The sequence below is a fragment of the Felis catus genome, chromosome B4 (genome assembly GCF_018350175.1).
Source record: "Felis catus isolate Fca126 chromosome B4, F.catus_Fca126_mat1.0, whole genome shotgun sequence".
In the NCBI taxonomy this organism is placed as follows: Eukaryota; Metazoa; Chordata; class Mammalia; order Carnivora; family Felidae; genus Felis; species Felis catus.
Window position 1 is genome coordinate 92,327,284 of NC_058374.1, and position 72,089 is coordinate 92,399,372.

Genomic DNA, 72,089 nt, shown 5'->3' on the forward strand with positions numbered 1-72,089 from the left:
TTGCTCTCCAGGGGTGACAATACTGAATTATTCTTCTAATGTCTTGGAGCAAATGCTCTCTTTGAAGGAAAATCCATGAAAGAAACTGAAGTTATTCTGACTCTTGTATTTTAAAAAAGTTTGTTTATTTTTAGGTAACTCGCTTCTATTTTAATCATTATTTTGGCATCTTTGTTGAGGTATAATTGACATCCAACAAACAGCACACATTTAAAGTGCACACGTTAATGGATTTTGACATATGTATACACTTGCAAAATCATCACTACAGTTAAAATAACACACATTTCCATCAATTCCAAAACCGTCCTGGAGTCTTAATCTGTCCTCCACCCTCATCCCTTGGCCACCCATTGATCTGCTTTGTGTCTTTACAGATGAGTTTGCAGTTTCTAAAATTACATATCAATAGACTCAGAGTCTGTACTCTTTTTTTCCTCTGATTTCTCTCACGTAAACTGATGCTTTTGAGATTCATCCATGCTGGTGGGTTTATCAGTGGTTCGTTCCACTTTGCTGCTAGGAAGTAATCCACTGTGTACATATATCACAGGTTGTCTTTCTGTTCACCTGTCGGCAGACATTGGGGTTGTTTCCAGTTTGCACTACTACAAATAAATCTGATATTAACATTCATGTTCTTCTCTTTGTGGTAGACACCCAGGAATGGAGTGGCTGGGATATATGGTAGATGTGTGTTTAGCTTTTGGAGAAACTGCCAAATTGATATCCAAGAGCAGTGTCTTAATGTTCCAGTTGTGCTGTATCCTTACCAACACATAGTATGAGCAGCCTTTTTGATGTTAATATTCTAAAAACTTTGTAGCAGCATCTCTTTGTAGCTTTGATTTGTCCTTTGATGCTAATGATATTGGGCACGTTTTCATGTGTTTATCTGTCATCCTGTAACTTTTTTTGTGAAGAGTTTGGTCAAATCTTTTGTCCATTTCTTTAATAGGAATTTCTGTCTTCTTATTGAGCTCTATAAGTTCTGAGTAAAAGTCCTTTCTCAAATGTATCTTCTGTAAGTATTTTCTCCTGTTTTAAGCCTTATTTGGACTATTAAAAGTAATAGTTTGCCCCAAACAAGAAGCATTTTCCTTAAACCAATTCTAGATTGTGACATATGTTAAGAGTTAACAACTGCTTCCATTATAATAAAGCTCTCACACTTGTTAGGAAATGATGCAATTTTTTTGTAGCATTCTCCACGAAATGTAAAATGAGTTTGAGGTTTTTTTGCTTAGATCATACAGAAAATTTTGTATTTTCCAAAGTGATATAAATACAATAAAAAAGTATTTTATATAATCAGCAATTTCTTTCTAGAATGTGTTATTTCTATCACTTCACCTATTAGTATATATAATAATGATGGACTAATTTCACTGTATAAATACCCACTGTTGAAAGAATCCCAGTACCGTTTCATTTAATTTATTTTTATTAAAATTGCCATTTTTTCCAACCTCATTTTACTGTACCTTTTTTTTTTCAATCTCTGATCCTGTGGACTCATTATTTCCCTTTAATTACTTTTTCACACTTTTTCTCAAAAGTCAAAACTTGCATCTGGTGGTAAGCAGAATACCATTTCAAACAACGGGATCAGACCTCATCAGTACAACATCCGTATTTAAAGCAAAATGCAGCGTTTGCTGAATTCTAGCACTTTCTTCTGCATCCTTCTGTAAAAACTGATAACCAGATTTACATTTGTAAAGTTATATTTTTAGTTGTCTGAAAATCCTGGACAGTGTTCTTATAAATTTAAATCAGAGGGTGTTATGATTTTAAAATGCCAGACTTATGACTCAAAAGTAATAATGCAATGGTAGATGTTCCAAAGGAAACACCTCTGTGATATAAATAATCTTTGTAATGTCCTCTAATACGCTACAAATGTATTTCTAACTCTAAAAGAATAATCCCTTCATAGAATAACAATTCAGTTTGATTTAGAGTGCCACTAAAAATTAACCAAGAGCGTCTAGCAGTTGTTTGAAGAGAGTAGATCATAGAAAAAACTCTAGCTGTGGAATTGTTTCCAAACAATTGGAAATAAATCTTCTTAAGATCAGTCTTCTACAGCATTTACTTCCTTTTGCATCTAAGGTGAATTCATTATTAACGAATGATCTGTTACAGGTGCATTTTGTGTTTATTTGTGTGCAAAGCTGTCTATGCTGACACACAATGACAACCGCCCTTTTCCTCCACTATTAACACATCAGCTTTGACATTTTACAAAGAATTATATTTCAGAAATTAGTAACTGGTTGAATAAGTATAGTTCTGTTCTCTTTATTTCCTTTAACTCAGTTTACAGCAAATCTATGAATTAAGCACAATCCACATTTATTTGGCAGAAGGCTGTTTTAAAATGAATGTCAAATAAACTTATTTTCTGCCAAGATTGTCTTTTTCCCCATCACCCATGCAGCATTCGATTCAGAATAAAATTCACCAATGAAACAAGATTTTCAATGTTTCGTGGTACTCATTCCTTGAAATGGTAATAGGGAGGACTCTAAAAAAACCTCTATGCTCAAATGTGTAAAGTACCTGCATACTTGTATTAGTCAACTTAAGCTGCTATAAGAAAATACCATAGACTGGGGTGGCTTAAAACAACAGAAACTTATTTCCCACAATTCTGGAGGCCGGAAGTCCCAGATTAGGGTGTCAGCATGGTTGAGTACCAGTGAGAACTCTCCCCCTGGCTTGTAGTTGACTGCCTTCTTTCTGTGTCCTGACATGACCTAGAGAGAGAAAGAACTCTTGGTGTTTCTTCTCAAGGGCATTAATCTCATCATGAGGGCCCCATCCTTATGACCTCATCTAAACCAAAACACCTCCCAAAGGTCCTGTCTCCAAATACCATACCACTGGAAGCTGGCCCTTCAGCATCTGAACCTGTCACTCCTGTAAGGGTGGGGAGTGAATGAAACACACAGGTCAGTCCATAGGGATTCTATATATTCTTCTTGGGTATTCACATCACATTAGCATATGGAATGTCCTGAGATTTGTCTGGATTTAATAAAACTGTTTCCTAAACTTTTTTTTTAAACCAAAATGCTACCCGCCATAACACACACCCCCCCCCCCAATAATATCTGCTTCTATTGACATCTTATGGAACTAGTATTTGGGACCAGTACATGGTTTGGGAAATGCTATGTTATAGCCCCCTTGTAATAATGGGGAGCCTCCTTGTAATAATGGAAACTGATATAAAGCCCTGAAGCATCTTTTGGAAAATTAACCTGAACTGAATAGCATTCCTCTCAAATCACTGGGAAATTGTACGGTACTTATTAAGGCTTCAATAGTCATAAAACAGAAAAAGAAAGTTTCATTCTTTGTCATATCACTCCAGACCTATCATTTCCCTATACAAGAGTCATTGTCATTTTAAACTTGTCTTTGTTGCCCTTCCACATTCTCAGATGTCTCTTTCCACACATTCCCTCCACATATGTATGAAATGAGACACTTCTATTTTCTTAGAAGCCCTTAGGTTGAAAATGTTAGGCATAAAATATCCCATTTTTAAAGAGACCCACCAAGCCATCCCTCTTAGAAGTGACTTTGTTACCATCATCCTAGCAACATCCTCTCAGTCCATAGAAGAGGGCTACCATGGGATAAGAGAACATTCTAAGAGAAATTTGGAAATCATCAGTTGACAGAAAGTGCTCGGTGCTGGGTCTTTCCTCCCCTTCCTGTTCTAAAAAACCAACCAACCAACAAACAAAATATCCCCACCACCCAGAAGAAATGAGAATCTCTGAAGGAAGAGAAAGTTCTGGAGAGCTTTGAGGTCTGCCCAAGATGTGTTCTTAAGGGTAAAGGAAAGTATTTGACAGAGTGTATTTGAGAGCAGTGATGAAAAAAACCAAAACAATAAATAAATTTCATGTTGGTACCCCCCAACTCCCCCTTGGGTGGTCGCCTACTGATTTGTGCCCTTTTGAGGAGAGCAGAAGAAAAATGGTGAGAAATGGCAGTACAGGAAGAGGTCTTGCGGTGTAGCAGCCTGAACCCCCTCCATAGTGGCGAGGATGCCTGAGTTTCAGCAGGCGAAGTAAGCAACTCCCTTCAAAATAAGATAGGCAGGAGCCTTCGTGAGGGACTCCATCTGTGAGTGCTATTTGCCACCTGGAGGACTAGGGAATGCTCAGATGTGTTAAGTCATGGACGTGTACAGAAGGAAGACCTCTGAAAGACACGTTAAAGAACTTAACAACCTTGACCCTCACGAGCCAGTCGGTCTTTGGGTATCTGCGATCAACAGTCAAGAGAGAGGTAGAACTATAAGCAGATAAATAAAGAAAAATTTCCTCTTTCCCCTTATCTTCTCCCTTGTCATTCCCTTTAGCTGTAAGGGGTATAGAAGCAGGAGGTGGTGTCAGGATGGACATTGAACAAAACTAGACTGAACTTTGAAGACTTTAAAGGTAAAGTTCTGGGGCGCCTGGGTGGCGCAGTCGGTTAAGCGTCCGACTTCAGCCAGGTCACGATCTCGCGGTCCGTGAGTTCGAGCCCCGCGTCAGGCTCTGGGCTGATGGCTCGGAGCCTGGAGCCTGTTTCCGATTCTGTGTCTCCCTCTCTCTCTGCCCCTCCCCCGTTCATGCTCTGTCTCTCTCTGTCCTAAAAAATAAATAAACGTTGAAAAAAAAAATTATAAAGGTAAAGTTCTGGGATCTGCCCAATATGTCATTAAGAGTCATGTGAAAGAATTAACAGCGTTTGTTTGAAAAACAAAACACAAAGTAACATTTCATGCTTGTACCCCAACAACTTCATATGACTTCCTAAGTCAATTGTATTGTTTCCATTGCCTTCTCTTTACTGATAGTTATCTTTTAATAGTTATTTACATTTTACCATATTTACCTTTTATCATATTTACATCTTAAAGGCAATTTCAGGATCCATTCCTTTAGACAAAATACAAAAAAAATTGTATGAAATTTAAGATTTGGTCAACATGAATGCCTCCCCCAAACGAAGGAAAATGTCTTCTTGCTCATCTTTGCATCCCCAGTATCTAGTACACTGCCTAGAACAGTGTAGTCACTCAATAAATGTTTGTGAATTAAGCCAACCTACTGGTTGATATTTGAAGAAGCTTCGAAGAGCTGAAGGACACCATTTTTCTTCTTTTCTTGTCTCAGATTTCCATTATGACCATTGACTAGAAAGACAACTCTTGGACGACAGCCTTGTCTAGGTTTATTTATTTCCTTTTGCACTTAAAATTAATTTAGCATTTACAGATCCTTAAAGGAAAGCATTTTCCCACTGTTTAATTACAAGCTATATTCAACAATACACAGATCAAATCTCTAAGAGGTCAAGAATACAAAATAGAATTAAGTATTTTTTGTGTGTGTGAAAAAGAAAGAGAGTGTGAGCAGGGGAAAGGGGGAGAGAGAGGGAGAGAGAGAGAGACAGAGAGAGAGAGAGAGAGAGAGAGAGAGAATCTTAAGAAGGCTCCATGCTTGGTGTGGAACCCAACACGGGGATCTATCTCATGATCATGAGATCATGACCTGAGCTGAAATCAAGAGTCTAATGCTTAGCTGACTGAGGCACCCCCAAATTAAATACTTTTGAGTGTCTCTTATGAATTTGGCATGGGCTAAGTACTTGAAAGAAGCAGTAGTTGTTTAAAGTTGGTATACGCTCTTAAGGAACTTACACTCTTGTTGGAGGCTAGAATATAAACACTATTATAGTGGTTCAAGATCCTAGAAAGAGACAGGGGAGATGAATAGCATTCCAGGTGGGGACAAGCGTTTTAGTACCGAGATTTGGAGCATAGGCTCTGAAACCACATTGCCTGGATTTTAATCCCAACTGTACCTTATTGGTGACCTTTAGCAAGTTACTTCAGCTGTTTGTGCCTCTCATACTTAAAATGTGGATTAAATGAATTTAGCACCTGACCTATAAGTAAGGGCTTATTATTATAGTGATGATTGTACAAAAACTTGGAGTTGGGTCTTTGAGGGACTCCAAAAATTGATGGGAGCAATTCCTATATTAGAATAGTGGGAGAAAGTTCAGGAAAAAAAGGGTTAGGGACAGATGAAGGGGGCTACTGATTGCCAAAACATTTGGACTTCATTCAGTAGTAGAGAGACACTGAACTTTTTAAATTGCTGAGTGGCACTCTAAAAACAATGTTTTAAAACACTCTAAACTGGCTACGCAGAATGGTTTGGGATAGGACAAGTAAAAGACCGAGAGAATAGACTACTAATAATAGCTGACTTTTATTAGATGCTTTCCACGACCTTTGTAATGCCAGAAATATTATTTACAAATATTATTACGTTCCAAGTACTGTGCTGAACAGTTTATATGGGATATCTGTTATAGACTGAACCGTGTGCCCCCCAAAATTCAAACGTTGAAGCCCTAACTTCCAGTGTGACTGTATTTGAAGACAGAACCGCTAAAGAGATCTCTGAGGTTAAATGAGGACACAACTACAATCGAATGAAGTTAAAAGGGAGGGACCCTAATGCAATAGGATTGGTGTCCTTAAAAGAAGAGAAGGAGATACTAGGGGTGTGGGTGCACACAGGAAAGACTACATGAGGACACAATGAGAAGGCCACCATCTGCAAGCTAAGCCCTTAGGATAAACTGACCTTGCTATTACCTTGGACTTGGATTTCTAGCCTCCAAAACTATGAGAAATCAAGTTCTTGTTGTTTGAGCCACCCAATCTATGGTATTTAGTTATGGCAACACTAGCTGGCTCAGACAATGGCTCCTTTGACTCTTTTTTTTTTTAATGTTTTTACTTTATCTTAGAGAGAGAGAGAGAGAGAGCATGAGAAGGGGAGGGGCAGAGAGAGAGGGAGACACAGAATCTGAGGCAGGCTCCAGGCTCTGAGCGCTCAGCACAGAACCCCAACCAGGTCTCGAACCCACAAACCGTGAGATCATGACCTGAGCTGAAGACGGTCGCTTAACCTGCTGAGCCACCCTGACTCTTAAAACAGCCAGATTGGATAATACTGTACTCTGATGATTGTAGTGTTAGCCATAAAGAAACGAGGCTCAGAGACCTTAAAATGAATTGCCTAAGACAGCTAATAAGTGTCAGTAAGCGGAATTTATATTCAAGCTGTCTGGCAACAAATATCATAGTTCAGTTGGAAACTGAAAAATGAAAGGATTTAATACACAAATGGAGAAAACATGAGTTGGTGTCTGACTAGATTCAGGCTAAAAAAAAATGTTATCACCAGATGACTGAGATTTTAAGCCTTGGGGTCCACCCGAGGTAAATGACCAGCTTGTTTGTGTGTGATGTGCAAAGCATGGTTCGTATAAATATTGTGGAAAGGTTGTTCAGAAGGGAGTTAACTGTGGCTGAAACTCTTAGAGAATGATGGTTGACTCGGGTAAAATGAGTGAAAAGATACGGTGCTACTAGGGAGGAACACAGCATTAAAGTAAAAGGACATGTGGGGGTAAACGAGGGGAAAATTTAGGTATGAATTATGAGGCCAGATCACATTTCATCGGTTTTAACCGTTATTGATTATAACAGCGCCTGACTTTTAGAAAAGACAGCTACAGGAAAGAACAGTAGGGAAGCGTCAGATTTTATAGTTGGAAGTAAGGAGCTTTTTCTTTTTCTTAACAAGAGCAGTAAGAGAGACAATTTTTGTTGTCGCCTGACTGGGCTTTCCCATTCTTCTTTTAGAAAGGCCTGTTAGCTAGCTCCAATTCCAATTAAACAGATAAAAACGTGGGTACTAAAGCAACAGATTTGGTATCTGATCTCCCACTGCTGTGTGTGTGGTATGTGTGTGTCTGGAAACAATAAAATACACAACTGCAGGATTATTAAATCCATAAGAGCTGACTACAGAGGGTAGTCCTTTAGGTAATCTGAATAAAACGAGTAGGCCTGAATACAATCGTTGGTCGTTGACCTTCCTTGCTTTAGGGAGCTAGCTAGCTCTTTCATGCACTGAGGGAGCCAGCAGAGACTCCGCTGCCTTCAGAGGATGAGACTACCATCATTCTCAAGGATTAGCGCTAGGAAATCTCTATTACATCTCTGCCAAGAACACTAACTGATCCGCAATGCGCCTGCCCAAACCGCAGCAGCCAAGCTCTGCAGACACCCCACAACAGCAAAAAGAGCTGCAAGAGGAAATCCGAACCCGCGGCAGAAACCAAGGGCGCGGGGAGCTAAACGTTTTATCCACCACAACTGCCTCGCTAGACTACAAATCCCGGCATCCACTCCTCTCACGGAAGCCAATGAGGAAGCTACAAGTTCCTTCAGCCAATCACATCCTGACTCAGTGTAACAACCCCGACTGCATTCTGGGATTTGTGGTTTTCACGTGGCAACACTGTTCCCCCGTGGTGAAGGCGAAGTAGGCCACGCGTCCGATTCGAAATGAAAGCTCCTTTTAATAATTCTTATGTTGGTTGCCACGCTGCATCTTAATTATCAGTATTCTATGGCCTTATACTCCTTAAGAATCGTAAACCTTCCCCAGTACTGTCGTACAGAAAAAAAAAATCAAGTTATTATCAGATTACAGCATGCTCTTCCCCCTCACCCCCCCGTCCTTTAACCGTCGCTTTCAAGTCTCGCGAGAACAGCCCCTTTTGGTCGTTGTCATGCTTTCTGAAAGGCGGGTCACGCGAAGACTGACGGAGTCTTCAGCCAACAGGATTGCCTTTTAACTAGCGTCTCTACAGCGTGCGTGGGGAGACCTTCGTGAACCCTGACCTCAGCTCTCCGTGGCGTCCCGCGTTCGCCGCCCCCGCCCCTGGAGCGAAGGAGGCGGGTTTTGGCCTCTTGCCCTAGGGAGCGAGTGCGGAGAGAGTGGGAGCGAGACGGATCCGAGTAGAGGCGTCTAGTTCCCCGGAGAGGCCCTGCTGTATTCCTCGCTGCCCATGAGCTCGTTCTCCTGCGAGCAGCGCCGTCGTTAGGCCGGCCCCGAAGCCTCTGCTTCCTCCGGGACAGGCCCGCTCCTCGCCGAGGAGGAGGCAGCCTGTCGAGGCGCCTCCCTAGTCCGCGTCGGCGTCGCTCTGCGACCCTGGAAGCGGGATCCGCCGCGAGCGAGAGGAGGAGCCCCAGCTACAGCGGCGCCGGCAGCGGGCAGCAGCACCAGCAACGCCAGCGGGCGGGATCGAGGCCGTCAACATGGCGAGCGCCTCGTACCACATTTCCAATTTGCTGGAAAAAATGACATCCAGCGACAAGGACTTCAGGTGAGGCCGAAATCCGACCCTGCGCCCACCTTGGGGTGCCCCATCCGCGGCCCTGGCCCTCACACAGGCCTTGCCCCACCCCTTTGGCCTTGGCGGGTCCCTCTGCCTTCCCGAGGTCTCCGGCCCACCACCCCGCTCCCCGCTCCCGCAGGCTCCTGTGCGCTCCCACCTTCCAGCCCCCTCCCCCCATTCTTTACTCTAGGCGGTTGCCCGTCGCTGGTCTGAGGCCCCTTCTGCGTCCCCAGACGCCGCCACTGCATTCCCTGCCCCCACCCCCAATCCCGAGACATGATTCTCGCGTCCCAGGTGGCGTGAAGGGGCAAAATCACCCGCCGTTGTGGGGAAGGGAGTTGCTCTAGGCTCGGGGACCGGGAGGCCGGGCCTACCGGCCCGCCCGCCTCAGGCACTAGGCCGCCCTGCTCGCTGGGGCTCTGGCTGCTGCCCACTCCGGGCCCCAGGTGCCGCCTCTTTTCCCGCAGCTGGGAGTGGGCCTAGGTGCATTCAGCTTCAATGATGTGCTTGTTTTGGGGTGGCTGTTCCTGGATTGGGTTATAAACTTTTTCTTTGGACCATTCCTTTCGGGAAGGTGGGAAGAAGGGGGTGGGGTGGAGGGGAGACAGGCTGGGGAAACTTGACTCGCAGGGTTTTCCCGCCAGCGTCTCTTGTCATTTTTCCTTGTCAGGTAAAAACTAAGGAGGAATTGGGGCTTTCAGTCTCATTTCTTTATATCCAGAATTACTGCCAGAAAGGTGAATTCCTGAACCTTAAACAGAAGAGTAAAATGAGCAAATGGATCTTACTGATAGAAGTTTTCAAATACGAGGGTGGTGAATATGAAGCCTCATTTATTAGCAGTTCTGTTCCAGACTTGTACAATCGTTTCCAAATCTTGTAGCATGCATATTGAAGAAATACTATATTTTCACGGGTTATCTTGGTTTCTCTCTCTCTCTTTTATTTTTATTTTTTGCATTACAGTAATTGTTGGATTTCTTCCTTCCTACCTCCTATCCTTACTTATCACAGAATAAATAAGCTCCTGGTCTAAAAACAAGCTTTATATTTCTTTGATACCTGTTTTGTTCTCTAAGGCTCGTTGATTGTGTTTTGTGTGCATTTTAAAGAAAAGAACAGATAGTCTTCTATTAAAATCGTGGCTGAAGTCAAAGTCTTAAGGCTGTAAGTTATAAGTCTACACAGGTTTTATGTAGATATGAACAGTACCCTTTAACACCTGAAAACCCATCCAGACCTTATCTGCCAGGAAGAAATTTCCCCATTTGTGAAAAGAGAACCATGAAAAATGTAATGATCACGTTCCTAATTAAATTAATGTGCTGGCGTATTCAAATGGCCAGTGAAATACAGTTCTGGTTCTGTGACTTCAAAGCCAGAAATGAATTTTTTAAAGTTTTGCTACCTAGGGAGTTAAGTATTGCATTTGAAACTTTTTAAACCCGGTTTGCTAATACCGAAGATTTTAGTGTTGTGACTTTTTGGAAGAGACATTTGTTTTGGGTAGTGTAGATCAAAATCAAGATTATTGGAGAAAATAAAAGTTTTGGTGGTTTGTTTTTTTTTTTTTTTTTTTTTTTTTTGCTTTTTTTAGAGTTAGAATTCTGTTTACTTCCCTTTGGAGCTTTGCTTGCTCCCAGTGCAAGACACTGAAATTGAAATACATATTTGGGTGATAGGTACGCACACACATTTAAGTGTGTGTGTGTGTGTGTATGTATTCATACTTATGGCTGTGTAGAGTGTGTGGTGAGATTTGCCCCCTTCCCATTTCTGTCAGTTTGGCTCATTCTGTAAAAGTACTCAATATCATTCTGATTGTATGCAATTTCATACTAGAGGTAGGTAGCACTTTCCTATAATGGCACTGTTTTGGTCAGCCAGTGAGACTTGTGTATGGGTAATATGTTTGGTATAAACAAATCAAGTCGTGTGAATGTTGCATATGTAATTTTTGACTGAAGATACTTAAATTTCTTATAAAGATAATACATACATGCTTTCATGTTTTCTTTTTTAAATAAACTATATGAAAGAAATATTGCTCTGATGTTAAGTTATAGTCAGTGTTGAACTTGATAAGGATTATCTGCCAGTTTCAGCCAGAGTAAATCAAAACACTGCTTGGTGGATTATTTTTCTAAAAGTGTAATATTGATATATTTCTAATAGTTGGTGAACATTATAGAAAGATAAGTGTGGAAACCGTGACTTGAGCAATTTGACATTAAGATTTTTTAAAAAATTTTTTTAATGTTTATTTTCGAGAGAGAAAGACACACACACACAGAATGTGAGTGGGGGAGGGGCAGAGAGAGAGGGAGACACCGAATCTGAGGCAGGCTCCAGGCTCTGAGCTGTCATCACAGAGCCCGACGTGGGGATCAAACTCACGGAGTGTGAGATCATGACCTGAGCTGAAGTCAGACGCTTAACCGACTGAGCCACCCAGGTGCCCCTTGACATTAAGATTTTTATTAACTCTGTTCTAAAGACATGTCTTATGTTCAAGCCATCTAGTTAACAGACAAGTCTTTGGAACTAAAGCACTGTGTATATTAAATTACAGATATTTAACAGATTGATTAAAATAGTGAGCACTTGAAGTCAAGTATTTTGAACATTTTTCTGTATAATTGCAGTACAGACATTTGAATGTATGTGTTCTATTTTAAAATTATGCCTTTTAACTTCTCACTTGAAATTTATTTTGGTATAAATATCATACTTTGTTGCTACATGTTTTAAAATATCTACCAACAGAAAGATCTTGAGGACAAAGTTAAAAGTCTGGAATATCAAACATGTGCAAGGGCACTTAGCACTACTTGTGCTAAGGGCAGAAGAAAACAATGCTATATCTAAAAAGAAAAAAAAAGATTATTATTCTCATGGTGGAATCCATAGAGAATATGACCTGCTGGTCACAAAATGTGGGTTCTAGTCATGGGTTCTAAGGAGTCTTTTCTGTGAACCATCTGTAAAATCTTGGGCAGGCTACTTTATTTGGGATTAAATTTTCACTTTGTACATGAGTGATTACAAAAGGTCCCTAACAGGCCTGAAATTTTAGGTCTCTGGATAACTACATAGTCCGTTCATGTAAAGAAATGGGTACAGGCTTCAAAATTTTCAGATGTCAGCATTTTTAAAGAATCATTTTGTAAGATTTAAATCATGGGTTCAATTGGGGGGGGTCTAACGTCCTTTTCTTTCGTGTTTTAGTATTCTGTATTCTTTGAAGGTGGTATCTTTTTTTTTAATGTTTATTTTTGAGAGAGAGAGAGCAAGCGCACGAGCATGAGCTTGAGAGGGGAAGGGCCAGAGAGAGAGGGAGACACAGAATCCGAAGCAGGCTCCAGGCTCTGAGCTGTCAGCGCAGAGCTCGATGCCGGGCTCGAACTCACAAACTGGGAGATCATGATCTGAGCCCAAGTTGGACGCTTAACCAACTGAGCCACCCAGGCGTCCCTGAAGGTGGTATGTTAAGGTTTAGTGCCAGTAGGTAGGTAATTCTGTAGATAACAAAATGAAAACTTTAGTGTTCACGAATCATGTGAATGCTCCGCTTATGAATATTAATGTTGAAAATTCAGTGAGTTGAGGTAACTAAAGTTTTGCTTTTATTTTCATATGCTTCACCACTAACTGAATTATGGTATTACGAGGAATCAAGAGCTAAAGAAAATTTACCATTATTTTATTTTTTTGTACATAATAGTTAACATTAATGCTTACTGTCGACTTCGTACACTTGATCCTAATTATCTTTATTATGATACTAGTAAAGTGAATACTAACAGTCTCTCTTCCAGTTGAGGAATCTTAGATGTGGTGGTATTAATTAAGTACTTGCCCAAGGTGGGTTAGACATTAGATCTGGGATTTCCAGACACCCCCAGAGCATGAACTCTTAGCTACTATGTTACTTCTCCAGAATTTTGACTAGGGCACATTTAAGACTAAGAACTTAAATTTCAGTTCCTTCTCAGGCTTATGGAATATTTTGTGCTAGAAGATGCTTTTAGTAATTCCCTGAGAAGGACTACAAAATGTTTAAGATCTAGTGCTTGCCCTCAGTAATACTCCATGCTTGTGGAATGGTTAAGACATTTTTATAAAAAGGTGAAGAACCCAGGGAAGTACACAGTTATTAGGCTTAAGTGGCAGAGAAGATGAAAGCAAGGAGGTTGATGTTGATAGAGTGATCCGAGCTAGGCCTTGAAATTGTAGGTAGAGAAAATGAGTATAAGTATGAAAGCACACTGTACAAAACTCCGTTGGGGGAGAGGGAGTAGGTAATTTTGACTGGAGCTGGGGGTCAGTATTGTGTAGGGAACTGATTGAGGGTGGGGACCTTGTTTCACTGAACTGAATCCTGTACTGTTTTGGCCTTGCGGGTTCTTAATAGGTGCTTGTTTTAGTTGAATTGGATTTTAATTCCAGAGTTGAGAGAAAAGCATGTAAGGATTTTGGGAAATGTCTTCCAGAAACCACTGTAAAATCTCCCAATCTTTTTTTTTTTTTAATATCATTTGATACAATTTAAAATAATTTTTTAGTGCATTGCAGAATTTCCTAGCTTGATAATGGTTTATGTTACCAAATTTATTTATTTATGTGTTGTTTTGAACATTAGAAGGTATTTTCTCTTGGAAACTTTAAAATGCTAATTAATAAAAACCTCAGGTCTGGTATGGAATCATAACCTTTTAGAGCTGGAAGGGACCGTAGAGGTCTTACAGCTGAAAGTACTACATGGGCATTTACAATAATGTAACAATAAATACTAGCTAAGTTCTCTGGACAACTTGTACTTGCAGAAAAGTAAGTTTAATCAGAAGAAATAGATTTGTAGAGGTTAAGAAGGTGATGTCTGGGCACTTTTTACGTACTTTGCTGGTTGATGGCAGTAAGCTACTGGATTTCACTTACGTGATTTTTCTTGATAAAGGTGTACTGCTAACGCTGATTATCAGCAATGATTAAGGCTCACCACTGAAAAATAGAAGAAAGACCTCATTGAGGAAACTGGGAAGAAGAAAGAGTACTAAAAATTAGTCTTATTTACATGAACAATACTAAGACTGTCCTAAATTCATGTTCTAAGGGAATAAATAAGAAAAAATGAGATAGTGGTAAGTTCTTTGAAAGATAATTGGTTCACTACATGATGCACTTGGCCGGTATTATTTAGCTTTCTTTTGGTAACAAGGGTAAAATTGTGTTTGTACATGAGGGGAGGGTTGTGAGAGCTGCTCATCGTGCAATACAAGGTGTCTATTTCTACCTCTGTTTCTGCATCTCTACCTTGGATTTACTAGAGATGAATAACTCACCTCAAGGAACTTTCAGTTCAGTAGAATAAGCCAGGTGTTCCTAACTGTTTGCAGAGCCTGGCACGGTTCCTAATGATGGTACCCCCCAACTGCTTATTGAATAATGAATGAAATGGCACTGCTTGTAGGTTACATCCACCTAGGACTCCTGTAGAAGCCTGGAAGTTAACGTTCTAACTTCCCTGTCTCCCGTCTTAAGCCATTTTTATTCTTATTTTGTCCTGTTAGATTACCATCTACCAGATGGCCCAATTTGGAAAACCTTGATGTCACCCTTCTACCTTTCTCTGTCTCATTTAGTTCCCTGATGAGTATTTCTCAAATTAGTCTTCCCGTCTCAGGCCTCTTTTTAATCCAGTCTGTTGGTAACTCTTCCATTGGAGTTTTCTTTCCAAATGTCACAGCTGATCGTTGCCTTCCCCACTAATTCCCATTGACTGCAAGACAAACTCTAAACTCCTTAGCTGTTGCCCACCTAAGATCACTGATGCTACTTTTCCCCAAATTTCTAACAAGCTCTATGTAACTAATTCAGTGGATATTTTCTTTATCTACTTGATAGACTAGGACTGTTTACCACTTGTTACTCCTTGAAATTCTCTTGTAGAGTCATCCCTGACACAGGTTGGGTTTATTACCATTACAGTGAGGGAGAACACACACTATGCGAAGTCTCAGTAAAAAGATGTTGGGTCCTATTCATTTGGGTAATTTTGGGAAGGGTCTGAGGAAGTGGAGTTTCACATTAGATTGGATTGTTGGAAAGTGGGGCAATTCCATCATTGGACATCCTAATACACGGAGGGCAAGACTAAAGCAGAGGCAAAACTAATTGAAGAAGAAGCAGTCACTTAATGAGTTAGAAAGGGGATGTTCCATATTTTGTGGCAAGTGAACTTGTCTGAGATGGATGTTCTATGAGGTTGTTTATGTACAGGAAAACAATGTTTTAGCTGTAAGCATCAGATTGGTTTGAAATAACATTGAGATAGAGGTATAAGCCTCAGATCAGTTCCTGAAGTGCAGAGCTACAGTTTTTTTCCTTCTCAGTCCTCACTTTTGGCTGCAGGGCATTGATTTATGGTGTGCACACCTTCACTCTTGCCGAGATTTTGTTGATTAGGATTCTGAGGAATGGACATTCATTGTAGTCTGAGTTGAGCCAGGTTTCTTAATCCTTTCTCCTGTTGTAAGATGAGTGGTTGAACCATCCAATGTGGCAGTGGCTGTTAAATCACAGTAAGACTCCTGAAGGGGTACATACCTGACTGTAACACCCAAGTCCTGTGGTTTTCCTCCTCCTTCTTTGTCCATTTTCTAACTCAATCCCTTACCATCCCCATATCTAATCCATTTCAAAGACTTACTTTAACCTTTTAAATCTCAAATGATTGGTTCTTATTATTCTCAGTAATTAGTACTATAAAGTTACTATGAATGTTGAATTAGTGATTCTAAGCCTTCTAGAAGTACAGTGGTAGGTTCCTGTGAGCCTCTAGTCACAACATTTTCATAGTTGGTTAGCTTATAACCTTGTTTTGTGTATTCCTGTTTAAAGACACCTTATTAAACTACGTTGTTGATTCATTCACACATGCTCGTGACCAGCAGCACTAACTTCATGCTTGAAAGAAGCTTATCTAATACATGTATTTTTTTCTGGAAGATACATCACAGCCTTCTTGTAGTTTGGTAACACTAGACAGTACTTCACTATGCTTGGGGTTCATTTTAAACAGCAAAATTACTAACAGAAAGCACAAACATGCAAAAGATGTGGCAATACATAGAGAAGAGGATACTCTACAGTGTGTGAGCTGAAACAAGAATGCATTTACTCTGCTAATAATGAGGATCGATTGTATATCCAGTTTTCTTCCTCCATTGATTGTCATAACCCTGATTCTGGCTACCATCATTTCTCACTTAGACTGCTGCACGAACTCTCCTAACTGTTCTCCATTCAATTTGGCTGAAGGAAGCTTGGTTCTCTCCAAACTCTTACCATAGTGTATGTAGCTGGAGTAATGTTTCTGAAATGCACATTTAATCATTTCCATAGTCTCCCCATCTCTACCTCAGATGCCTTTCAGTAGCTTCCCATTGCTTTTAAAATAAAGACTAAGATCCTAATAAGACCCCCAAATCTCTTTAACCTCCTGGTCCTTGCTTACTTGGCCATCTCCCTGCTCCCCGCCCCCCCAAAAAAATTTCCTGCTCATGCTTCAGGTCTCACTCTTCCCTGGTGCACAACCCCCAATGCAGTCTACATCAGGTTATTTTGTTATACCATTGAGTTCCCTTTGTGCCATATTCCTTTCCTTCCCTTCTTAGCATTTATCTCTGTTCATAATTACATACATAATTAACCCATATATGTAGTTTTTTTTTTAATTAAAATGTCTCTGTTTGACTGTATTGTAAGCTTCAAGACCGCAGAACTATGTGCTTTTACCATCTCTTGTTTATACAGAGCCTCGCATAGTACTTGATACATAATAGGTTCTCACTACATAGTCAATGACTATATAAGACCTTTCTTATCGTGACCTCAACCTACATTTCCGTCTTCTTCCTGTTAGGTTTCTTTCTATTTGTGTCCCAGCCATTCTTAACTGCTTCTCGGCCCTTCACTCTGAAGCGTTACATCCCTTAGCATTGCTGTTGGTGCTACCAACCCCACCCCACACTAACACAGACAAAAAGGAAAATTTTAAATCCCAAACCAGCTTTCCCCATGCAAATTAACACTCAAAGGTGTTAATCCTTTGAGATCCAAACCAATAGTCTGTTCTTTGGTGGGATGATTGTCAAATGTCCTTGAGTATTTTTCAAAATCTGTAAGATTGGGATTTGTACATTTACCTGTCTGCCGTATTAGATGAAAAGGTTAAGAGGAAGGGACTGAGTCTATTTTATCATCTTCATTCTTAGCACCATACCTAAAATAGTAAATGCTTAAGAGACATTTTACAAATTGTCTTTTGAATCTGCCATGGACAGATTTTAAGCTCGTCAAACAACTTTCTTATAAGATGATTTATAGTGCAAATTTTTATATCAAATTAACAGAAGGAAGAAATTCTTAGAACCTTCTGGTTTTGGGGTCACCATAAAAAGTAACTTTTGGTATAACTTAATACTATTTCAATCTGTTTTTTTTCATTTGTAAAAATACCTGTTGCTAATTTTACTGGTGCTTATTTCAACTTTTAAAAAAATGTTTAACCATTAATCATAGGTTTAAATTATAAAATACTTCTATTGAAGTATAGTTGACATACAGTGTTATATTTCAGATGTATGACATAACGATTTGACAGTTTTAATTTTGTACACTACACAGTCGTCACCATAAGTATAGTCACTATCTGTCATCATACTAAATTATTACAATATTGACTATATTCCCTATGCTTTACTTTTTATCCCTGCCATTTATTTCATAACTGGAGTTTGTGCCTCTGAATCCCCTTTAATACCCTCTAGGTCCATATATGCTGTTGAAAATGACAAGATTTGATTCTTTTTTATGGCTGAGTAATATTCTATCATTCTTTATCAATCAGTGGACAGTTAGGTTGCTTCCGTATCTTGGCTATTATAAATAATGGTGCAATGAAGATAGGGGTGCATATATCTTTTTTTTTTTTAATTTGCTTAATGTTCATTTATTTTTGAGAGAGACAGAGAGAGAGGGAGACACAGAATCTGAAGCAGGCTCCAGGCTCTGAGCTGTCAGCACAGAGCCCGACACAGGGCTCGAACTCACAGAGTCTGAGATAATGACCTGAGCTGAAGTCAAACGCTCAGCCAACTGAGCTACCCAGGTGCTCCGTGTATATATCTTTTTGAATTAGTGCTTTTGTTTTTGGGGGGCAGATACCCATCAGTGGAATTGCTGCGTCCTATGGTATTTCTATTTTCAATTTTTTGAGGAACCTCCATACTGTTTTTCCTAGTGACTGTACCAGTTTGCATCTTAACCATCAGGGCATGAGGGTTCCCTTTTTCCCACATCCTTGCCAATACTTGTTATTTCTTGTATTTTTAATATTGGCCAATCTGACTGGTGTGAGGTGATACCTTGTGGTTTTGGATTAATCATAGATTTGTGAAAATGAGTAGACTCCTCTGAGGTCAGGAGCCAAGGTTTATTTACTTTTTGTCCTTTGCTCATAGTCCAGCCTTTGTAGCGTAATAGGCAGTGAATAAATAAGTGGTAAATAAAGGAAAGAACCTGTGTACCAGTAGACTCCCTTCAGAACCATAAAACAACTTTTTGCCTTTAGATTATTTGCTTTTTTACCTAAGTTGAAGATTGCCATATTCTCTTCAACCAGATAATAAGTGTTTCAGGGGTGTTTAGAGCGCCTAACTACTAACTACTGACGTTTTATTTCATGGATTTTATGTAAGTTGAATGGCTAAGATGTTAAATGGCTTAAGGTGTGTAAAGTGCCTGCATTAGTATGCTGCTCATTTCTGTTTTTTATTTTCTAGAATATCGTGTGGTTTTAATTTCATTTGTCATCATATAAAATGGAGAGGAGCTTCCAATTAGAACTGTGTTCATTTAAAAAAAGTGCATGCTTGCTTTACCTTGTATAATGCCAATTTGAACACAGGCTTTTCTTTATAAGCTGTTTGATAAAACTTGGTAAGAATTGTGCTTGCATTATAGTTTAAAACTTTGTCAAATCAGCATTAAGTGAATGAACATACTAACTCCTTAAATTCCTAAATAAGTTGTTTTGCTAGTCCTTATCCCATAGTTTATTGCCTATATTGCCAGACTATCTGTGTAGTTATTTATCGTTGCAGCTCCAATAGTTGTGTTTTTTAATTGATCTAAACACGGATTTGACATTTCTGTACGTAACATAAAATAACTACACTTTTCCTCAAACTGGATCTGGTTCAAATACAGGAGAAATGCATTAAGTAATTGTTATTTAAGTAAGGTTATTTCAATAAGTAGAGAAGAACCAAGAACTATGGGAAAAATTCATTTGGCCTAAACAGATTTGAGAGGCCTTATTTCAATGTGATTATATATTACTACGAGAAATTACTTTTAAGACCGTTGTTTGGTGAGGTATATGAGGAAAAAATCTGAACATCTGTTTACCTTATTTTTGTCTCCTGTTAACCCTTTACTTTAAAGCTGAGATTAGACAGTTGATCAATCTGGGTTTTTTGTCAGACTATTCAGTATTAAACTTGTCTGTGGAAGTGGTTTTTGAGGGGTCTGGATGTCAGATGGAATGATGTTCTAGAATCACCTCTTTATCATTTTGAAAATACACCTGATACCTTGTGATGGGAGTTGGGGTAGAGGTGAGAATTTGTATTTTGGAAGTTTCCCAGTAATTTTGTAATGTGTGACCCACCCCCCGTGCCCCAACACACACAATAGTAAACAAGAAGGTATTCTTAATGTTTGTAGTTAAAGGCTTCCTAGATAAAATTCAAACTGCATGCAAAGAAAAAATAAAGGCACCTTTCTCCTCCTGGAAGCAATGATGCTATTAATTAGAATGAAAGAGCATTCACTGTAGGTCCTGTCAGTAACTTAAAACAGGACTAACCTGGAGGAGAATCTTTTTTTTTAAATTATTGCTTAAAAATGTTTAATTACCAATCAATTTAATTTTTTGATAGGTTTATGGCTACAAATGATTTGATGACAGAACTGCAGAAAGATTCCATCAAGTTGGATGATGATAGTGAAAGGAAAGTAGTGAAAATGATTTTGAAGTTACTGGAAGATAAAAATGGAGAGGTACAGAATTTAGCTGTCAAATGGTAAGTGTTTTTTACTTGCTTCCCACCTCCACCACCCCATTAAAAAATTTAGTGTAATAGTTGGTAAATTATCTTAGTCTTGTGCTGTGTCTTTCTGTAGTTTTCTTTAGGGTTTGCAGGTGAGTCGTGGGTGTTTAATGTTTGTAAGTGGTACATACACACTTCTTAAAGTTTCTATATTGACTAGATGTGGCTTTTTATGGTATTTATTATTTAAAAAAATTTTTAATGTTCATTTATTTTTGAGAGAGAGACACACACAGTGTGAGTGGAGGAGGGGCAGAGAGAGAGAGGGAGACACAGAATCTGAGGCAGGCTCCAGGCTCTGAGCTGTCAGCACAGAGCCCAACGTGGAGGGATCCTCAACCCTTATACCTAGAGATCATGAAGTTGGACACTTAACCGACCGAGCCACCCAGATGCCCCTATTTATTTTTAAAGTTTTGAGAGAGGGAGGGAGGGAGGGAGGGGAGGGGGAGAGAGAGTGAGAGAGAGAGAATTCTAAGCAGGCTCTGCACTGTTGGCATGGAGCCCAATGCGGGGCTCAAACTCATGAACCCTGAGATCATGACCTAAGCTGAAGTTGGATGCTAAACCGGCTGAGCCACCCAAGTGCACCTATGGTATTTTAATTTGCATGAAATATATATATGAAACTTCAGAAAGAGTGGTTCTTTCACTTGTTTGACTTGATTTTTTTTAGCTGGGTTAGAAGGCCTCCCTGCCTCTATTCATCCCTGTATGAAAATTTAAGAACCAATGATCAAGGGAAGTAAAAAATAAGACTTCGTAAACAATAGCAGCAGTTAAAGCCATAGTTAGTCCAAATTAACAGTGATGACACAGCAGTTACAAAGAATTGTTCCTAAAAATTGTGGGAATTCCAATTGTCTTTGTGTACAGTGCAGTAGGAGCATCTAATTGGGCATGATATTGACAGTTTGCCTCTTACTTTTAGTAATCAGGTACAGAATTTGAGTTCTCAGTAAATTCTATTCACAAATAGTTTAATTTATGCATATCAAATACTAGAAAACCTTAACAATTTACATAGTAAGTTATTAGAAAGTATAACGTTTAGTTTCATATGACAGATTAGGGAATTTTGTCATTTTGTATGCCCTATGATAATTAGGCATCAGTTTAAATAAAGCATTGTCTCATGATTACTTTTTTATTGCATTTTATTTATAAAGGTTTTAAGTTTGTTTTAGGCTTAGCTTTTACATACTTGCTGTAAAAACAGGCAAAAATGTGAGAAATCATTGGTCATCATAGAATTTCTAGACCTGCAGTACAATTTTCTTTAACTTGGGACATTTGCAAGTTTAAAATAAAATGTGTCTTCAAAAGATAAGATGCAGAATAATGCGAATGAGTATAATTTACTTTAATCATGATTTTTTATCTTTTATTGTTTTTGCCTGTGCTTAATAAAATTAAGTTCTGTTCAAAATATATGCTGAGCATTTACCAGCTTTTGAAAGTAGTGTTTGTCCCAGGTTGAGAGTTGAGAGGTACATAGCTCTTACTTGGATGTATCATTAGGAACCTGAGCTTTTGATGTTTTGAAGACCTTTTATACTTAAAATTAACAGGTTGGGGGAAGAAATGACATATGTTCAGGAAAAAAGAAAGGAATTAAGATGTAAACAAAAGTAATACAGTAGGAGATAAAACCCAAGAGTGATTCTTGGAGGAGGGAAAATCACAGTAGATAAATTACTAAGTAGCCTTATTGAGAAATTGGGAAAATTGTTAAAGAACCTATCACCCAAAAGAAACTCAGGCCCAGAAATCTTTCACACAAGTCTTTGAAACCTCAAAGAACAGATAATTCCAGTACAGAGAGTTCTACGACTATTTCAGAACATAAAGTATGAAAACTTCCCTGTCTTTTATTTAAACCCAACTACTGATAACAAATCCTGACTGAAGATAATACTAAAAGAGAAAAGTACAAACCATTTAAATGTTAAAAGTATAATCCAACAATATAGTAAGTGTAATAGACCACGATCAAGTGAGATCAATCCCAGGAATATGAGGACAATTCAGTATTATGTGCTTGATCAGTATATCTCATCATGTTAACAGATAAGAGGAAGAAAAAACAGTTGTCAATGCACTGGTAAGATTCAGCATTGACAATTAAAAAACAACACAAAACACAACAGTTAGGTCAACAACAACACAAAACAGAACACTTAGTTAGGTTACTTAGTGTAATTAGAGGAGTGAAACACCTTCCAAAGACCAATATCCTACTTAATATGTCATTGGAGTGAAGAACAGGTCAGGTCAGGAATGCTTTATCTGACTAGGCAAAATTCGCTACCTGTTTCAAGGGAAACATTTAATAATATGGAGTTGATAAGACCTTTTTTAGCATTACAAGTACACAAACATATACATTCATACCTCAGCCCAAAAGCCAATAAATTACCAGATACCTTTACACTAAAATCAGCTACAAAGCAAAGATGGTCTCTATCTCCACTAGATTCTCTTTGAAGGTATTAGTCACTGTAGGACAAGTGGGTAATAAAACTGGTCACGTAAGAATTGGAAGAGGTTCATGGGAACGTGGGAATAATCAAGTCAGTCAAAAAAATTTAATGCAAATAGGAAGAATTCAGTGAAGTAATAAGATGTGAAAGTAATGAACAAAAATCTGTAGCTTTCATATAAGCAAGCAGTAACCAATTGGAATATCTCATGGAATCAAATGTTCATTTATTACAGCAACAGAAAGACAAAATGCCTAGGAATGAAATGTAACAAGAAATGTGAAGTGGTGACCTTGAGTAAGGGTATTGTATGGTGTATGTAAGGTTATAGTTTTATCTTTTTCAAAACTTAAGGAAAACTTGAAAATATTTTTGACCGCTAACAAAAATGTACTTGGAATAAATGGAAAGACATTCCATGCCTTTGGATAGGATAACTCAACAAAGTTGTTGGTTCTCTCCAAGCTTAGTGCTAACTTGTAAAAATCAGTTATTTCCACAAGCTAGACAAGTTGATTCTAAAGTATATTTTAATAAATATTTTTAAATTTTCTTTTAATGTTTGTTTATTTTTGAGAGAGTGAGCACGAGATGGGGAGGGGCAGAGAGAGAGGGAGACGATGAATCTGAAGCAGGGTCCAGGCTCTGAGCTGGCAGCATAGAGCCCGATGTGGAGCTTGAACTCATGAACTCTGTGAGATGATGACCTGAGCCGAAGTTGGACGCTTAACCAACTGAGCCACCTAGGCGCCCCATTTTAAAGTATATTTTGATGGGAGAGGGAAGGAGGCAGGTGTTTGCCAAGAAAAGTCTGAAAAAGTGTATCAGTTGCTGAAGTTGGAGAGGTATTGCTTAGCCCTACTAGATATGAAGAGATTATTATGTTTCTCTAATCACAGTAGTGAGGCATTAATGGACAAATGGAGTAAAATAGAACAGAAACTACGTGATGGGAAGTTGAACTTTTTTTTTTTTTTTTAAAGACTGGTTAACCATTTGAAAAAGATAAAATTGTATCCTTATCTCACATACAACATTCCTACTTAAGGTCACCATTGTTTTGTTTACCTTTAAAGTAGTTTTGCCTGTTTTAGAACTTCATATAAATGGAGTTAAACAGTATGTCCTCTTTTGTGTCAGCTGTTCTCACTCACCATATCTGTGAGATTCATCCATGTTGAGTGTATTAGTATTTCTTGATCCAGATTAGTAGTCCATTGATATCTATTTATGTATTTGGTTTCTTTCTTGGGTTTGGCTATTTTGAATAGAGATAAAATGAACATTCTTGTATGAGTCCTCTTTAGGATATAGGTCTTTCCTTATGGATAAATACCTAAGAATGAAATTGCTGTTGTCCATTTAGATTTTTAAGAAACTGCCCAGTTGTTTTATCATTTAACACGAATGTCCCAGTTGTCTCCACATTCTCCTCAGCGTTTGGTTTTGTCACTTTTTAATTTTAGCCATTCCAATAAATGTATAGGTGTAGTTTTTTTGTTTTTGTTTTTGTATAGGTGTAGTTTTAATTACATGTCCATGATGACAGTGCTGTTTTGTGTTTGTTAGACTTTTTTTTTTTTTTTGCTGGACTTTTCCCAGTTGAGGCGGGGAAATATATGCAATTCATATATATGCATATATTTTATATTTTCTCCCAACTTGATAAGCTTAAGTTTTTAATTTTAGTTTTAAATTCAGTTTTGTTTGATTTAATTTATAAATTAATTTTAACTTTCATGGTAATTGTTTTCCCTATCATAAGAAACCTTAGTTTTACCTTTTGTTGCAACAATTTTCTCTTGTTTTTTTCTAAAAGCCTAGGAGTTTCAGCTTTTACTTTTAGTCCTGTGATCTGTCTTGAATTTTTTGTGAAGTAAGAATTGAGGTTTTTTTTTTAATTTAATTTTTTTAATGTTTATTTAGAGAGAGAGCACGTGTGCAAGTGGGGGAGGGAGAGAGGGATACGCAGAATTGAAGCAGGCTCCAGGCTCCGAGTTGTCAGCACAGAGCCTGATGTGGGGCTCGAACGCAGGAAATGCAGTATCATGACCTGAGCCGAAGTCGGATGCTTAAGCAACTGAGCTACCCCAAGTTCATTTTTTTCACATAAATTTCCAGTTGCTGAAGCAACATTTCTTGAAACACCTTCTTTTCTCTATTGAATTGCATTGATATCTTTGTCAAAAATCATTGACTATTAAAATGTGGGTTTATTCCGAGGCTCTGTTGTGTCTCTGTGTATTCTTTTGCCAGTACAAAACTGTTACATTAGTGTAGTGTATTAGTCAGCCTTGCCACTATTGACTTTTTGGGCAAATAATTCTTTGTTAAGAGCTATCCTGTGCCTCCTGTGTATTGTAGGATGTTTACTAGCATCGTGGCCATTAGCCACTATTTGCTAGTACCATTCATTCCTTCTTCCCCCGGGAGTAACAACCAAAAATGTCTCCAGACATTGGTAGCTGTCTGTTGGAGGGTAAAAATTGCCCTTTGTGCAAAAATGCTGGTATAGATCTGTAGAAGCCTGATGTAAGGTAGTGTAAGTTCTGTAGCTTCATTCTTCCTTTCCCAAGAGAACTTTGATTTTTAGTTGTTGGTTTTTGTTTTTGTTGTTTTGAATTTCCATGTAAATTTTAGAATCAGTTTGTCAATTTCTCTTCTTCAAATAAGTTTGCTCAAATTTTGATGGGGATTGTGTTGAAGCGATATAGATTTCTGAAGAGAATCAACATCTTAACAATACTGAGTGTTTTCACAGGGAACCATAGTATCTCATACTTTCCTGGTTAATAGTAGTTTTTGTTAATTCCTTGGGATTTTCTACCTAAACAGGGGTCATCAGTGTCATCGGTGAATATCTTTCAGTTCTGATTTTGATAATTTGTGTTTTCTCTTTTTTTTCCCTCAATTCATCTAATTAGGGATTTACCAACTTTACTTACTAAAGAACCAAGTTTTGTCAATTTTCTCTATTGTTTGTTGCCTATTTCCTAGATTGCTTCTCTTTTACTATTTTCTTTTCATATTCTTCCTTTCACATTTTTAAGCATTTAAAGACATATATGTGCCTCTAATTACTTCTTGAGCTACATTCTACAAATTCTGGTAGAAATCTATTTTTTAAGATTTTAATTTTATTTTTAATTTTTTTTAATGTTTATTTATTTATTTTTGAGAGCGAGAGACAGAGCACGAGCAGGGGAGGAGCAGAGAGAGAGGGAGACACAGAATCCGAAACAGGCTCCAAGCTGTCAGCCCAGAGCCCAATGTGGGGCTCGAACTAAAAAAACCATGAGATCATGACCTGAGCTGAAGCCGGACGGACGCTCAACCGACTGAGCCACCCAGGCACCCCAAGATTTTATTTTTAAATAATCTCCATATTCAATGTGGAGCTTAAACTCACAGCCCTGAGAACAAGCGTTGCATGCTCTACTGAGCCAGCCAGTGCCCCTAGTCTGAAACATTTTTAATTCAGCGTGATTTTTCTTTGATCCATGGGTTATTAGAAGCAATTGTCAAATGTTTGGAGGTTATCTAGATGTTTATTTTTACTGGTATCTAATTTAATTCCATTTTGGTCAGAGAACCATACTCTTTAAAATTTCAGGATGTTTGTTTTGTCTACTTAGGTTTCTTTTATGGTTCAGCGTGTGGTACGCCTTGGTGAATGTCCCATCTATACTTGGAAGAAAGTATATTCTGCAGTAGTTGGGTATAATTTGTTTTAGAAAGGTCAGGGTAGTTGATAAGGTTCAGATTTATATCCTTTGTGATTTTTTTGTTGTTGTTGGTATTAAATACTGAGGAGTGTTTAAGATTTCCAACTATGATAGTTTATCTTTGATAATCAGTTTTTGCTCCCATGTATTTTAAAGCTATATGACTTAAGTGCATATACATTTATAATTATGTCTTCTTGATGTTTGACCTTTATGGGCATAGAATGTTTCTCTTTAAATATACCTTATTGTGAAATATATTTTCTCTTATGTTATATGGAAAAGCCACCCTAGCTTTTTTTCAAAGCTTTTTAAAAAATGTTTTATTTACTTTAGAGAGAGAATAAAAACAGGTAGGTAGGGGAGGGGCAGAGAGAGGGAGGTGCCGAGGATCTGAAGCAGGGTCCGCACTGAGAGTAGTGAGCCGGATGTGGGGCTCAAACTCAGAAACCATGAGATCATGACCTAAGCCGAAGTTGGACACTCAACTGACTGAGCCACCCAGGCGCCCCCACCCCAGCTTTTTTAAGATTAGTGTTTGCATAATGTGTCTTTTTTTTATTTTTCAGTTTAATCTGAATCTGTGTTTTTATCTTTAAATGATGTGTCTTGTAGACAGCAGATAGTTAATTCTTGCTTTTTTTTCTGATTGTTTCATGGTTTTTGCCCTTTAATAGGAGTGCCTATGTAGTCCATTGACATTTATTGTAAATATTTGATTTGTTTGGATTTAGGTGTGTGTCATTCTTCTTATTTTGTTTTTGTTGTTGTTCTGGGTTCTTTTTTTTTTTTTTTTCCCTGCCTTCTTTTGGGTTAATCAAATATATTTTTAAAAAATGTTTATTTACCTTGAGACAGAGACAGAGACAAAGAAAGAACAGGAGTCGGGGAGCAGAGAGAGGGAGACAGAATCCCAAGCAGGCTATGCACTGTCTCAGCTCAAAGCCTGACTGGGCGATCTCAGGACTGCAAGATCATGACCTGAACTGATAGGAAGGGTTGACACTCAACTGACTGAGCCACCCAGGGGCCCCTGGATTAATCAAATATTTTATAGCAACAGTTCTTAAAGTTTGATTCAGGGGACCTTGGAACATCCCATGACCCTGGAAGTGTCAAAATTATCATGTGAATAATTCTGAGGTGTTATTTTCCCCTTGGCTCTCCATTTTCTTTTAAGTGCATGGTTTAATTTTCCAGAGGCCACATGACATGTGATATCACAACAGACTGAATGCAAAATCAGATAATGAGATCCATTTTTTTAAGCGCAAACATAGAAAACAGTGCTATTATTCTCACCTTTTTTGAGAGTATAGTTTATTTTCATTACTTGTAATTTTTAATATGGTATAAACATCGACAGATACAGTGCACATAAAGAAAAGCTCTTTGGGATCTTGATTGATTTTCAGAGTGTTAAAACCAAAAAGTTGAGAATTGTCACTCTAGGGGTTAATAAATTGCATCTTAAATTTATGGCAATCTATTAAAAGTTAATATTGTACTAGTTGATATAAATTGTATAAAAACCTTGAAACATTTTTCAGTTACTTTCTTCCTGTATTTGTGCTTTTTTTAAAAAATATATGTATGTGTGTCTATAATACAATATTATAGTTTGAAGAAAAACTATATAGTCTTTTTAAATTTTAAATTTATTTACTTGTTTTTTACTACTCTATACCCAGTGGGAGGGCTTGAGATCAAGAGTTGCATGCCCTACCACTGAGCCAGCCAGGTGCCCCATATAGTCTTCTAAATATAGCCTTTTATGTTTACGCACATTTACATTTCTGGTGATCTTTGTAAATCTGAGTAACTATCTGGTTTAATTTTTCTTCAGCCTAAAGAACTTTACTTTGGCAATTCTTGTAGTATAGGTTTGGTGGTGATAAATTTTCAGCTTGTGATAATAAATTACCTTTACAGTTCTAAGGAATAATTTCATTGGATTTGGAGTTCTAGGTAGATCTTTCTCTGGTTTTAGTTACATCATTATCTGGCATTCAAGTTGTTGTTTTCAAAAATACGGTTTTAGAGAGTTGACAGACATTGCAGAAGGGTTAGTCCAACAAAACTATTTTGCTGTTGCCAGAAGCTAAACTCTTTAAATTCCTTTTTGGAATCCCTTTTATTTTCACTCTCAATGTTTTCATTGTTTCACCTGGGTCTCTACATATATGCCATGTCTCTTTTGTCATTGCCATCATTTTGGATTGGACTGTTGTTGGAGAAATCCAGTCTTCCTGATTTTTTTCGTCCTTCTCCTAATTCTCCAAATTGCACTGCCTTTGACTTCTCTAGTCAAGTAGTTGACAGCTAATTGAGCGTCTGTATATGAAACACTGATCTGATATTTATCAAATTAAACTATTTTTATCATGTCACGTGTGCTTGACAAAGTGCATTGGCTCCCAATTTTACCACATCACATTTAAATTTGCTGGCCTGACTTTAAAGGTTTCCATAATGTCTCAGGGGCCTACCTTTCCTGTTTTCTTTTATGTGTATTTTGTATCAAACAGTTCTTTTCACCCCTCATTACTTTCAGTATGCATTCCACTCATTCTGTTCTCTGATCTTTCCATTTGAAATGCTCTTCTTTTTTAACAATATTCCATCAAAGTCCAGTACCTAAAAATCTGTCCCTAAGTTTCAGTCTCCTGTCCTGTAAATGCTAATAACATTGAATTTAAAAGTTTTTTTTAAATTTTTTTTTAAGAAATTGTGCAGAGTAGTGAATGCCTTCATTTCTCAAGTACTTGTGTGAATTCCTTACCTTATCAACCAGTGGTAAATGTATGGAGATAGGAGCCATACTTTTCTTATTCAGTATAGTCTTGAATACAATGGCTCTTCAGTGAAAATTCATGCACCAAACAACTACTATCTTAAATTCTATGGGAAGCATGCAAAGGAAGAACTTTTCTTCATCCTCAAACAGTTGACCTGCATGCAAACCTATAATAATAGTGTAAGATACTAATATGGAAGGAATATACAAGGTTCTTTGGGAAGACAGAGTAGTACTAACTTTTTGCAGCAGATTGTTTAGTGCTTTAAAAATTTAAACAAGAAAATAAGAGGGATGTAAATTTTTTTGGCTCACAAGATAGAGTTGGTGATGATAGGAGGGAGGAAGGGTTAAAATTGGCAAAGTGAAATATTGGATGGCATTGCTATTTCATTTAAACCATAGAATCCCTGTTAGGAGCAGACTCCTAATTATAGCCTTTTTATTACTAAAAAAATGTGTTGTGTATTTGAAGGGTTGGGGGGTGGTAAGCATCTTGTTTCATGATACCATGGTAGAAATCGGGAGATGTGGGAAACCCATCAATCAAATTTGTTTTAAACCCTTATTCATATACTATCTGTGATTCAGGCATAGTGTATTTGCTTTGTGCCGGTAGTTGCTAGGCAGAAGAAATTCTTTTACTTGTCTATTTTTCTGTTTTTGTATTTAATGTAAATTAAAAACTTTATTTTCTATTTTATATTACAGTCTTGGCCCCTTAGTGAGTAAAGTGAAAGAATACCAAGTAGAGACAATTGTAGATACCCTCTGCACTAACATGCTTTCTGATAAAGAACAACTTCGAGATATTTCAAGTATTGGCCTTAAAACAGTAATTGGAGAACTTCCTCCAGCTTCCAGTGGTAAGCAAGAGCACCATTTTCTTCCTAGTTCCTTTTTACTTGGAGGTATTTGCCCTCCACCTTTTTTTCTCCTGGTCAGGGAGGGAGAGCAGTGCCTGTCAAAAGGTCTTTAAAGATCCCATTGAACAATCAAGGGGAAAAAAAGCCTGAAGTCCTATTTTTGCTTAAAAATAAATTCAGTTTTCAGTTTTAAATGAATATCTTTTGATTGAATTTAAGTATCTTGTAGGAATACCAAGATTTTATATTGTTGCTTGTACCATAACTACAGAATAGAGTTAATGCCAACCTATGCAATGAGGGAAAAGATAACCACAATTTTGAGTGATTTCTGATTAGTTCTCTATTTTGAGTATTAATTTTGCTTTGTATCAAAATTTATGATGTGTAATACTTAACACCATTAAAACAGCTGTGAAATAGTTGAGTTTACTAGTATCTGTAAGGCTGAATCTACAGCTACCTTGGTAATTTAAAACTACAATTAATGAATTTGTCTATTAATTAGATTTTGGTCTCTGGCACAAATATTTAGGTAATGCAGATTTTAGAATTGGTTTTGACTACTAAGCTATCAGCTAAAATCAGCAGGCTAAGGTTTTTGATGGTCTGATTCACAGATGGGGTGAAATTATTACCTCCCTATTTCGTGGAAAGATGGAGACTGGTGGTAATGTAGTCTAAGTGTGTAGGTTTTACTCCTTTACTTAACAAGTATTGATTAATCATTTGCTCTACTAGCTACCATGCTAGATGATTCACGTGTATTATTTCAGTTAGTCTAAAGATCAGCCATATGGGAGGTCTTAATATTTCCAGTTTATTGTTGAGGGAACTGAAAGAAAGACTAGGTTAATTCACCCAAAGTTTTGATTACCTGTTTGGGTAAAGATTCAAATCCTCCATTATCTTTTAATCCAAAGCTGATGCTTTTTCTACTGTATCTTACCAGTTTGTCCTTACTCTTATTAATTATTTCAATAAAATATCTCTTATATTATTACATTGATTAATTATGTCAATAAAATATCTCTTGTATTAGTTAACACTGATAATCATCCTTAGTTCTTTTCTCTCATTGAAACATGTTTTAGTTGGTTTCTGGTTCTAACAAGAATTCTAACGATTTAGATTATTTCTTGTTCCTTTTTTTCTTCCACTTGCCAGTAACAATATGAATCTACTTCAGAATAGTAATAACCTTGATTTATGAGTTCTTTGGAACAGCATTTCTACTTCATAATGAAGTTTTGGGATCTTTGGATTGGAGTATGAAGGATCTTATTTTAGGTTACAGCTCTCTCTCTCTCTTTTTTTTAAGAGACCATGTTAGGTATTGGAGATTAGAATATATTTGGTTTTTAGTTCACAGAAATTTAAAAATATCTAGGTTACTAGTAATAAGAGTATTCAAGTAGAAGAATAATCATTTCTGCTTTCCAGTCTAGAGGTGCAAACACTATAGCCATTACTGGCTCCACAGGCGAGTCATTTCTGTATATAGAAGTAGTTGTCCAGGAGAGTCTGTTGAATTGGTATTGTTTTGCCTATGTCGTGTACTCCTTCTGCAGTTATTATCTCTTGTTGTTTATGTCTAATACATTATTTTATTGGAAAACAATCTGTTTTGAAATACATATTTTTCTGACATGAATCTCTTGAGTCAGTCTTGATTATAATCAAGTTTTGAGTTGTTGAATATCTGGTAACCACCATAAATACAAGGTGGAATCAACATACTTACTTGCCTTGAAATTATAATTGGTTTATTATTTATGCAGGCTCTGCATTAGCTGCTAATGTATGTAAAAAGATTACTGGACGTCTTACCAGTGCAATAGCAAAGCAGGAAGATGTCTCTGTTCAGCTAGAAGCTTTGGATATTATGGCTGATATGTTGAGCAGGTAAACATGCCTGTGATTTATATTACTTGTAATACAAAAACTGTGCATTTATTAAAATGCCTTTTGATAAAAATAAAATTTGGCCTAAAATTGTTCATGTTTGTTTATTTTTAATATTGTTATTTTTTAATTGTTCATATTTAAATTGTGGCTGTTTTATAGATATGTGGTTAGGGGTAAGAGGAGAAATAAGCTAATTATTTATCATGTAATCCTGCACAGCAAGCATTTTTTGTAGTTTTGAAAAGTAATAAAATTTGTCATTTGAATGTTCATCACAGTTTTTATATTTAGTTTTTTACTCTTATATTTTGAATATAATGATCTATTTAGATAAGAGTTGTGTGGGTAGAAGTAACAAATTTTCCAGTTAAAATAATGCTGGTATACATTTTAGCACCCATGATTATACTGCATGTTTTGGGAGGAGGGAGCTTGACTTTGTACATTTGTTCCGTGTTTGCTTTCATCTGGAGGTCAAACTTGGGAAGATAGGAAGATCTAAGCAACTCTAGGGGGAATATACCTTAAAAGGCCTGTCAATTTCATCTTGTCCCTAATTCTCCAAATCATTATGTCTTCATTGTATATTGTTTTTGCCTGATCCACTGCAACTTGAAAATAATCAAATGCCTTCGTCTGGTACATACTTAATAGTGAAAGGTAAGAGCAGTCATCCTGGCACACACAAGAGCTTATATGGTACTATAGGAGATAAGGACAAAAATGACTACAGTGTAAGATTGAATGAGACTAAATACTGAAACTATTAAGTGTATTTTTGGGTTTAAAATGGACGATTCCAAGATTCCAAGAAAGACTGGCATCTGAATTTAATTTTGAAGAATGGATAGGACACTGGTGTATGTGCCCAGGCTTAGAATATGTTAGCATTAAGTAATCTTGGAGTTGGGAAACATTGTATTCTTGTTTTCCATCATATATGAAATGAATAGAAGAGTAGTAGGAAATCATTTTCATAGGTTGTGGTTATGTTGAAGAGGGTGAGGGATTTATACTTAATTTGGTTAAGTAGGAACTATTCAGTTAGACTTCTTGTCCTGTGACTGGCTCAGTTGCAGTGTCCTGGCACATAGATGCTTAACTGCTATTGACTCCCTGAACTGCCCATGTGAAATGATTTAGAAGAGAGGGTTGAATCAGCAAGATCAATGCAACTTTGTATATAGATGTGTTGAGGAAGGCCGCAGGGATCGTCAAGAGATGCTGAGATTTTGAGTGTTGTGAACTCCCAAAAAGCTATAATAGAGAAAAAGCTATTAATAGAGAAAACAATTAGAAATCTGGGAGGGGGAGAAAGGGACAAGACCATTGGTTTTTTCATGTATTCTCAAGCTTGTTGGTTGGATAGGGATACAGTTCTAGATTGCAGAAGGGAATTTTGGGATACAAATTTCAAAACTGTGTTTACTTAACTTTTTAGTTGGGTTGGTAGAGAGAGTAAGAATTTAGTTTTACTTGAATTCTGAATTTGAATTAGTGCCTTCTAACATTTTTACTCTTTGACTACATTGGGGTCAGAGGCCAGATGTTTAAGTAGTGCTCAAACATTTTGAATTTATTTATTGTTTTCTTTTTTAAGGCAAGGAGGACTTCTTGTTAATTTCCATCCTTCAATTCTGACCTGTCTGCTCCCCCAGTTGACCAGCCCTAGACTTGCAGTGAGGAAAAGAACCATTATTGCTCTTGGCCATCTGGTTATGAGCTGTGGAAATATAGTTTTTGTAGATCTTATTGAACATCTGTTGTCAGAATTGTCCAAAAATGATTCCATGTCAACAACAAGGACCTACATACAATGTATTGCCGCAATTAGTAGGCAAGCTGGTCATAGAATAGGTAAGAAATATTTAAATACTTTAAAATTTTCTTTAAAGAAAAAAATGAATATTTTTAAGAACCAATATGCTTTTCTTAGGTGAATACCTTGAGAAGATAATTCCTTTGGTGGTAAAATTTTGTAATGTAGATGACGATGAACTAAGAGAGTATTGCATTCAAGCCTTTGAGTCATTTGTGAGAAGGTAAGTCTTAAGATCTCTATTTTTCAAATAAAAATGTTCCCTTAGAGTAATAATTACGCTCTAGGTTAGGTGGGTGTGGAGAAATGGATTGTTTTGACAGTCAAGATTTGAGTTTTGGATTTCAGATGTATCTTGATTAAATTATTAAGCTGATCATATAGTATTTGAAGTGGATATCATCTTATATTTCAGAATACAGTCTTTATTTTGAAATGTTTCCATTTCATTCTTAGGACTTGAACTTAGAAAGTCATTTATCTTTGTCTTTTGGTTTAATTTGATAATGTGGTTACTATCCTAACGGGCATTAGGGTAAATTAATTATCTGGCCAAAAATCAATAGTGAATTTTATATCTTTTCAGCAATTGTTGAGGTTTATCACCTCCATTTTGCTAGGACAGTGGATCTCAATTTGGAAACCTTGGTTCTAATAATAAAATCTGCATTTATGTGCTAGAAGGCCATACTGGCTAAGTAGCAGATTTTTTTTTTTTTTTTTTTTTTTTTTTTTTTGCCTTTGGTGAGAATTAAGTTTGGTAGCACAGTGTCTTGAGACTTCACTTGTTATCTGCAGTAATCCTTTGTCCCACTCATGGTTTTGAGAAGCAGCTTCATGGTCATACCAAAATTTTTTTTTTTTATGTTTATTTATGAGAGACAGAGCATGGGTAGGGGAAGGGCAGAGAGAGAGAGAGGGAGACACAGAATCCGAAGCGGGCACCAGGCTCTGAGCTGTCCGTACAGAGCCCGATGCGGGGCTTGAACTCATCAACCGTGAGATCATGACCTGAACCGAAGTCGGACGCTTAACTAACTGGGCCACCCAGGCGCCCCCATACCAAATTTTTATTTTTTATTTTTTTTTAAATTTTTTTAACGTTTATTTATTTATTTATTTGATTTATTTTTTACATTTTTTTTAATGTTTATTTATTTTTGAGACAGCATGAGCAGGGAAGGGTCCGAGAGAGAGGGAGACACAGAATGTGAAGCAGGCTCCAGGCTCTGAGCTGTCAGCACAGAGCCTGATGCGGGGTTCGAACTCACGGACTGTGAGATCATGACCTGAGCCGAAGTCGGATGCTTAACTGACTGAGCCACCCAGGCGCCCCAACGTTTATTTATTTTTGAGACAGAGAGGGACACAGCATGAACGGGGGAGGGGCAGAGAGAGAGGGAGACACAGAATCGGAAGCGGGCTCCAGGCTCTGAGCCATCAACCCAGAGCCCGACGCGGGGCTTGAACTCACGGACCGCGAGATCATGACCTGAGCTGAAGTCGGGCGCTTAACCGACTGAGCCACCCAGGCGCCCCATCCAAATTTTTAAAATCAGAAATTGTGGGATTTGTTTCTGTTCTTTTAATTATTCCTTTATTGTGGGGCATTTCTATGTTCTGTCTGAGAACATATAGCCAGAGCTAGAACGTATAGCATATAGCTAGAAGACCTAGCCTAGAAGAGTGTGCACTGGCATTTTTACAAACAGTCCTAGTTGCTGAAGAGCATGTTCACTTGGGCTTGGTCTTCTAGTCATATGTTCAGAAGATAGACATAAATATACAGATTTCTGTTCCACCCTAAATTAACCACAGTATATCATTTATTGTAAGAATCATCCTGATTTCAGAGATGTGAAAATGTGAGGGGGAAAGTTCATCTTAAAATCAAGTGTCATTTGAAAAGTAAATATTTTAAAATATGTCGAGTCATTGCTATTGAAAAGGCTAAGAACCACTTTTTCTGTGCTGTGTTACAGGGAAGAAAGAAATCTGGTAATAAAGCAAAATGTGTCAGATAGTAAATGAAGGGGAAAAATAGTTATTCAAGGCAGCTTTTATTTTTTTTCTTCAGATGTCCTAAGGAAGTATATCCTCATGTTTCTACCATTATAAATATTTGTCTTAAATATCTTACCTATGATCCAAATTATAATTATGATGATGAAGATGAAGATGAAAATGCCATGGATGCAGACGGTGGTGATGATGACGACCAAGGTATTTCAAATTATATAGAAGCGATGTGTTAAATTTTCATCAAAGAGCCAGTGTTATAGATGGAGAGGATTCTTATCCCCAAATTGTACCATTTATTTATAATAGTGAAAGTGGAAATGACCTCAGTATTCAACAATAGCAAGTTGATTAAATAAATTATGGGGCATCTATGTATTAAACTGCTATACAACATTTTCAGAGTCCTGTTCTAGAAAAATATTAAGGCACTTATTAATAAGCTTTGTGAAAAAGTGGGACAAAGTTATGTCCCAGTTTTATTTTTTTTAATATACAGAAAAAAAAGATGTTAGTGTTTTTCCCTTAGCTAGCAATATAAACGATATTTGTGTTTTGTGTGTGTGTGTTGTTTTGTTTTTATTTTTCTTTATTCAAATTTCTACAAAGATTTTGTAAGGAGGGAAATGAATTTTATTTTAAACTGTGATGTAGATATACATATTCAGTTATTTGGCTGGTTGTATGCATACTTTCATGAAAAATCCTAAATATTGTTTGAGGCTCCATTTAACTTTCATAAATAATCTAGACATTTCTCAGGCTCCTAAGATTGATGTCCTCATGCTGTGATTTGTAGTATATACTCTGGAAAGGGATAGCACTTTTAGGAACATAGATGTTTGTGTTGTTTCTGCTAGTATTAAAAGAATCATAGTGGAGATAATTAAATAGGTGTTATGTGGTATATGGGTTGGTGGATTTCATGATAGTTTTCATACTTTTGATTTTTGAATTTATGTCCTCTTAAATCTATAATTTCATTTGTCCTAAAACAACAAGTGACTATAAAAAAAATCTCCCTTAACCCAATATTACACAGGCAGCTAATGCCCAGTGTCTCTTACAACTGAACTGAAAAGCACGCTCTCCAATTCCTTTTTTCTTCTCTCTTAAATCTAGTCTTCAGTGATGGACAGGATCACCAGTGATCTCAAATGTTTGCCTGTTACTAAGTTCGGCAGTGTTTCTTGAACTTCCAGAGTACCACACTCTCCTGGGTGTAGTCCTGTTTTTGTGATTATCCCTTTTCAGTCTCTGTGCTGGTTGCTCTTCATAATCCTGACCACTAAACTTCAGAGTATTCCAGGGCTTAGACTTCTCTGTGAACTCATATTCTTGTTAATCTTACCTAGTCTCCTAGGTTTAATATCCTTATGCTGAAAACCCAAATTTTTCTTTATTCCAGATCTTTCCTGTGACTTTTAAGTTCATGTATACATCTGCTTAATTGATTCACTGCTTAGATGTATAAAATATCTTCTCTCCACTTTTCCCCTATCTCCTGCCTAACCAGTTTATTCTTTAGCCTTTTCCATCTCATCTTAGTCTCTCAGGCCAAAAACTTTGAGGTTATACATAATTACTTTTTCTTGTATACCCCCTTCATTCAGTCTCTCATCTCCGGGCTTTCCTCTTTATTTATTCCTTCTCAGTGTTTTTATTTTCATTGCATTTAATCCCTTTTGACATACTGTAATTATTTTCCACATCTAGGATGTAAGTTTCATGAAGACAGAGAGTTTTAGTCTCTCTGTTGACTGCTTTATCCCAGTGCCTAGGGTAGTGCTTGACACACAGTAGGCACTCAGTAAATGTGTTGTATTAATGAAGGGATTATAATAGAATATCCTTTGAAAAAAGCAGTAGCGATATCTTCCAAGTTTTGATTGTTGGTTTTTAGTGTGCCAGGTACTTATGTTGAATAACTAACCAAGTCCTTTAGCTGTTACATCAGTTTTCATGGGTTATACCTAATGACTGTCTTTGTACCATAGTGTTACTGTAACATAAAAGCACCATAATTTCAGTGATTAGGATATTTAATGTTTTAATAACCCTTTTTTTTTCCAATAAAGTATATTTCTACAAAATAATTCACATGGGTTGCCATGGGGAAAACTTCATTTATTTGTTTGCTTTTAAATAATCTATTTTGATATAGTACCTTTTAATTTTCAAATGTGTATTTGCAAATAAGTCATATGCCTTGGGTTTAGTAGTATTTGGTTAGGTTTTCCTATAATGTGCCAAAATGAAATTAAGTAAACAAAACTTTAATATCATCCTAGGATTTTGTAAGGCATAGCTGGCCACATTTAGCTGTCATTAAACTAATTGGAATATAAGCCAGTGAAGAGATGACATCTTTTCCCCCCACTGAGGAATCAGCGTGTCAGGGCTATTATCTTATCTAATAACAAAATTATTGTTAATTTTAGACTGTTCTAAGAACTGCTAGCATTTTTGCCATCCTCCTGACTTTATGTTGCCCAACTGATTCAGTCTGATAGTGTTGGAAGGAAATAATTTTCAGAGATTTCACACACATGACATATGTATGTAATAAAGCATACATAAGTGAGGTAGAGTTGATAATGCTTATACTTGGAATGCTTATTGTTTTAAGGTTTAACAGGAATTTGGAGAAGATGGTGCTTTGTTGTTAGAAGGATTTTCTTGTAATTGAGGAAGTATTGTGTTTTTAAACTGTCATGAGAATACGTTGAAAGGTTGAAAATACACGTATTTTTTCCTAAAAGCCCGTCATTAAATGTAGTGAAAACCCTTGTAATCCCAAAGAAAGCTGATGTCAGTCAGGATTCTTTCTCTCCCCAGAAAATTAGTCTACAGCGTGTCCTAGGATTGTAACCATGCTTTTTAATATATCATCTATAGTCACAAATCATATTTGCTGGTTTATCTTATTAACGCCTTCTGTGATTGATTGATTGCTTTTCCTATAGTGTCAAGTAAGTAAACATACTGTTTAAAAGGTTGGGATGAGAGATTTATGTTTTACAAGTATTTATTTTGGAAAGAAGTTTCATGTGTTAATAATTTAAAAATGATTTTAAATGATTTAAGCTGCTCATTACCCGTAATAAGTGAGAAGATGATTAACGAGTTAAAAACAATTACGATTATTTTCTTTAGAGGTTAATTTATATGTAACTTGGTATAATTTCTGTCTGTTAAGTACTTGCTCTTTTAAGACTTGCTGTACTTAAGTGAAAAGTTTTAAAACTGTCTTAGTTTGAATATCGATTCACTTTCTGTATTAAATGATAAACTTTTCTTACCTGTTAACATTAAAACTTCTCTCTAGGGAGTGACGACGAATACAGTGATGATGATGACATGAGCTGGAAAGTGAGACGTGCGGCCGCTAAGTGCTTGGATGCTGTAGTTAGCACAAGGCATGAAATGCTTCCAGAATTCTACAAGACTGTCTCTCCTGCACTGATATCGAGATTTAAAGAGCGTGAAGAGAATGTAAAGGCAGATGTTTTTCATGCATACCTTTCTCTTTTGAAGCAAACTCGTCCTGTACAAAGTTGGCTGTGTGACCCTGATGCTATGGAGCAGGGAGAAACACCTCTGACAATGCTTCAGAGTCAGGTCAGTTTAAAAGTATGATTGAGGGGCGCCTGGGTGGCTCAGTTGGTTAAGCGGCCGACTTCGGCTCAGGTCATGATCTCGCAGTCCGTAAGTTCGAGCCCCGCGTCAGGCTCTGTGCTGACAGCTCAGAGCCTGGAGCCTGTTTCGGATTCTTTGTCTCCCTCTCTCTGACCCTCCCCCGTTCATCCTCTGTCTCTCTCTGTCTCAAAAATAAATAAACGTTAAAAAAAAAAATTAAAAAGTATGATTGAAAGTCATGTTCATAAATATGATCTTGTAAAATTGGGTTTTTATATGGAAATGTGAGTCTCAGAACATCTTCAGAGAAGCAGAGTTCTGGGATATACTTCTATAGGAGTTTATGTATACTCATTCATGCTATGTCACTTATAGTTTATCCTGATTGAGGTATTCTTGATTTATTAGATAAGCAATATTAAAATAATTTTAAGATTCAGTAAAATTATCTCTGATGTTAACAGAGGAATCTTAGGAGTGAAGCAAAGTATGAACACAAGTAGTGTGACTCCACAGCTCTAATTTAGCTGCATGATCCTGGACAAGGTAGTTATTTTTTTAAACCTCACTTTTCTCACGCGTAGTAATGGTTTACTTAGAATTGTCTACCCAGGGAAGTAAGAGATGAGTTGATCTATGTAAACATTTAGTGTAGTGCCTGGTACATAGTAAGTACTTACAGATTTTTATTAATAAGAGCTGGCATTGATATTTTTCACTTTAGGACATCTCTAAGATTCTAAAGATCAGAGTTAGATAGCTCCTATTGAATGTTTGGTGCACGCTAGGCATTTTCCTATCTTGTATTTAATCCCTACAGCAGCCCAATGGTGTACATATTGGTTCATTTTTATAAATTACAAAACGGATGTTGAGAGGGACTGAACAACGAAACTATGGGAGATGTACATACCGTATGTCTCTTGCTTTCAAGTAGTACAAATTAACAGAAAATTCCTGGTGAACTTAAAGGTGAACATTGATGAATGCACTGTAGAAGGAAACGAGATAAAGTGTATGGAGGACACAAGCCATTAAATAAATGTATAGAAGTCAGGTAAAATCATGGGACATTCTGATGGTTTGACAAATCAGGTTGTCGTCTTTTGTCTCTAGCCCTCAGATCACTCTTCAACATGGTATGTGTCTGTCTGTATCCTCCCACCCAAATACCCTATTTATGTTTTACCAGCTAACATAACGGTAGAAAGTTTAGAAGCAGATGTCTTTGAATCATAAACTTGCTGCATGTAGCTATATTTTGAAGTGAGGTCTTACTTCATTGTGAGAGCAAACTAAAAGCAAAAATAAAGACCTGTTTAATGGTTTATTTTCCATAGTTTGTCCCTTTTCGTTTAATGCGTATCTGTGCTATTTTTGTTCAAAAAGCCATTTATAAATTATGTTGCTAAAATTTTGGTTGAAAATTTACTATTTGGTTAGATTTCTACTTAGTCTTATGTATTTCAGAATCAAAAATTAATTAAGGAAGACTTGTTGCTCTGTTAGAGAGCCAATGCTAGCTTTTCTCTGTTATCAGTATAAAGCAAATACAGTTCAAAGAACACAAATGTAGTGGGTACAACAAAAGCTGCATCAGACAATCTTGTTAGTAGATAGCGGAATTAGGAATTTGACAAAAAAGATAAACTGTTCATTCTCCCCGTCCCCTATAATTTGTGGTAAGTGTACTGAGGAAATACCAATAGCTAATGAGTGTGTGATAATTACAGGTTCCCAACATTGTTAAAGCTCTGCACAAACAGATGAAAGAAAAAAGTGTCAAGACCCGGCAGTGTTGTTTTAACATGTTAACTGAACTGGTAAATGTACTACCTGGAGCCCTAACGCAACACATTCCTGTACTTGTACCAGGTATGAAAGATAAATCACTTTGGGGACTTATCACAGACTATTATTAAGTCTTCGATAAGCTTAAATCGTTGTTTCCTTCAAAAGCGTAATTTGTGACAACTTAATTTGCACGTACAACCCTCTTGAACTCAAGTTAGAAACTTTCAAGTACAAAGTTTAAAACCTTACTGTAACTTTCTTGGCTGTCCTGTTTATCGTAGATTGTGGAGTCTCTACTACTTTAGAGATAGTATGACGAAGTGGGAACTTTAGTAGTATTTTAGGGATTAGGTTTTAATTTTTTGCTTTCATGAAACTAAGAATTATTGGACTTTTTTTTTGTTGGCTTTTTAGGAATCATTTTCTCACTGAATGATAAATCAAGTTCATCAAATTTGAAGATTGATGCTCTGTCGTGTCTGTATGTAATCCTCTGTAACCACTCTCCTCAAGTCTTCCATCCTCACGTTCAGGCTTTGGTCCCTCCAGTGGTGGCTTGTGTCGGAGACCCATTTTACAAGATTACATCTGAAGCACTTCTTGTTACCCAACAGCTTGTCAAAGTAATTCGTCCTTTAGATCAGCCTTCCTCGTTTGATGCAACTCCTTATATCAAAGATCTATTTACCTGCACCATTAAGAGGTTAAAAGCAGCCGACATTGATCAGGAAGTCAAGGAAAGGGCTATTTCTTGTATGGGGCAAATTATTTGCAACCTTGGAGACAATTTGGGTTCTGATTTGCCTAATACGCTTCAGATTTTCTTGGAGAGACTAAAGAATGAAATTACCCGGTTAACCACAGTGAAGGCATTGACACTGATTGCTGGGTCGCCTTTGAAGATAGATTTGAGGCCTGTCCTGGGAGAAGGGGTTCCTATCCTTGCTTCATTTCTCAGGAAAAACCAGAGAGCTTTGAAACTGGGTACCCTTTCTGCTCTAGATATTCTAATTAAAAACTATAGTGACAGCTTGACAGCTGCCATGATAGATGCAGTTCTAGATGAGCTCCCACCTCTTATCAGCGAAAGCGATATGCATGTTTCACAGATGGCTATCAGTTTTCTTACCACACTGGCGAAAGTGTATCCCTCCTCCCTTTCAAAAATAAGTGGATCCATTCTCAATGAACTTATTGGACTTGTGAGATCACCTTTATTGCAGGGGGGAGCTCTTAGCGCCATGCTAGACTTTTTCCAAGCTCTGGTTGTCACTGGAACAAATAATCTAGGCTACATGGATTTGTTGCGCATGCTGACTGGTCCAGTTTATTCTCAGAGCACAGCTCTTACTCACAAGCAGTCTTACTATTCTATTGCCAAATGTGTAGCTGCCCTTACTCGAGCATGCCCTAAAGAAGGACCAGCCGTAGTAGGTCAATTTATTCAAGATGTTAAGAACTCAAGGTCTACAGATTCCATTCGTCTCTTAGCTCTGCTTTCTCTTGGAGAAGTTGGGCATCATATTGACTTAAGTGGGCAGCTGGAACTAAAATCTGTAATATTAGAAGCCTTTTCATCTCCTAGTGAAGAAGTTAAATCAGCCGCCTCCTATGCACTAGGCAGCATTAGCGTGGGCAACCTTCCTGAGTATCTGCCATTTGTCTTACAAGAAATAACCAGTCAACCCAAAAGGCAGTATCTTCTGCTTCATTCCTTGAAGGAAATTATTAGCTCTGCATCAGTGGTGGGCCTTAAACCATATGTTGAAAATATCTGGGCCTTATTGCTAAAGCACTGTGAGTGTGCAGAAGAAGGAACCAGAAATGTTGTTGCTGAATGTCTAGGGAAACTCACTCTAATTGATCCAGAAACTCTCCTTCCACGGCTTAAGGGGTATTTGATATCAGGTGGGTACCTAGATTTTCTTACTTAAAATTTTATTAGCAGTTGGTAACCTTGAAAGATGCCTAATGCAGAAGCTAAAACAATCTTGTGTTATATGTAGAACCTATTGCCATATTCAAGTGACATTTTGTTGTTTAAAAAGCTAGAATAATAAGATAACGGTTAAATGAATCTGTTCTAATTTCCAGTGTTCATTATATTTCAGTGCTACTTTTTAATCTTAAAATTGTGGAAAAGACAGATGTTTGTTGAATTAACGTCTCCTGAGGAGCTTGGTAGTACTAATTATAATACTAAAATTAATGAATTAGTTCAAAGGAAAGAACCTAGGAGAGTTTTGTTTTCAGATTACCAGTGTCAACTCCTTTCGACCAAATAGGGGATAATAATAGCCATTGCTTTTTTAAAAAATTGTGGGTTTAAATACTTCCCTTTTGTGAGGGCTTAGATCCCCCACTGCTGTTCTTCCAGCCCTTCTTCCCAGAAGACATTATTTCTTTTGAAACCTAATGGGATTATAGTTTACGAGTAAAACTTTGCTTCCCTGAGAACAGTAAGTGTCACCCCTCTGGACCAAAGAGAATTTTAAGGAATTGAAGACACTGGTGTTAGTTGAAAGTGGTTTGAAAATGATAAAGATGCCCATGGATTTTAGTGAATTTACATACCAGTAGACTTAAAATTTATTTTTAATTAGGCTCATCGTATGCCCGAAGCTCTGTGGTTACAGCTGTGAAGTTTACTATTTCTGATCATCCGCAACCTATTGATCCATTGTTAAAGAACTGCATAGGTAAGTGGAAACAAAGGTGAACATACTGATTAATAATTTCAGTAGCCAAAAATACTACCAAGGAACTAAAATGCTTTTAAGGGTCTGGTAATTATTTCATTAAAAAGATAATTGGTAATGTGTGATTATCTATCATCCCTCAGTTTGCAGTTGTTACCAGATAATTTTGCAAATCACTGAAATTGGTAAATAACACTAGGATGTCCTTCAGAGTCAACTACATATTTGGTTCTTGCTTTATCTGTGGGAGCCCCGGTTTTCTGTTATTACTTGTAAACCCTCCAGCTCCCAGGGAGAACTGTGAAGACTTCATATGTAAGGTGGAAACGGTGGAAGAATAAAAAACTGAGTCGGGTAGAACTAAGATAGCCAAGAAAGACTAGGGCTGTCTCTGTTTCTATGACGTCAAGAATTAGCTTCTAGGATGATTAGTAATGATTTTATAATTTCTTGTGTTGATTTCATCATCATCAATTTTCTTAGAGTTGGTAAAACTAAAAACCTTTAGAGCTTAGTTTGGTGTTTTCTTGGAAACAGAGCAATGACAATAACAGCAGAGAGAATAGAGGGATATGGCAAAGAAGCTTTGTAGTTTTGTGCCATTGTGCAGTAGGCCAACAAAGGGAAAAAACACAATTTAAAAGAATTGGCAGTGGATTACCTGGTGATCAAAAAGAAGGAAATCTTGTCATTTGTAACAACATGGATGGAACTAGAATGTATTACGCTAAGAGATAAATCAGAGCAAGATGAATATCATGATTTCACTCATGTGGAATTTAAGAAAACAGATGAACATAGGGAAGGGAAGGAAAAATAAGGTTAAAACAGGGAGGCAAATCATAAGAGACTCTTAAATACAGAGAACAAACTGAGGGTTGCTGGAGGGGTAGTGGGTGGGGAGATGGGCTGAGTGATGGGCATGAAGGAGGGCACTTGTTGGGATGAGCATTGGGTGTTATATGTAAGTGATGAATCACTAAATTCTCCTGAAACCATGATTACACTACATGTTAACTAACTTGGATTAAATAAAAATGAAAATGGATTTTCAGTTAAGAAATGGATTACCAGTTAATAAGAGGGATGCAGGGATAAATGGATGCTATCGCTGGGACCTAGAAATAATTTAAAGAAGGTCTGTATTGGAAGATTCTTGCCTTTGTTCTCCTCACCTGTTTTTTTGCTTTGATATATTTGTTGACATTTTTTGTGTTGTACAAGATAGGACAAAGAATCCTGCGCCACATCTCTAGAGACATATTTCCAAGTTGACAAGTCAACTATTGTGTATCGTTGGTGTAGTTATTTGATCAGATGATTGTCATTCTCTTTGAATTATGATCTAGTTTAGTATTATTTGTGACTAATATGAACATCAGAACCACCTAGGAAGCTTTTTAAAAATTATAATTTTTAAACTGAAGATTTGGGGATCTTTGATCCTAGTCCATGTCATCATTTGTCCATAATAATAGCAATATTTTAGATGCTTTTCTGAAAGCAGATAATTAGAATAAAGTATTATTCTCATTTACTGTCTTAGTAATTCTAAGCAAAGAGAGGGATGAGGAGATTTAGTCTGATGTATTTGAATTCTTTTTGAATCCAAGGTAACTCCTGAACTTTTTTGTAATCAGAAGTTTCCTGGGGGGTCAGCCTTGAGTTTGCCCCCCAGTGTATGGTGTCTGAAGTATTACTTCCTTTCCATTTTTTCAAATTGCCGTTGTGATACAGTCAAGTGTTGGCACTGCTCTTTTTCCCCATGTATTCCAAAAGATTGCTGATTGTAGGGTTGAGACTGCATAATGAAGAATGGTAGCTCCATAAGAATACCAGGTATGTCCCAGACTATTCAACAGTGTACATTGCAGCTTATTCTACTCATGTAGTCTGAAAAGGTTTGGAATGCTCATTTTATAAGTCTTGCCTAAAGTACCTTGCCAAAAGTCATAAAATTGGCAAATGAAGTGATTTGGATCCCCCTCTGTGTGACTCCAAACATCTTTGCACTATAATTTCTTCCCCACGTTTGCAGTTTCTACTTTTTGTTCTGTGTTGAGTTTCAGGTTCCTCCTTCTGTATTATTAACCTCTTACCAATTCATACATTCGGCATTAAAGATAGAAATAAAAGTATTTTGAAGGCGCATGTCTCCTTATCATCCGATAAATTGTGTACTTGTTAATAGTGTTCAGTTTATCAAGCAGCGGATCTGTCTCAGGCTAATTATTTTATTCAAACTCAGTTTTTTTCTGTTTTTGTTGCTTTTAGTGAAAATACTAATTTTGAACTCTTGAGTGCACCATTCACAATATTTTTATAGCTGCTGGTTCCGTCACTTCTCTGTGCAACCTACCTTTTTTTTAAATTAAGTATCTGTAGGGGCGCCTGAGTGGCTCAGTCGGTTGAGTGTCCGACTTCAGCTCAGGTCACAATCTCACGGTTCGTGAGTTCGAGCCCCGCGTCGGGCTCTGGGCTGATGGCTCAGAGCCTGGAGCCTGCTTCCGATTCTGTGTCTCCCTCTCTCTCTGCTCCTCCCCCGTTCATGCTCTGTTTCTCTCTGTCTCAAAAATAAATAAACTTTAAAAAAAATTTTTTTTTTTTTAAATAAAAAAAAATAAGTATCTGTAAATGTAATTGAAGAACTTTTGGGGCTCACTGATTCCATACCCTCTGCATTATATAATGGTGCTAAGAATCGGTTATCATGTCTGAATGTGAGTGGGTCTAATTGATTACCTGTTGCCAAAAGAAGTTCTGTATTTCACTTATCGTGTCCTTCTGTCACCTGCATGGAAGAAATAATATCAACATAAACTTAGCCATTTAGAAAAAATATATAATGTATATTGTATTTTAAGCCTACCATGACTATATGATGTTTCTCTTAAAATTTTCAGGTGATTTCCTAAAAACATTGGAAGACCCAGATTTGAATGTAAGAAGAGTAGCCTTGGTCACATTCAATTCAGCAGCACATAATAAACCGTCATTAATAAGGGATCTTCTAGATACTGTTCTGCCACATCTTTATAATGAAACAAAAGTTAGAAAGGAGCTTATAAGAGAGGTAAGTTAGTTACATTACTGTTTATCTAAGCTTGTCCTTTACTTTTAAGTATATCCACACATTCTTTTTTGTTTTAACAGGTAGAAATGGGTCCATTTAAGCATACAGTTGATGATGGACTGGATATTAGAAAGGCAGCTTTTGAGTGTATGTACACACTTTTAGACAGTTGTCTTGATAGACTAGATATCTTTGAATTTCTAAATCATGTTGAAGATGGTTTGAAGGACCATTATGATATTAAGGTAAGATATTTGTGCCTGTTTATAAATTGCTTTAGAGGAAGACTTTGCTATAGTGACTTTCACCCTTGCAATTTACTCTTGTGTATTAAGAAAAATTGATTTGCTTGTCATGATTTAATAAGTGTACTATAAACTAGAATATGCAAAAGTAATAGTAATACAGTGTAACATTACAGGGAAAATCCAGAAACCTCATTGGAGGAGGAAGTCAAATCTCAGTTATGGATGGAAAATTCTCAAATTCTGTATGCCAGCTTGCTTTAATGCATAGACCAGAGATCTTTCCATTACTTAAAAGAAGAGTCCAGGCAGGTTTTGGTGTTCAGAGTATAAGGAGTGAAATTATTACTACTACTACTATTTTTTTTTTTTTTTTGGCCTGTCTTAATATTGGACAGTAATCTTCTCAAGGGAGTTTTTTCTTTTCCTCTTTAGTTTTCCATCAGTGTCTTGGCTAATTCTTTTGTCTGTCTTTAGAGCTGTTCTGTATGATAACTGTTTTACTTACATGAATGGGGGATTTTTATTTTCCAGTATAATAGGCTTAATATCAAAAGTATTGTTAAAGGATAATACAGAAGGACTGTTTCCACATATACATAGCAATCTGTAGAAATTAGAAATACCCTTCAAAGTTTTAGAGTAGGAACTTTGCATAGCTGCTCTTTGTTTTATTTGCTCATGTCCATTTTAAATATGAACTATAAAAGGGTGATTTAAAAAACGTTCATTGTCTCTTCTTCAGGCCCTTTAGTCAAGCAGGGCAAAAGTGGTAGTTGAAAAGTAATTCAGCCATACTATCAGAATTCCAACTTGTTTCCTATGTGGTAGTAACCTGACCCTCCCAAATTCAATGAAGAGAACCCCAAAAGAAGTAATAGGATCCTCCTGTTTTATTCTGTAGTTTATAGTGTAAGAGAAAAAAAAGATTATGAGTTACTGGGCTTTATATGGATAATATAAGGATAATATAATATATATATTATTCTATACATATATTCTATATATTATCTGTATATAATATATAGATATATAGAATAATATATATAATCTATATTATATATATAATCTATATATTATAAGGATAATATAAGATTGAATAACCAGTCTTTTTGATTTTTTAGGAATATCTGCTAAGACAGTGGAAACTTATTACAGAGCTTTTCTCCTAGTTATTTTCTTGTTCAGTGGTTTCCATTCTGTTACACACAAGGCTTTTTAACAAATACTGTATCTGTGATCCTATCCTGACAGGTTAAGTAAAAATCTCTGGGAAAGGGGTTGAGGAATTGGGCAGATTTCTAAAGCTTTCCAGCGCTAATGTGCAGCCAGGATTGAGAACCACTTTACTAGTTTTGGACTCTAGGACCACATTCTAAGGTCGATCTGCCTAATGCTCATAATTAATATTCCTCAGAATAAAGTTTGAAACAAATTTATGTGATTCCAAATGGCAGATTACATTAAAATGAAACTTGATGGTACATGCTATGCATTTCCTCTTAAAAGCTTTGTCAGGATTTGGAATTTTGTCTTTAGAAAATAATGCAAAGTCTAAATTTTTTGTTTTAATTTCTAATAGATGCTCACATTTTTAATGTTGGTGAGACTCTCCACCCTTTGTCCAAGTGCAGTGCTACAGAGGTTGGACCGACTTGTTGAGCCATTACGTGCCACATGTACAACTAAGGTAATCACTGATAGACATCACCCTAGGCCAGACTTGGTATATTCAAGAATCCTAGTTGATTCCATACTGTAGTTTTCCAAATTTAACCATGCTAACACCCTATGTATTAGTTGGCTTTAAAAGTGAATCTTTTAGGGGCTCCTGGGTAGCTTAGTTAAGCATCCGACTTTGGCTCAGGTCACGATCTCGAGGTTGGTGGGTTCGAGCCCCACGTTGGTCTCTGTGCTAACAGCTCAGAGCCTGGAGCCTACTTCAGATTCTGTGTCTTCCTCTCTCTCTGCCCCTTCCCCACTCACACTCTGTGTTTCTCTCAAAAACAAACATTAAAAAATTTTAAAAGTTAACCTCTTAGATGTGGATGTTTTAGAAAACATAGCACCATTAAATGCCATTCTTAAAAGCTTTTATTTAATGTTATAGTTATGTATCATATGTTGAAGTATCGATTCTGAGACCATAAAGGAGGAAATGGTGTATTCTGGTAGAGGAGGTGGTGAGTGGGAGTCCTAGAAAACTTCATATGAGCACGATGACATATAAAATGGACCTTGAAAAGTTAGAATTTTTAGATTCAGAAGGAAACAGGACTTTTCACAGAAGAAATACACAGTTCATGGCAGTACATGACATGTTTGAAGAAAAATGAGTGAACAGGGTAGCTAGAAGAATAGTTTCTTGGAGGCCAGAGTAGGACTTGCTTAAGCAGGTAAGGCTCTGGGTCCCATTCTGTTTTCAACCATGAGGGCTCTGGATTTTGTTTTTATAAGGGGGCTTTGTATAAAATGTTCCCTCAAAGGAAGAGAGCTACTGCTCAACAGTTTAAAAATAACTGTTTAGGTATAATGTATCTTTTGGACCTATAAGACAGTGGCTTTGCTTTATTTACCAGAAATTTCTACATGCTTAAATTTTGTTCAGGAGCTGCCTTTATAACCTATAATATAAATTTGCTCAATGTTACAGGTGAAAGCAAATTCAGTAAAGCAGGAGTTTGAAAAGCAAGATGAACTAAAGCGATCTGCCATGAGAGCAGTAGCAGCATTGCTAACCATTCCAGAAGCAGAGAAGAGTCCACTGATGAGTGAATTCCAGTCACAGATCAGTTCTAACCCTGAGCTGGCGGCCATCTTTGAAAGTATCCAAAAAGATTCATCGTCTACTAACTTGGAATCAATGGACACTAGTTAGATGTTTGTTCAACACGGGGACCATTACTTTGACCATATGATGCACTGAATTGACAGGTTAACCATAAGACATGGAAAGAGAAGTATTTAAGGCTTCAAAATGTTCCATTTTTTTCCCTCTTCTCATGGAGACAGTTTGGCTTTCTTCCATTGTTGTTTTTGTAGCATTTATTTCAGAAACATGTATTTCCACAATCTCCAGAGGTTGTAAAGCCACTAATGTTTTAGTGGTTAGGGCAACATTTAAAAAATGGAAATTAAAATTTAGGATTTATGGAGATAGGGTCCAGTATCTATTTGCCCTGTAATGTTTAGGATTAAAATGTTGAAATTTTGTGACCATGAATTTCTTTCTTTTATAATTTTTCTTTAAAAAAAAAATCAAAAAATTTTACAAGACGAAAACCATGTTTTTCTCGTATAACTTTTTGTTTCAGCAACATAAATCGATTTTTAGCTGGCAGACAAGAATATCTGTGTAAGATTTGTTACGTTTCAGAGGGTTTGGCAGTTTAAAAAAAGATAAGGTATCATTTTTTTTTAAGTATGGGGATTAACAGTATCCCTGTTGTGCACACTAATTTTGCATGAGCAAGTTTACAAATATGTATTGTCTGTAAAGCAGCATGTGCAGATTATTCATAATAACAAAAGTTAAAATAGTATTATTGTATTAGTGCAATTTTCAGATATTTATTTTTGCACAGAAAACATATCTGGAGAAAGAGAGAGAGGAGTAAATTTTTGAAACTTTGGTTTTCTTAATGCCAGTGTGAATTTGCAGATGTTTTCAGCAAATCAAGTCACAATAACAGTTTGCCACTTTTTCTATTATAAATTTTCTTACACATTTAAAATTTGAATATTTAAGTACTCCGTTTTTCTCAGTTACCCATTTGTGTGCGTGTGTTTCCAACTTAGAAATTTTTAAAGCCAGATGTTTCTTTCAGTCCCTTTGGATCCCTACATTCCTTATTGAAGGATACAAATACTGTGTACACTTTTGAATTTTATTTTTAGGAAAATTCTGAAGCTGTCACAGGTTTGTTAGCTAATATAGTGTTTTCTTTTAGTTGAGTTAGATCCCCCCCCCCTTGTAGCGCTAATTCACATATTGTATTTGGTAAGTGTTGACTACTTTTCCTGATTAAGGGGTCTGTGCTGGGGGGAAGCAAAGCTTTGCAGTACCTTATATTGTAGTTAAATTTTTATTTAACATATCCTTCAGTGAGCTCATTTCACACTGTAGCCTCTTCCTTCAAATTTGTGGTGCTCCTGTAACAGTAAGAACTAACTTCTGAAATAAAAGACATCTCCTAATGCTGTGCAAACATAGTTTACATGTATTGAAGGAGGCAGTTGTTAAATCGACCAATTTAAGCAATCAGATATTTGAAAACTGCACCCTTTATTTTTGAAACTGTGAATTAGAAATATTTTTCCTGCTGTATAACTTCCTGCTTTAACATCTGAATATGCAGTGATTTTAATTGATAACATACTGTGGTGATTCGATTAACAGCTTGATTTCAAATGTTCAGATGATAATGCATAAGACATCATTACCAGTAAGGATTTTAGTACATTACTCTAGAACGTTACATGAAGTTGGTGCCATTTCAAAATGTGGCCAGTGATAATCTTCTACCATAATTTGCATAAAACTGTAATAGAAATTTATTTTGAGATGTTAGTATATTATGTACTATGCATTACCGTGGTATAGATGTTGTGGATATATTTAAGTATTTGGTTACATGGTTTCACAATAAATTACAATACTGCAGGCTCTAGGACCATATAGGAGACTGACATGCATATGTTGTGTGACTGTCTTAGTTAATTGTCTAACGTTAAATCCAAATACTTCTCATGTATTGGATTTTTTTTTTTTTAACTTCCAAGATGCATGGTTTTTTTTTTGTCTTGGAAGACGGCTGATTTTTCTAACAGCTGAAATTCTTTTAATACGAAAGTAGATTACACTTTTTTCTAGTAGATCTGGTTTTAGTAGTTTTTAAAATATATATATTCACATATATATTTACATACATGACAAAATTAGTTAACAGAGAAGAATACTCCGATTTTAAATGTTGAGTCAGACTGATTAACTTGGTACTTCTAGTGGCCATGTACTAATTCTGGAACCGAGGTTGCGAGGTGTGGGGTCTGGTCGTACTCTGCCGTTCATACTACTTACTGGTCTTTTACCTACTATGGACAACCATTAAGCAAAACCTCCATAATATGTAGGTTTCTCTGGAGAGCTACAAGTTAATAGGAAACAGCTGTTTGCCGATTTTCTTGACATATAAACTGTTTAGATCTGACTCTTTTAAAAAAAGTTCAATACAGGGTTGCATTTTGAGGCTATTTTATGAAACCAAGGCAGAAAGGAAATTTGGTATGGCAAGGCCTAACCTAAAAATTTATATATAAAATCAATAGCACTGAATAATTTTTAATTTTGGAGAGCGTAAGCAGGGGAGAGGAGATGAGAGAGAATCTTAAGCAGGCTCCATGCTCCACACAGAACCCAACATGGGGCTTGATCCCGTGACTCTGGGATCACTACCTGAGCTGAAATCAAGAGTCAGATGCTTAACCAACTGAGCCACCCAGGCACCCCTGAATGATAATTTTTGAAAAGGTGGTCATGTCTTCAATAGTGATGGCTAAAACTTTCTGACCATTGGGAATTAGAATGCTTAAAAGATTGAATAGTTACAAAAAATTTTATGTAACCGTAATTACTCAAATCAGTTTTTTTTGTTTGTTTTTTTTTTTTACATTTTTGTTGGGTAAATGATAACATACGAGCATATCTATTTTAACCATTTCTAAGGGATTTTTGTTTATACCTCGTTCAGGCTCGGGGACAACAAACGAATATGATTATACAGTCATGGTTGAAGTTCAAAAGAATGAGATATTTAAAATCCCTAGTCACTGAAACACTTCACTAGTTAATAAGCCGTGAGCTTTATTCAGCCACGTGACAAAGTATATAGCAATACTTCACAATTAAAATGTTGAAGTAACATTTTCTGCCCACGTTAAATTTTACCAAAAATTTAAATTGTTAAAGTTAACTGCCATTCTTTACATATATTATGCTTCGTAAATATTTTGATATTAAAGAGCTTAAAAATTGCAGCATGTTTTGGATTCTAGCTCTATCTTAAATTGAATCCTGTTTTTCAAAGCAATGCCACCCCAGATCCATCTTTTTAAAATCTTATTTAATCTGTAGAATGGAAAATGGAGTAACACTTCATATTACTGTTTGGGAAAAGGATATTCTGGTTTTAAATGTGGTAAGTTTTCCTTTGATACCTTTGGTTGTAAATATGGGACACTATGGAAGTCTTTGGTGGCGAGCTCCCAAAGGGCTCACCAGAGGAGGCCATTTTCTCAAGCATACACAGTAAAATTCTTTTCCTATTCCTAGAAAAGATGTTGTGAACACCTATGCTACACATTAGGACGAGATCTATCAGCAACACGTTTCTGCTTATAAAGTTCTAACTGAAATTGGGATTTTTCATTGGGCATCATAAAAAACCAACTTCAATTAAAACTACTAGAGGGGATATTGCAGGTTTTACTTTATTTAGACCCTGTGATGTCAATGTGTGTCAGGTTTCAGAATAGAATAAAATTTTTACTAGAGGGAATCTTAATACCCTGACCTCCTCCTACCATTTAATTCTGATCTTAATTATTCTTGATGATTTTGGCAAATTGAATTGTTTCACTTAGGTCTTAGAAAAAGCTTACATTCTATCAACTGAAAATTTTCCAGATTAGGTAGTATTGGAATTAGTGTGTATTTAGCCATTATCAGTAACTAAGGACATTGAGTGATATTATTCTAGAATGCTCACACACACACACACACACGCACACACAGAGATGTGAAGAATTGTACTCCAGAACTGGTTAATGTATGGCATCATAGTAACCTCACGTTGTAATAGCCTGAACTAATAACCCTGTTATTCTGAAAAGCTGTTTTACTTGTTTCACAGACATTTCACTTTTAATAGAAGCCCAACTGCTTTCTTAGGTAAGGGCAGCTAAATGTGTGTGATGGTAGCTTATTATAATCCTAGTGTAGTATTTTTAGAAGACACACAAATGTGTGATTCTGTTTGGAATCATTACCATCTATGAACTCAGTTTAGTTAGGCTTTCCTAAAAGGGCTGGAAATAAACTCCTGGCTCTTTATTCTAGATCTAAAATCCGTGCTTTCCTCCAAGGTTTAGATTTCAATGGAGAAAGACCTGTTCTTTTTTAGACCGGGATTTCTTATCCCTGGCACAATGGACATTCTGGACTAGATAATTCTGTAGCATGAGGGCTGCCCTGTGCAGTAAGATATCCCCTTGCCTCTACCCACTTAGATACCAAATTGTCTCCAGATATTGCCAAATGTCCCTCCCCCGTGTATGCAAAATTGCCCCGATTAAGAAACATTGTGGCAGAGATTTCTTTCTAGCAGCTAAACCCAACCGACAACTGTACACGTAGAAGCTTTCAGACCTTGTGTCAGTTCATCTTCCTAAGTACTACTTCAGATGAACCTATTTTCTTCCTAATCGTTAAGTTCAAGTCTCATGATTTAGTGAAAATAGGTTTCTACTCTCTCTACTGTTCGCGCCTCTGATTGAAATGGGTGGTCTTAAATCCCTTAACACACACTTTTTCTCTGGCTGTAAAATGCTTTCTGCACACCTAATAGAAATACGAACATAAAGGGCTGCTACTATACAGGGGACGTGAAGCAGTTTGAACGCTTTGGGATCAATGCACTGTATACAAAAGTTTAGGGACAGGAGCCATGAGCAACTGGTACGTTTTCCTTAATTCTTACAAAAAGAATAAGATTTGTTCATTTTCTCTTCAAGAGAGTAGTTGATTAATTTACCTTAATGAACTAATGATTTCTTTCCCAGTACAGGCAATTTCCTATTTAGCTAGAATATGTGAAGACCTGCCGAATAGTGCTGTTTTTGTAAGTCCAAGGCAATATCTATTTGAACCTTGAAAAGCTGACTATAGCAGATTTTTGCTATTTTTCTGGCATTAGTTGATGTTTGGAGACAACAAAATGCTTCCGTATGAATCTTGATACCCACACATGGGATTTTAAAGACAGATGGTGGTAGGCAAGTGGCAGAAGAACGACCACAAGGTTGCCTGTTCTTTGAAACAAGACTACTGTGTGAGTCATCTTTCAAGTACCACTTGGGGGAATTGGCATGAGCAAAAATAAGAGTTTCTCTCCTTTTACATGATACTGAAATATTAATGAGGTCATTGGTTCACAGCGTAGGTCCAGAATAACCTTGACAAATCAGTCTTCAAAATTGCCATTTAAAAGATTCAGAAATTTGTTTCAGCATCAGTTGTCTTCTAAGATGCAGTCAAGGATTATCAGAGGACCATGCGTTGCTCTCCAGATAAGAGCCCTGACTGATCAGTGTTCTGCAATAGCCCCTACTCACAGAGTTCTACATGTCAAGATTTATATAAAATATACTACCATGCTTCCCTTCCTGTAAATGTATCAGAGGCAAAGCTAATTACCTCCCTCCCCCCCCCCCCCACCTTTCCTTGGTACCTCCTACTTTTTAGTACTATGTGCTTGGTAGTGGAGACAGTACCTACAGGGAAACACACTGCATAATTACTATTAGTGTTGTAATAGAGGAAATACAAGGTTGTGCATGGTTTGTGCCACAGTGGTTCCTGGTCTGGGGTTCAGAACAAGCCTAAGCCAAGGAAGCTGTGTACTCCAATGAGAACAGAACTGGCAAAAGCGTAGAGACAAGGGGTCATGGCATATTCAGAAGCTGAGTATGGCTGTACTTGGCAATATAATAATGAGAGGCTAGAAAGGGCAGATTATATGGGGCCTTGTAAACAGTTTGGATTTAATTTCAGGGATGATGGCAAACCACAGAAAGACAAGCTAGGCAGTCATGTGATCAGATTTGTATTTTTTTGAAAAATTAGTTTAGAGAATGGGTTAAAAGGAAGGTCAGACATTTGTTGATGAATTAGGACATTACTGGTATAAACAGGTGAGAAAGAATGCTAACGCTGAACGAATAATGAATATAGTTTGGAATGGAAGTCAGGATGTTTGAAATCAAATGGACAGAAGTATATAAAATACTGCAATATGAACAGTCCCCCAAATAGTCTAGGACAACTTGTTTATTATTCTACAGGTCTACTGTAGATAGCATGGGGGGGGGGGGGTCGCCTTCCCATCTCACTAGGACGCAGTATGACCGGGCTACCTGTCCATTGCTGTGACAGAGGGAAAGTGAATCACATCTGTCTCCTATTGCTTGTGCCCAACCATGACATATCACTTATCACATTTTGATGGGCAAGAAGTCATGGCCATATGTAACAGCTGAACGTTCACTCTCGAGGCAATTGTGATAGTAAGCTCAGCTGAGTTGTGATTTGTTTGTTAAATAGAGGCAAGGGATGTAGAAAAGTTGTCACTTTGCATGCCCCACCACAACTCAAAATTAGATGTTCCTACCTATAACAAGTTCTTTTCAATCAACATGCCGAGTTTCTCTGAAACTTTTTCTTCACTCAGTGCCAGTGTCTGACTCCTCTCCATCTTTTCTCTTTATCCTCTATGACTACCTTCACCCTTTGCAGAATAAATTTTACCCGTTTTCAACACTGGCACCCAGGGCCATGGGAAATGGATCGCCTACCTCAAGTCCCCTTCGTCCCTCCCCATTTCAAGTGTATTCAAACAAAAGTACCAGCAATGTTGGTTATTTTCTAACATATGTATGTAGATAACCAACCCTATGATCTCTCCTTTTATCAACTTTCATCTTTACTATTTCAACCAACCCTTCTGAGGGATACAGCTTAGATATTTTCATTTAGAGCTATTTGAACTTAACCCCAGATATCCTACTTCAACTACAACTTCCTGTCCATCAAATTCTGTGCTCACTGGCTCTAAACTGATCTTGACCTCATAGAGTCCTGCAGTCTGTATTTCCCACACTTTTGTTCTCAGTCCTTCCTAACCTGTTTTCCACCCAGTATTGATCTCCTGGTTTGATTTTCTAAATGGCTCACTCATAAAATTATTTGCGTTTAAGGATGCTCGCTCACTCCCTAAATTTGCTTTAAGTTTTATGCTTAGCTTTCTTCTCCATACCTACTGGATTACCATTAGTCTAATTTTATCAGTAAAATTAAGGTCATCCTTCCATCTAAAATTCTCACATCCATTCCCATCTTCACTCATACCCTCATCTCAGAGATTGAGTTGTTACCCATTAGCTCAAGACCGACCGTTAGGTCCCAGAGCCCTGCGCTCTCCAGCCTTTCCCAGGTTTTGGTTAAGTTGGTTCATTTCTTCCCTTTATTCTCAACACCACTTCCACTGGTTCCAGCCGCTGGCCGCAAAAGTACACTGAAGTCTCATCTTAAAAACTTCATTTTGTTTAATTGCATCTTCCACAAGATATCCTGTTATCTATAGAGAATGAGGTTTGCTTTCCCAATTTTCTTGCCACCTTTCCACTGAACATAGTCTAATCTGGCTTTCATCCCTTTATTAGTGACGTCTTAGATGCCAAAAGACGAATGGCCTTCGTTCTTTTGGCCAAAAGATGGCCTTCGTTCTTTTTCTTAGTTGAATGTATGGATACTAATACTGTTCATCACTTCCTTCATGAGACTACCTGCTGCCTTGGCTTCTAAGACTCTGCTGTCTCCTGGGGTTTCCTTATGAGGCCCCTGCATCTCAAGATTCCCTCAAATATTGTTCACTAGGGCTTTCGGTCCACATGTCTTCTTATATACACAGGTTTCCCCTGCTACCAAAAGTTGAGCCTTCTATCAAAGCTTTCATAAGACGAAATGGCATAAAGTGAAGATGCAATATCGCTGACTTACATGGAAACATTTCTGAGTGTTCCCAAAGCCAAAAACTAACCTGCCAGCTTTTCTGACACCTTTGAACACGTCTTTCCAACAGAATGAATGAATGAATGGAGTGAATGAATGAAAATGGAGACAAAGCTCATCCGCCCACAGACACAGTTCAAAGCTCTGGCAGCTTGTTGCTGAGCTGCTGAGTGTGGTTCCAGGGAAGGAGTTGGTGGCGCCACTCTCGGAGTGTGCACTGCCTCTATTAACTGCTGCAAAACAACCGCTGAATGCTGTTTTTGCTTTTTTTCATAAAAGCAGAAACCCTCTTGGGGTTTCTTTTTGTTAGTGAACACACGTACTCATGTAGGCCTCTCATAAAAGCACAGTGGCGTAACATTAACTTTTGAAAAGTGGGGATACCCGTAACAAATACTTCCTAGGTCACTTCATCCATTCTCATTGTTTACATGTTGGTTTTAAAATCCATATACTGAGCCCAGTCCATGCCTCTGTATTTCAGACTATTACATCAAACCACTGGCTAGACCCCCTGCCAAGGTATGTGAAACACAGCATGTCTAAGGCTGACCTCAGCATCTTCCCCGAGTTTTTCCTGTCTTTATGTCTTTGGGGAAGGCCCTCCATTTTACCCAACCACTCAAAATCTTAGCACAAGTTTGGAGGCAGAATAATGTCAAGCCCAAGGATTCTGCTGCCAAACATTGCCTGGGTTTGAATGTTGGCTGAATATTAGCTGCTCGACTTGGGTAAATTTCTTAGCCTCAGTTTCCTCATTTATAGCATGGGGATAAAAATAGTAGCTACCTCATTGGGTTATCGTGAGGATGAGTAGAAATACTTGTAAAGCCCACAAGACCGCTTGGTACAAAGTAAGTGCTATGTAATTATTAGCTCTTATTAGCATCCTGCCCATTTGATTTCCTGAACACTTCTCAGGTCCATCCCAACTCCTCTTGGCTCAAGACCTCACTTTCTCCTTAGCTCGATTGGACTACTGCAAATGCCTCCTAATGGGTATTTTTGTGTTCATGCATTCAGCAAGCTAATTTATTAAGTGGTTTGCTAGATCCTGCTGGCCTGCAAAGGCGGGTGAGAGACAGTACCTGATACGAAGAAGTGGGCTCATTGCCACGACAGAACAGACCTACAGAAGCACCACAAAATTCTACTATATAAGGAGGGATAGGGGACTGAGAGGATGACAATGGAGAATATGATCCACTCTACCTGGGCGAGGCAGAAAAGGTTTGTAGGAAAGATGAAATGCTTCAAGGTAAGAGGTCTTTCTTAGAAGAGTGGTTTCAAGTGAGTATGCGTCACAATCTCCTGGAAGGCTTGTTAAGACAGATCGCTGGGCCCTACCTTCAGAGGTTCAGGTCCAGTAGGCTGGTGTGGGGCCCAATAATTTGCGTTTCTCATAAGTTGCCTGGCCCGGATTCTGCCTCTCCAGACCACACTTTGGGAACTACCGTATTAAAATACCCGGAGAGCATGCATTCCCAACTCCTTTCTCTACACAATTGCCAAAACAGCGGTCTTGACCATTTCGTATCCTTGCAGTACATCCCTCAGTGGTTCCCTTCTGCCCATAGGGCAAGTACAATCTCCAGATGCGGTTACTTACTGTCTGTCCCGCTAGCCTTAGCATCTGTCACACCAAGGACTGACCTTTATCCTCTGGCAAGAAAGAACTGTTTTCCTGAGCCACCACACTGTTCTTTACCTTTGTATCTTTGCTCAAGTTTGAAAGATGCCCTTGACTAGAATATATTGTTTTCTCTTCCCTTTAATATGACTGGATACTGTCTTGTAGGCTGAGACAAGGAGTCTGGGGAGTTTTCCTTGCTGCAAAGTGACAAAGAGGGCATAATCTAGGGGCCGACTCCCATGTTTGGAGCCTGTCCCATTTCCACACATGTAGTATAGTCCAATTTTTTTTTTTTAAAGCACCTCTGTTACCGTTGTGCTGACACTGCTATTCCTCATGCCATTGCCTATGATTGCTGAGTAGGGGAGGACAAAGGGAAGAGTTGACTGAATCAACTGTTCGCAGACAGTCCTTTATGTATAACCTAATACTACCAGCAACCCAGGCCTCCTCTGTACCTAATGTCTCACAGTTTGGAGTCCTCTCTGGGGACTTGGCTGGCCTAAAAGGATTCCTGTTTTGTCTGGTTTGTGACTTCCTTTATTCCATTGCCCACCCTGCTTTCTGTCTTCTAGAAATTTGCCAGAATTGCTGAAATACTTGGACGTTCCCTTTTGCTCTCTACATTGTTTGGATTTATATTTTACAAATGTTTGCTATCATTTCAGCAGAATTTTGAAACTGAATAAATAGTACGTGACATATGTCTGCCATCTTGAAGCTTCTGTTATTTCTTGTTCTTTCTAATGGATTAATGGGAAACCTTATGACACAGTTGGTGAAAGCTCAGGCTGTGATCCTGAGTTCAAATCTGATTCTATCTTAACTGTGGGACTTTGGCCAAATTATTAATGTCCTCAGGTCTGTTTCTTCATCAGTAAAATAGAATCAGGCGTACCAGCCTCAAAAGATTGTTAAGAAGGTTAACACACACATACCCACACCACAGAGGATGGCACATAATTTAGCACTCAAATATATTTTGAGCAATACATTTATTCATACATGAATGACTATGGGAGCTTAATAGTCCACTTACAGATTTTCCTTATATTACTCCCATTGCTGACTAGTTGGATTTTTCCAAATGGGGAGGAAGGGATATACTTTGAGGGGGAACATTTTACACCAAATTTTGAACCTGCTAGTGTGGCTTAATATTCGAGGCCATAAAAACTTAAGTCATTATACTAGAAAACCAAAATAATAAAATTATATAGTAGTTACCAGAAATGATAATAAATAGTATCCTGAATGGTGAAACATTAAAACAATTTGATTTAAAGTAAGGTGCTAGGCCATCAGCATAATATAGCGTTTTCCTGGAGGCTTAAAAAAAATGAAAGAAATGGTAATGAATGTTATTAATTAGAAAAGAGAGGGGCACCTGGGTAGCTCAGTCAGTTAAGAGTATGACTCGATTTTGGCTCAGGTTATGATCTCGTGGTTGCGAGATGGAGCCCCGCATCAGACTCTGTGTTGGTGGTGCAGAGCAGGATTGGATTCTCTCCCCTTCTCTCTCTCTGCCCCTCCCCTACTTGTGCTCTCTTGCTCTCTCGCTCTCTCTCTCTCTCTCTCTCAAAATAAATAACTTCAAAAAGAGAGAGAGAGAGAAGAGGGTAGTTCCAGATGGCAATGGAGGAAGATCCTAAACCCAACTCCTCCCATAGACACATTGAATCTACAAGTACACATGGAAAAATTTGCTCCGAAAAAGATCTGAAAGCTAGCTGAGCAGCTCATTCACATTGGCAAACAAGAAAGGGGACCACATCGGGGGGGTAGAAGAGGCTGAGACATGGTCTCACCATAAAGACCATCCCTGGTGCAGCAATCTACAATTGAGAGGGAAATCACAAATGAGGAACATCTCCCCGAAGAGTGAAGGATTTGTACCCCACATCAGGCACCCAAATTTGTATCTCCTGCACAAGATGACCCCTCAAAATATCTAGCTTTAAAAACCAACAGCAGAGGGCTCCTGGGTGGCTCAGTTGGTTAAGCACCCAACTTTGGCTCAGGTCACGATCTCACGGTTTGTGAGTCCCAGCTCCCAATCGGGCTCTGTGCTGACAGCTCAGAGCCTGGAGCCTTTTTCAGATTCTGTGCCTCCTTCACTCTCTGCCCCTTCCCCACTTGTGCTCTGTCTCTGTCTTTCAAAACTAAATAAATTTTAAAAACAAACAAACCAACAGCATACATGCTGGTGAGACCCAAAGGAGACAGAAGTCTCTTAAAGGGCTAACACGTTAATTACTCATCCCAAAGATCAGCACAAAAGCAGCCGTTTGAAGGGTCCCAGACATTATTATGGGGAAGAGATTTATTGGCTAATTTTAAAAAATGTTTTATTTTATTTATTTTTGATAGAGAATGTGGGGGAGGGGCAGAGAGAGAAGGAGACAGAGAATCTCAAGCAGGCTCTCTACTATCAGCAGAGAGCCCCACGTGGGACTTGAACTCAAGAACCGTGAGATCATGACCTGAGCCAAAGTCAGGCATTTAGATGACTGAGCCACTCAGGCACCCCAAGATTCATTGGATAATCTTAATGTATAATCAGTAGGGGCAGGGACACATTGGGATAGTCTCTAGGAACAAGGGAAATAGTAAGAGTCAGCTTTTCTTTTTTTCCTTTGTCTTAGGAGGTGCCATCTTCACAATCTGCTTCTGCCACTATCACACAGTCAGTATATCCTGAGGGAGCGAATGCACAAAAACTGATGTTCTGATTTTTACAGCCAAGGCTAGAATACACCACTTGTCACCTGATTCTGAAGAGCAGGGAGGTTAACATTCAAAATATATAAAGAAAGCATACAGCTCAACACCAAACACCCAAATACTTCAACTGAAAACAAAAATGGGCAGAGGACCTGAATAGGTATTTTTCCAAAGAAGACATACAGAGGGCTGACACATGAAAAGATGCCCAACACCACTAATCACCAGGGAACTGTCAGTTAAAACCACAATGACCTATCACTTTACACTGTCAGAATCACTAAGCTTAAAAAGCACAGGGAATAACACGTGTGGGGCAGGATATGAAGAAAAAGGAACCCTCATGCATTGTGGGTGACAAGGCCATGTAGTGGAACCGCTGTGGAAAACGCTATGGAGCTTCCTCAGAAACTTAATAGAATTACTGTAGGCTCCAGTAATTTGACTCCTGTGTATTGACCCAAAGGAGATGAAAACCACTAACACCAAGAGGTACATGCACCCATATGTTTCTTGCAGCATCATTTACAATAGCCCAGGAATAGCAGCAACCCACATGTCCAACCACAGGTGAATGGATACAGAAGATGTGGTGTCTGCCTAATAGAATAGTACACAGCCACAAAAAGGAATGAAATCTTGCCATTTTCAGCAACATGGATGAACCTAGAGGGTGTAAGACTAAGTGAAATAAGTCAGTAGAGAAAGACAAATACTGTATGATTTCACTCAAACGTGGCACTTAAGACCCAAAGCAGAGGAACACACAAAGAAAAAAAGAGACAAGCACAAAAAACACAGTCTTAAATACAGGGAAATATTAATCGTTGCCAGATGAAGGTGGGAGGGGGACAGGTGAAATGATGAAAAGGATTAAGAGTACACTAATCTTGAGCACAGAAAAATGTGTAGGACTGTTCCATCATATTATAAACCTGAAACTAATATAACACTGTTAATTGTACTTCAATTTAAAAAAATCATCAGGAGAAAAATCCAAGTCTAAGTGGACCCGCGCAGTTCAAACCTGTTAAGGATCCACTGTATCAGCACAGTACTAAAGAAAATCATCAAACCACAAAGGAACAGAGCAAGGGAGAAAGAAAGGAATAGAGAGATACTATGAAAACAGCCAGAAAATAGTCAGTAACAAAATGGCAGTAAGCACATGCCTTTTGATAATTACATTAAATGTAAATGGATTAAATGCTCCAACTAAAAGACAGAATGGCTGAATGATTGGCAAAACCAGACCCATCTGTCTGTGGTCTAAAACAGATTCATCTAAGATGTAAGGACACACACAGATCAAACATGAATGGATACAGAAATATGTTCCATGCAAATGGAAACCAAGAGAAACCTGAAGGAGCTATGCTTCTATCAGACAAAACAGACTTAAATGGGAAGGCTGTTACAAGAGACAACAAAGCACATTATATAATAGTAAAGGGGTCATTCCAACGGGAAGACATGACAACATTTATAAATATTTGTGCACCCAAAGGGGCACCTAAATATGTCAAGCCAATATTAAAAGGCTTAAAGGGAGAAACAGAAAGTGACAGCAGGGGACTCTAGTACCTCACTTACATCAAGGAATAGGTCATCCATCAGAAAGTCAATAGGGAAACCTATTAGCCTTCAGTGACACATTAGGCCAGATGGACTTTGTGGGTAAATATACAATACCCATCCCAAAGCAGCACAGCATACATTTGCTCATGAGCACAAAGAACATTCTCCAAGATAGATCCTATGTTGGCCCACAACACAAGCCTTGATACATTTAAGAAGATTGAAATGCTATGAAGCGTGATCTCAGGACACTCAAGTATGAGAAGGAAACTGGGAAATTCACAACTATGTAGAGATTAAACCCCATGTTCCTGAGCGACCTGTGAGTCAAGGAAAAAATTAGGAAGAAAAACTAAACAAAGCAAAACAAACCCTGAGACAGGTGAGAACAGATTGGCATCATACCAAAACTAATGGGATGCAGATAAAGCAGTTCTAGGAGGGAAGTTCATAGCGATACATGCCTACCTCAAGAAATCAGGAAAATCTCAAACAACCAAAGTTTACACCTCAGAGAACTTGAGAGGGAAGATCAAAAATGAATCCCAATGTCAGGCAAAGGAAGGGAATAACAAAGATCCCCATGGAAATAAATAAAATGGAGTCTAACAAGGCATTAGAAAAAAAAAAATCAATGAAACTAAGAACTGGTTCTTTGAAAACAAACAAAATTGACAGTCTTTAGTCACACCCACCAAGAAAAAAAAAGGGGGGCCTCAAAATCACAAATGAAAGGGGAGACATTCCGATTGATACCACAGAAATGCAAAGGATCACAAGAGACGCCAATGAGCAAGTATTTTCAGAAAACAGGGGACACCATGGAAATGGATAAATTCCTGGAAACCTATAACCTCCTAAGACCGACCCCTCAAGAAATAGAAAATTTGATTGGACCAAGTACCAGTACCAGCTTGCGTCAGTAATCAGAAGCCTCCCAATAAGAATCCAGGACCACACAGCTTCACCAGTCGATTCTACCAAGCATTCAAAGAAAACAAATACCAATCCTTCTCACACTCTTCCCCAAACAGAAGAGGTGAGGACACTTCCAAACTCACCTAATGAAGCCAGCATCACCCTGATAGCAAAACCAGGGCACCCACAGAAAGAAAAATAGAGGCCAATATCCCTGATGAACAGAGCTGTAACAAATTGTCAACAAAATACTGGCAAAGCAAATTCAACAATACATTACAGTAGTCATACACCATGATCTGTGGGGATTTCTTCCTGTGAGACACTGATGGTTCAACATCCATAAATTTGCACGTGTGATACACAAATAAAATGAAGGACAAAAATCAGATGCCCCTCTCAGGAGATTCAGAAAAAGCATTTGAAAGTAACCTTCATATCTGGTGATGGCCAAATCTCTCAACCAAATGGGTTCAGAGGGAACATACTATAGGCTGTACATGGCAATGCCAGAGATGACATCATACTCAGAAAGTGCAAATGGAGTGTTTTTCCTGTAAGAGAAGGAACATGACCAGGATGCCCACACTCTTGTCATGTTTAGTCAACATAATGGCAGAAGTCCTGGCCACAGCATTTAAGCAGGGAAAAGGAGGAAAACTCCTCCAAATCAGAAAGGGTTAGGGTAAACTGTCACTATTTGCAGGAGGCATTACACTACACACGGAGTACCCTAAAGATTCTGCCAAAACACAGAACTAGGAAACAAATTCAGTAAAGTTGCAGGATGCAAATTCCATATACAAAAATTCTGTTTCATTTCTACACACCGACCATTAACCAACAGAGTGAGAAATAAAAGAATCCCACTTACAAGTGCATCAGAAAGAATAAAACATTTCAGAATGAATCTGTTTCAGGAGGTGAAAGACCTGAGTACGGAAAACCACAACATGTGAATGAAAGTGAAGACAATAAGCCAATGGAAAGATACTCCTTGCTAGTGGATTGGAAGAGTTAGTGTTTTTAAAATGTCCTCACTACCCTAAGTCATACACAGATTGCATGAAACCCCTATCCATGGCATTTTTCACACAAAGAGAAAAACCCTGAAATGTGAATGGTGGTGGGGGGACTCTGAATAGCCACAGCGATGCTGACAAAGAAGGAATCCCAGTCCCAGAACTCAAACTATACTACACATCTACGCTGATCAAAACAGTATGGTGTTGGCACAAAAATAGACCAATGTTCAATAGAACAGAAAGCCCAGATACACCCACAATGATATGACCAATTAATCTATGGCACAGGAGGCAAGAATACACAATGGAGGAAAGACAGTATCTTCAACACATGGTGTTGGCTAAACCGGACAGCCACATGCAAAAGAATGGAACTGGGTTCCCTTTGTATACCATAATCAAAATTAAACTGAAAATGGATTAAAGACTTTAATGTTAAGTCTTGGAACCATAAAAATCCTAGAAATATTGATAGAGAAAATGATGGTAGAGTAGGAGGATCTTGACCTCACCTCCACCCAAGGACAAACTTACGCAAGAACATCATGTAATGCAACTTACTCTGAAAATTACTTCAGAATCAGAGATCTTATACAACTAATGGCATAAAAAGTTTTCATTTAGAATGTAGTGGCTATGAAATGCAGTATAGAATAAAATTCTGCAGTCCAACAGCAACCTCACATGAGAAGGATATCACAGACATTCCCTGAGAAGGAATAGGATTAATACTCAAACTGGACCTGCCTGGCCTTGAGGAAGTAGACTGTGGTGGCAATTCCCTATAACGTCGGCCCTTGAAAAATCAGTAGTGCATAACTCTGGGGGAGCTACAGGGTTAAACCAAGTCTCTGCTGTTAAAGGGCCAGCACTCTATATCACTTGTCCTGAGACCTAGCATGAAGCAACAGTTTGAAAAACAGCTGCAGTGTATGTGAAGGTGATTCACTGACTAATTTAGTATATGTGCTAGAGAGGCAGGAATTTTCAAGGATGTCTCTGGGAATGGATGTACCATTTTCTTTCCTTCTTGTTTGCCTAGCCAGATGGCTGCTTACTGGAACTAGTACTGACACGATCTATCTACATTGCTAGCACTGCTTGGCCCACCTAGGTATTTCCCTGTGGACCGAACCCACTCACACTGGCAGTTGGTCCTCCCATGTGGCTCCCTCTCTACCACACTAGCAAGTAGCTTCTCTGGTGTTCCCTTGGAGTGACTACTGCCCTGCCATACTTGGCAGGCAGTCCTTGCTGTCAACAGCAAGTTAGGCACACAGTTAGGTCAACTCCCACCCTGGGGACATGGGGGCAGCAAGCCACATCCACCAGCATGCCTGCTGTAGCTATATCTGGGTTTCTTATTTAGCTGCTCTGGGGCAAGTCCTGTCCATCAGTGCTCCCAGAGTAGTTGTGGCTCATCCACAACAAGAGGGCTCATGCAAGGGGATATTTTTTGAATGTTTAGTTCTGGTGACCAGGGGGGATTATGCTTCTAGTCACCACAAGAGATCTTTTATATAAGCCCATTACTTATGAGGCCAGGGGACATAGCTGTCCTACACAATGTATAGTAACAAACAGGATTCAGACAAAAGGAGGAGACAGAGGAATAATATCCAAACGAAGGAACATGACAAATTCCCAGTAGAAGAGCTAAACAAAATGGAGGAAAGCAACATACTTGATAAAGAGTTCAAAGTAATGGATTTAAAGATATCCACTGAAATAAGAGAAGAGTGAGTGAAATTAGTGAGGACTTCAGCAGGACCTTCAGCAGAAGGTCAAAAATATAAAAATGAACCAGCCATAGTTGATGAACACAAGAACTGAAATTAAAACAAGCTGGAGGGAATCAATAGCATATTAAAGAATGCAGGAAGATGGATCAGCACTATGAAATAGTGGAAAGAAAACCAACCTGAACTGCAAAAAGAAAAAGAATATAAAAACAAGATTAGGCTAGGTTAAGGTATCTCTGTGACGACATGAAGCACCCACATTATAAGGATTCCTAAAGAAGAAGAGAGGTAAAAGGGTAAAAAACTTATATGAAACAATACAATCTGACCACCTCCTTAACTTGAGAAGGAAACAAACATCCAGTTTCAGCATATACAGAGAGCCCCAAATAAGATGAATGCAAGGATGTCCACACCAATACTCATAATAATTAAAATGGCAAAAATTAAAGATAAAGAGAAACTTAAGAGCAGCAAGAGAAAAGCAAACTGTTACATACAAGGGTAACACTGTAAGGCCGTCAGATGATTTTTCAGTAGAAACTTTGCAGGCCAGGAGGAGAGGCAGACTAGGCAGACCAGGGTGACTGCAAGCACTAGCCAGAGAGGCGGTGGCAGAGATGGGGGCCTCCTGGCTCAGCCCACCACTGGTGAGGGCCTCCAGTGTGCTGGCCCCTCCCTGAGCCTGCCCTGGGCTGGTGTGCATTGGTCATTGAAGCCCAAGCTGCCTCCAATATGGTCTGTTCTTGAAATCATGAATCCCATTTATAGTCCTGGTTCTTTTGGGGTTCCCTATGCAAATGTCAAAACAATTATTATCCAGCTGATTTCCCCATGGGCTATGGAGCCACAGCTCCCGCCTACTCTCAACATGTACCCTGGAGTGAATCCTACCTTTCAAACAGGTTACATTCCTAACACCCCTTACAAAGCATCCTGTTCCCCCACCAGCATGACAGTGCCACCATATTCCTGCTCCCCCAACCCCTACCAGACCACTGTGTACCCCATGTGGAAGCACTTATCCCCAGCAGAGTCCCCGTGTACAGCAAGGCCATGTACCACACACAGCCACTGTATGCAGGACCCCCTCACATCATCCACCACACCATGGTTGTACAGCCCAATGACATGTTAGTGACAGTGTACCCTGTTCCCATCTCTCCACTTAGGGGCAGCAGTGTTACTATAGGCATGGTGGCTGGAACCACTATGGCCATGTCAGCAGGTATCCTGCTGACCACCCACTCCCCAACTCCTATTGCCCCCACCCAGTCACTGTGCTTACATATTGGGCTCCAGGAATGCCCACCTACAGCTAAGTGCTCCCTCAGTGGTGATCACCCTGCAAATGTTCAAGGATGGAGCTATGCAGTCACATCAAGGAGGTTTCATAGCAGGTGCTGCAGACCTACTGCCTCAAACCTGGACTTTCTTCTTGATGGTTTTGACATTTTAGCTAAATGCTACTATGGCCTGGCCCAGCAAGTCCCAGCACCATTAGTCACCAACTAACTCTGTGTATTGGTCTTAAAGCAAATCCTGCCTTGTGGTCTCCTGGTAATTTTTTAGATAAGTGTAATGATAAAAAGGGAGTATTAATCTATTCTGATTCATATATAGTTGAATGCACATGGAAAACCCAGAAGACTCCACCAAAATCCACTAAAAAACTGCTAGAACTGATCCATGAATTCAACAAAGTCGCAGAATATAAAATCAACGTACAGAAATTGTTTGCATTTCTCTACACCAATAATGAGGCAGCAGAGCAGAAAGAGAAATCAAGGAATCGATCCCATTTCCACTGACACTGAAAACCATAAAATACCTAGGAATAAACCTTACCAAAGAGGTAAAAGATCTATATGCTGAAAACTATAGAAAACTTATGAAAGAAATGAAGAAGACACACACAAAAAAATGGAAAAACATTCCATGCTCATGGACTGGAAGAACAAATATTGTTAAAATGTCGATACTACCCAAAGCAATCTACATGTTCAACGCAATCCCTATCAAAATAACACCAGCATTCTTCACAGAGCTCAAACAAACAATCCTAAAATTTGTATGGAAACAGAAAAGACCCTGAATAGCAAAGTAATATTGATAAAGAAAACCAAAGCTGGAGGCATCATATTTCCAGACTCCAAGCTGTATTACAAAGCTGTAATCATCAAGACAGTATGGTATTGGCACAAAAAAAAGACACATAGATCAATGAAATAGAATAGAGAACCCATAAATGGAGGCACAAATGTATGGCCAACTAATCTTTGACAAAGCAGAAAAGAATATCCAGTGGAATAAAGACAGTCTCTTCAGAAATGGTGTTGGGAAAACTGGACAGCAACATGCAGAAGAATGAACTTGGACCACTTTCTTACACCATACACAAAAATAAACTCAAAATGAATAAAAGGCCTAAACATAAGACAGGAAGCAATCCAAATCCTAGAGGACAAAACAGGCAACAATCTCTTGGACTTCAGCTGTAGCAACTTCTTACCTGACAGGTCTCCAGAGGCAGGGGAAACAAAAGCAAAAATGAATTATTGGGACCTCCTCAAGATAAAAAGCAAAGGAATCAACAAAACTAAAAGGCAACTGATGGAATGGGAGAAGATGTTTGCAAATGACAGATAAAAGGTTAGTATCCAAAATCTATAAATAACTTACCAAACTCAACATCAAAAAAACAAATAATCCAGTGAAAAAATGGGCAAAAGACATGAATAGACACTTTTACAAAGAAGACATCCAGATGGTTAAGACACACATGAAAAGATGCTCAATATCACTCATCATTAGGGAAATACAAGTCAAAACCACAAGGAGATACAACCTCACACCTGTCAGAATGGCTAAAATTAACAACTCAGGAAACAACAGATGTTGGTGAGGAGGCAGAGAAAGAGGAACCCTTTTGTACTGCTGGTGGGAATGCAAACTGGTGCGGCCGCTCTGAAAAACAGTACGGAGTTTCCTCAAAAAATTAAAAATAGGACTACCCTACAACCCAGTAATTGCACAACTAGGAATTATCCAAAGGATACGAAAATGCGGATTCGAAGGGGCACATGCACCCCAGTGTTTATAGCAGCACTATTGGCAATAGCCAAAGCATGGAAAGCGACCAAATGTCGATCGACAATGAATAAGGATGTGGTGTGTGTCTACACACACACACACACACACACACACACACACACACACTAAACGGATTACTTGGCGATCAAAAAGAATGAAATCTTGCCATTTGCAACAATGGAGATGGAACAAGAGTGTATTATGTTAAGCAAAAGAAGTCAAAGAAAGACAAATATGATAAATTCCACATATGAGGGAAATAATAAGAAACAAAATAGATGAACATAGGGGAAGGGAAGCAAAAATAAGATAAAAACAGAGAGGGAGACAAACCATAAAAGACTCTTAAATACAGAGAACAAACTCAGAGTTGCTGGAGGGATGTTGGGTATGGGGATGGGCTAGATGGGTGATGGGCATTAAGGGGGCACTTGCTGGGATGAGCACTGGGTGTTATATGTAAGTGATGAATCACTAAATTCTATTCCTGAAATCACTATTACACTACACATTAACTAACTTGGATTAATTAAAAAAAATGGGGCACCTGGGTGGCTTGGTTGAGTGTCCGACTTCAGCTCAGGTCATGATCTCACACACCATGAGTTCAAGCCCCATGTCGGGCTCTGTGCTGACAGCTCAGAGCCTGGAGCCTGCTTCAGATTCTGTGTCTCCTTCTCTCTTCCCCTCCCTTGCTCATTCTCTGTCTCTCTCTGTTTCTTTTTTTAAAAAATTTTTTTTCTCAACGTTTATTTATTTTTGCGACAGAGAGAGACAGAGCATGAATGGGGGGGGGGGCAGAGAGAGAGGGAGACACAGAATCGGAAACAGGCTCCAGGCTCTGAGCCATCAGCCCAGAGCCCGACGCGGGGCTCGAACTCACGGACCGCGAGATCGTGACCTGGCTGAAGTCGGACGCTTAACTGACTGCGCCACCCAGGCGCCCCTGTCTCTCTCTGTTTCAAAAATAAATAAAAACATTAAAAAAAAAGTTTAAAAGAAAAAAA

At 38.1% G+C, this 72,089-nt stretch overlaps 1 protein-coding gene and 1 pseudogene across 2 annotated transcripts; both read left to right on the top strand.

The window, feature by feature from the left end:
* Positions 1 to 8,726: 8,726 nt before the first annotated feature.
* Positions 8,727 to 51,731, top strand: CAND1 (cullin associated and neddylation dissociated 1). 2 transcript variants are annotated; one of them, XM_003989017.6, is made up of 15 exons: positions 8,727 to 9,267; positions 20,286 to 20,429; positions 30,173 to 30,327; positions 32,109 to 32,232; positions 33,836 to 34,092; positions 34,172 to 34,277; positions 36,132 to 36,277; positions 39,402 to 39,694; positions 41,446 to 41,587; positions 41,921 to 43,414; positions 44,110 to 44,205; positions 47,109 to 47,278; positions 47,359 to 47,523; positions 49,106 to 49,213; positions 50,177 to 51,731. In XM_003989017.6, the coding sequence occupies exons 1-15, from the start codon at positions 9,200 to 9,202 to the stop codon at positions 50,399 to 50,401; spliced, it is 3,693 nt and encodes a 1,230-aa protein (XP_003989066.2). In that variant the 5' UTR covers positions 8,727 to 9,199; the 3' UTR covers positions 50,402 to 51,731. The 2 variants fall into 2 exon arrangements, with proteins under 2 accessions (XP_003989066.2, XP_019690750.1); XM_019835191.2 differs by lacking the exons at positions 8,727 to 9,267; positions 30,173 to 30,327 and having other exon boundaries at positions 20,293 to 20,429.
* Positions 51,732 to 68,743: 17,012 nt separating this feature from the next.
* On the top strand, positions 68,744 to 69,329 carry LOC101094435 (annotated as a pseudogene).
* Positions 69,330 to 72,089: the final 2,760 nt, after the last annotated feature.

Coding starts and splice junctions, on each gene's coding strand:
- CAND1 (XM_003989017.6), top strand. CDS start 9,200: ATGGCGAGCGCCTCGTACCACATTTCCAATTTGCTGGAAAAAATGACA. Junction 44,206..47,108: donor ATTGTTAAAGAACTGCATAG/GTAAGTGGAAAC, acceptor TAAAATTTTCAG/GTGATTTCCTAAAAACATTG. Junction 49,214..50,176: donor GTGCCACATGTACAACTAAG/GTAATCACTGAT, acceptor TCAATGTTACAG/GTGAAAGCAAATTCAGTAAA.